Here is a 72089-nt window from a genome sequence, read left to right as displayed (position 1 = left end):
AGCATTACCGGGAATTAAGATTTTAGAGTGATTAATATATAATGACAGGGTCTAATAACTAATAATATGGTTTTAAAGGTGAATATTAATCTACGGGATCGATTAGGATTTACTCGAGTTATTCCGCGATGCTTCCCGATTCTAGGGTTTAAAATGCAATTAAGCGAAAATTTAAGGGCTTTATTCAAATAAACTCAAGGTTAGGGATTTAATGGTAATTACAAAATTACGGTCTCTACATCCAATCCGATCAATTTATTTATTTACTGAGCTACAATTTTATATAATTTGATTTTTTTTTTTCATTCAAATTGAGAATAGTTGGATCGGATTATCGGGTCGGATCAGATTTTTGAATATTCAATCCGTTTAATAAACGGATTAAACGGATTCGGATTATCGGATCCATTGACAGCCCTACATTACACCCATAACCTCACCCTTCCACAAACTTGGGTACCTCTTAGGGCCCATCCCAAGTATCCAATGCTAAGGTTTATAAACCCAAACAATTCCTCAAGTCTTTCCAATGTGGGACAAGCACATTTCACAAATGTGTAGGAAACCCACCAAAAAATTAGTTCCACGAACTCGAAAACGCGCATTGAATTCTTATTTATCCGAAAATGATTTTGAGCAACCAAATACATGAATTTATTCACTACACGACATTAAACATGAACCACTTAGAAACGTTAAAAATAACGCTTGGGTCCCACTTTAATTAATGCTCAACGTTAACAAAAAATAAGATAATATAAAAGCCATTTTCTAACATTATCCAAATTATTTAATTTTTTTATAAGAAAAATATTTTTTTAATGAATGTATAGAAAAATGTTAAAAATTCAAAATTTATACCTATAAAATTATCTACAATGATGCAATAGGAGGGTTGGTCCAAGCATAGTTGAGTGGGTGACAAATCAAAAATTGATACTTATGATACCATGTCACTATGAGTGTGGCTGTGCAAAATATCGGTCAATCTGCACCAACATGTCCACTAACTGCGGGTTAGTTTGATCTGTGATTTGAAATTTATAATTCACTTTCGAAACTACACCGTTCCGCTATAGTTAATACATGCATATATATATATATATATATATATACCTCTAATGAAATATCAAAGTAAACATTAACTTAAGAGGGATTTAAGATGTAGAATTTGTTGCAGATTAGTATTATATATATGAAAAATATTATGTAAAATTAGTTATGTTATATATATATAAAATATTATACAAATTAGTATTATATATTATGGGGTGTTTGGCAAGTTGGATTTTAGCCCTTTTTTTTTTTGGCTAAAATTCACAAAAAGACAAAATAGACTAAAATAGCTAATAAGACAAAATATCACATCAAATCCATAATTATTTCACTTTTCTCTCACAAGCATCACATCCAACTATAAAAAATCTATCTTCCTAAATACAAAAATTTTAGCCTACTAAAATAACAATTTCCTAAACACCCACTATTTAAATGCTTGATAATTGTTTAAGATTATTTTTCAATCAACTAACAAGTTGAAACACTCAAACCGTAGTTTGGTTATTATTGTCTATCCATTATTTACAATTTGATTTATAATTTTATTTTAAACCGCATCGAATCGCACCACGCATACCCTTGGCTGTGAGTCAAATTCTGAAAGCTTTTTTAATGTTTTTAAAATTTTCTTTTTTATTGCTTTTGAGTTATATTAATTTTTAAATATAACGAATTTTATATTCATAATATTATATATATATATATATATATATATATATATATATATATATATATATTTGCATTGATACATGTAATTGATGGTTGAAATAAATTTAGTGCGTTTGGGTTTAATTTTTTTGGTTTTGTTTATTTATTTATTTTTTGTCTTTAGTGATTTTTTCGGCTATCTAACTTGAGAGAATAGTTTAAATTTGATGAGCCCATTTTGGGGCTGATTTCATTAATTAAAAATGTTCACTTTTAGCATTCATTAAGTAAAATATTCATATAAAAAAAATAAGATGATCAGATATCGATAGTTATGTTTAAATTAAATTTGTATTATAAAAAATTGAAGATTATTCTTAAAATTATACTTATCATCAGTTTTTTTAAAAGCAAATGTAATTAAAACATATAGTTATCAATATCCGATTATCTTATTTTTTGTATGAATATTTACTCAATAAATCCTAAAAGCACACAATTCGGATCACCAAAGTTGACCCCAAAACAATAAAACGATCCGTTAAGCTGAACTACTCTCACAAGTTGTTGGATAATTTTATTTATTTATTTTAGTGAATTTTTTTGGCCATCCAATTTAGGAGAATAGTTTAAGTTTGATGAGCCCATTTTGGGGCTGATTTCGTTAATTAAAACGTTCACTTTTTAGCATTTATTAAGAAAAATATCCATACAAAAAATAACATGATCAGACATTGATAACTATGTTTAAATTAAACTTGTATTATAAAAAATGTATGATTATTCTTAAAATTATATTTATCATTTTTTAAAAAAAAACAAATGTAATTAAAACATATAGTTACTAATATCCGAATATTTTGATTTTTTGTATGAAAATTTATTTACTCAATAAATTCTAAAAGCGCACAATTTGAATCACGACAGTCGATCCCAAAATGATCCCACTAAGTTCAACTACTCTCTCAAATTGTTAGATGGCCAACTTGAGAGAATCTAAATGAAATATGATTATCATAGTATTATAACACTACTCAATTGAGATTGCCTATTTTGATAGTTCAAATAACTTACTTCAAATTCTGCTTTTATTTTTAAAATTTCATTTGGACGATAAAGTGAGAAAAGAATAAAAGTAAAATATGTAATAAACAATATGTAAGATATATATATATATATATATAGATTTAGATTTTAATGGACAGTTTTGATACTAAAAAAAATACACAACTAAATAACTTTGAGAGAAATATTTCCACCGGATTGGTGGGCCAAACAAAGCCCACCAAGGCTTAACTCTGACAACTTGGCAGAATTACGTTAGGTGATGGGTTTTGACCTAGCAACTTGGTAGAATTATGCTAGATGATGTGTTTTGACGTAGCAACCTAGCAGAATTATGCAAGGTGATGGGCTTTGACCTGGCAACCTCGCAAAGTGTCTGTCTAACTTTGGTGACCTAGTAAGGTGTTTGTCTAACTCTGGCAATCTAGCAAAGTGTTTGTCTAACTTTGGCGACCTAGCGAAGTGTTTGTTTGACTTTAGTGACCTAGCAAAGTATCTTCTTGACTCCAGCGACCTAGTAAAAGGACTTTGCTAGGCCTATCTCTCGTGACCTAACAAAAGGACTTTGTTAGGCTTAACTCTAGTGACCTAGCAAAGTGTTTGTCTAACTCTAGCGACCTAGCCAAAGGACTTTTCCATGCCTAACTTTGGCGACCTAGCAAAAGGACTTTGTTAGGCTTAATTCTGGCGACCTAGCAAAAAATCTAACTCTGGCAACCTAGTAAACTCTAGCGACCTAGCAAAATGATGACATCTTGCCCACTTAGAGCATAACACAAGTTGGACTGGGCAAATGTAGTTCGTGGACTTAAGGTCGCCCGAGAGTGGGCCAGGCTATGCCTAGGTATTTGGGCAGCGTTGATTGACCAGGCAAAGATATGCTAGGCCTTTGGACCGGGCTGAAGATAAAATGTATGACTCAAAGCCTTAGTGCTAACTTTGTAGCCCTTGAGCTGAAATAAGTTAGGAATGATTAAGCAGCTTTCTATATGGAGTGTAATTGGGCAAACGGTTTGCTTAACTTGGTTGTCAGCTCAAAAGTGGATAGGCTTCACAGAGACCTGTAAGGCCAAGGTGGTCGTTATCCTTAAGAGATAGACTCCTAGTGGGAAGTTATCAAAAGGAATTATAGTCCCACGTGGACTCTACTATGCTAGAAGATACAAATGTCTCAGAGTTCAACCTGAAGGAGGTAATGCGATTCTAATCACAGAACTATTTTGAGAGTTTTTCCTTGTTATTGATCTTAAGTTCTACCTTAGGCATTGAAGGGGTTTTCCAGCACAATCCTGCTGTTAGGCTCACCATTCTTGTGAGTTTTAGGTTTTATGATGTTGTTTGTTGAAGTTCAAGCTTGATCACGAGGTACTAGCGTGCGAGGAAAATTTCGTGTCCATATAATTGGCGTCGTCTATGGAATGATTTTGACCTTTTGATCAAGCTTTTTTGCATTTCAATGGCAAACGAAGATCATCTGTTCTCATCCATGGATGGAACAATGCTTGAGGCTAATATGGGGCAAGATAATTTGCCTTTTGCGTCGTCAATGGAGGATTTAGGTACCCTAGAAGGTGTTCCCCGAGAGATGTGCAATAGAAGCGTGCAAGGAGCCCTCAACATTCTTGGAGCCTAGATGGACACAAGCGACATAGGGCTTAAAACCTTCATCACCTAGAGGATCGAGTGAGGAGTCAAGATGACATAATTCTGAGGATGGCTGCGGAGATGAAGAACTTTGAGCGGCAAGGGTAAAGTTGTTGTTGGATTGGAAATCCACGAAGAGCATACCCAAACCCAACATTCAGGTAAGGAAATTAGGCATGCCACTCATGTTCTTTCTAGCATAGAAGAATTGCTAGAATAGGTGCGACTGTATCAAGAACAGAAATGTCTTACATAGAGGAGAGTAACTATCAACCCTCGTGCTTATTCCCAACCTCTAGGTATTCTTACTCTGACAGATCAGAGGATCCAAGGAGTGTCATCAATCATAGGGCACAGAGGAGGCAAGCTGCATAAAAAGCGGCCCCCAAAAGCTATGATGGTAAAGAGGTGGTGTAACATCGCCCGGGGGTTACCCGTGCACGTTAAATAGTTAGGACCCTTGATCTCTTTGATTTAGTCTCACGAGTACAATGTGAAACATAGATGATAGTCCGAATTTGGCAACTTTTATAGAAAATCCATTTTATTCCAAAAATCTTTGCCAGAAATGGATTGTATCACCAGATCTCAGAGTCGCCACCTAATATTTTAAAAAATTAGAAAATTCGTGACTCATGCCAAGGCCACTGTTCATCGTAACCAAATATGTCTCGGTTTGAAACCTTAGGTTTGAACATTAAATGAGCAGCCCCACTCACCTGATCATCAAAAGATTGACCTCTACTAAACCATGATGTGAGTTTTATTTACTTTATACATTCATATTCCGATTTATTTAATAAATCCTAAAAGTTACAATGTGAAGCATATAAGTATAGACTATGTCATTCATTTTGGAACAACTTGATTCATGTATTTTGAAAGAGTTTTGAAGATGTATAACTCAAAAAAATTGAGTTGATAAACACGAAAATCGATATTATTCCAAATTGAACAACACAATCTCCATCCACTAGCATTCATAGAGATATATCAAATAAGCAAGTAGCCACATGGTAGAATGCTAAACACAGTAAGAAAAACACACAAAAGTGGGATGCTAAAGCATAAAAACTTACATATTTACAGATGTCCCGCGAACAGCTACAAAACAAAGTCAAAAAAAAATATACATGATCTTATATATAAAATCCTAATGCAATTCACTCATGAAATGCAACTAAAGATTCGGCTTCTAATATATGACATGTGAATTATCTCAAGAACATGAGGTAGCGCATATAATTACATAAGAATTGATTAAATCCATAAATGCAAATTTAGCCGAATCTTAATACATAAAACATGGATGCGAAAGCATAGATATGATGACAAGCAAAATATACTGCATATTTACAGATAATGAAAGCAAGTAAAAGAACGGGATAGAAAGAAGCGGTGTGGAAAATTATTACAACACTTGAATATTACATATTCGAATAAGCGAGGAGGGGAAGAAAAATATTATAACAAAACAAAAAAACCTCAACACTCTCTTTAAATAAAAGAAAAATAGAAACTTTAGGTGCCTCACATGTAACGCCCCACATTTTATTACTCGGATAACCTTACCAATATTCATTAATTAAGTCTATTTACAAATAACATTTCATCCTTGAATGAAATGATGAATAATTAAATATACATATTCCCTCTCGTTATACAACAATGACATTTACATACAAACAAAAGAAATGCCCTGAGGATTACAATACAAGAGAGTACACTACTCTTTACAAAAAAATAGCACTCAGCCAAACAACAAATGAAGTAGTACAATCCATCACTACATTACACTTATGAAATGGTAAAACCCATTGTTTGATTTTCAAATCCAAAAAGCATTTCTTGTACACATGTATAGGCAGGGGGTAAGCAACCACTAGCTCGCCAAATAATCCCATATTAAAACATTAGAAGATATGTGGGTACCAAAATACTCATACATAAACGTGAAATTATATCATGTCAAAACCATATGATTTTATTACATAGTCTCGTAAATCCAATTTATTTAATTAACCACAACAAGTTAACTTAAATAAATAAACATGTTTCAATAGCAACAGAGCATCCATTTCAATTCACTCAATTATCTCATTATCAATTGAATCAAATAATTAAACAATTCATCAAATTCATTTTATACAGTCTTATGAGATGAATGCATATGCCATGTCATGCTTAAAATATTTTTCTCATCTTTTGAAAATCTTACGCACAATGCCAATTTGAAAACACATTAATTCAACAACTTCAATAAAATTCCAAGATGGTAAATACAACTCAGGTAATTCCTAGGCTAGTGTCTACAAGTAGACTATACAAGTACTACCAATTTGTCATTTTTACCAGTATTAACCGGAAGGCTCGACACCTATCATCTACACCACTTTTCAATCCCTAGGCTGGTGTCTGCAAGTAGACTATACAAGTATTACCAATTTGTCATTTTTACCAGTATTAACTGGAAGGCTCGACACCTATCATCTACACCACCTTTCAAGACTTACCACTGTATTTACCCCAAAATCATTTCATGAAAACTTGTTTCCCAACATTTATTTCTCAATGTAAAGTTTTCAAATCATATTTCAAAGCTTATCATTATCAAATGAATTGATATGCCAATGTAATGATGAATAATACAATGCAATATTTCTTCCACTTTCAATACTTCCACACAATATTCCCATTGTGATTAAAATTCTAATTTCTCATTTCAATATAATTTCTCAAGATGAATATAAATATTTTTATTTCAATTCATCCATGGGACAACAAAATTCTCACACTTAAAGTAATCTCAACCATTTAGTCACTTCAAGACTGTATCAACATTTTGAACAACAATTTTCAAAACTTCAACAATTCTCATATTCCATGAAAACATCATTTATATGTAAACAAATAAACAATTTTTCAAATATCATTTATTTTGTCACACAAAATAAATAAACAACATCTTCAAAGATTGTCAAGATCTTTCTTCAAAACCCTCAATTTCTAGATTTTCTCACCAAAATCACTCATCTTCATTTATTGAAAGAAAGTCATCAAAAACATCTCTCTTCAATCCTCATAGTTCAAAATCATTAATTTCTATTTTAAAAGGAACAAGAAAGTAAACCCACTTTAAAAAAAAATCTCTCATCTTCTTGAATCAACAATCAATTTTCAAAACAAATCAAAGGATGATTTCAAAAATCATCTACATCTTGCAAAAACATATATATAACTATATTTCAACATAACCATTTTTCATGCTAAGCTATTTAAAGAGGTAATATTTTTACCAAATTCTCTACCAATAGCAATTTCACAACTTTTTCTAAAATTACTTAACCAACATGATATTTACATCAAAAATTATGAAATATGCCCAATAGTAACATTTTCAAGGTTATGAGTTTGAAAGTCCACATTTCACATTTTTATTTTCATAAAAGTAAACACAACTTAATCATCAACATATCATCTTTTATAAAATATCATAAATATAGCAGTTTTAGAGTTTTTAATCGCAAAGCTATTAAATTCCAAATATCATGAATATCATGAATATAAGCAACTCTATAATTCCTACTTAAACATTTACTCCATATTCCTCAACATTTATTTTTCTCAAAAAGAAATTCCAAATCAAAAATAAAAAAAAATTCAACTTTATATTTCTCAAAATAAATCATCTAATCATAATATGATGTAGAGACAATCCATATAATTATTAAATTTTATTTCGGATTTCTTTGCAAAATTATCAACACAAAATGATTTTCCCAAATCAATCTCAAAATGCCAATATTCTTAATATTTCAACATAATTTTTCTTTCAAAAATTATCAAACAAAAATTTGAATATATATATATATATATGCAATACCTCTTATAATAATATATTTTCTCAAAATAACCCTAACATAGCATTAATGTAAAAATATGAAGAAAGTCTATACCTCAAATATGAAGAAAAGCAAATCCGAAAAAGTAAACATTGTCCGATCATGAATCCGAGATCACCATTGCGAAGATCACGACAATCTCTCCAACTTTCATTTACAACACTTTTGTAAAATCTCACTCTAAAGACTCTCATTTCAAGCTTGAAGCTTGAACAAAAATAGTGAACATGGAGAGAGAGAGAGAGAGAGAGAGAGAGACGTTGAGCTCTCTGCCAAGCATCCAAGAAAAGAAAGGAAAGATGGGAGAAGGTGTGGGAAACAACCCCATGTGGGTTCACTTTCCCAAAATAGGTTTTTCAAAAAAATACAATACAATTTTTATAATAATAACTCAAAATTTATAATATAAATTATAAAATGATATAAATTTTTTCTCAGCACAAAATATAACTTTTTTGTACACCACAAAATATAATCTTTTGCTCACTATGAAATAAACATATTTTCATTCTTTATAAAATATATAATTTTTTCACCATATGGTACACACTATAAAATCAGCTATCAAATATTTATTATAACTCTTATATAATAAATAATAAAAACTCCCAATGTGGTTACTACCAATCACATAATTAAAAAAGGACCAATTAGTTAAACATGAGTCACTAAACAAACTCAAATTAAATTAAATCTAAGTCATGGGTCCCACCCATAAGCCAAACATGGTCCAACTATATACCAAAATAGACCCAACAAATTTATCCATATCATGATCTAAACATTAAAATTTAAATAACAAAATTCTGCTATAAATTAAACTAAACACCAATCAGTCTGTGAATTTTCATAAAATAAATATTCATCATTTAATTCTGAAATTTTTAACGTGCTAGACTCGTATGTGAAAAACATATAAAAATTTCATAATTTTCTGAGATCGGGAACTATTTTTAAAAAGTACAAAACCGAACTGTTTTTGTATAGAATTTACACAACAGTCAAATCTGAAAATTTTCTCCATTAAATTATGCACTGACTATTTGAAAAAAAAAATTCTAGGTCATTACATCAGAGACCACCGGAAACCATTCTGCTCAACGCCGGAAGACTACTCGGTTCTGGCCCAAAGGAAGTTAGTTGGCCAGCCAATTAATTGGTTGGCCGGCCAAAAGGTTGGTTGGCTGGCCATTTAATCATGGCAAAAACTTTGTTTTTTTCCTTTGCAACACCAAAGAAAGAACAAACAAGGGATATGTGGATGGCTCAACTATTCACTTCTAGCTAGATTACAACAGTTTATAATATGAAATCAAAGCAAGAAAATTAATATAAGAAATAAATTACAAGAAAATGAAAGTTTACAAAGTTCACATTCCAAAGAAAGGATGAACTTCTTGATTTCTGAACTTCCTTTTGATCAAGTTTAGGAAGTGTGTTCTCAATCCTCAGTTCGAAAATTCAAAATTCTTGTTAGAATGATATTTTTAGGTTGTTTAACAGTGTGTTGTGTGTGTGGGGAGGGGGGTGGTTGTTTAACTCTCTATTTTTTCTCACATACAACAACAATCACTCTCTTTTTTATCAAAGCTCTTGAATTTGGCTATAACAGAGTTTATGGGATGGTTTTGATATAAGGAAGATGGTATATCAGTGTACATAGAAAATGGAGGCTTATAGCTCAAGTTTTAGCCAGCTCTTAAAACTTCTCTCTTTTAATCTCCATGTCTCTGTCACGACCCAAACCCGTCCCTATGGGTTTAGCACCGTAACCGGCCAGTAATCCGTGATTACCGAAGGCCTGCTTAACAGTAATGACAGTAATACCGAGTAAAGGGGCTGGCGGAAGCCAAAACAGTAAATAAAATATGTCCAATGAGCTGTGACAGTCTGAATGCAAAAAGACTTTATGCATAAGTCACGTTGATAAACAAAACATATATACATGCGACATATCCACAAACATCTATGTCAGGGACCAAATCCCTAATTATAACTGTACAGTAAAGTCTTAAACATTTATTACAGATCAGAAACAAAAGGGTGAAACTGAGACACCCCAAAATAGCCTTAGCTTGAACAGACTCGGAACCTCGAGGTGAGGCACGGTGGTTGGCTTGACAAAACGGGAGCTAACCCGACGCTCCTAGCTCCAATCCGGTGCCTGGACACCTACATATATATATATATATATAATCAATGAGCTAAAGCCCAGTGAATAACAGCTGTGTAAAAAGGTTAAGAATAAATGTCCTTTCAGTAATTAAACAGTCATATTAATCATTTAGAAACCAAAGCAGTCATATGTGGTACATCCAATAGTAAAACAGTACAGTAGGTCTTAACAGACCGAACAGTCAGTTGATGGCCATCATAACAATAACAGTAGTGGTTCCAAGCATGGGAACCGACAGAGATCTCTGTGACAGTAGCAGTAACAGTACAGTAACAATAAATTGCTATGGATGCCACGAATACAGTTTACAAACAGGACAAACATTCATTCATTAAACAAACATTCATTAAACAATAACGTTTCAGTAAGCAGAATAGTTGATCATTCAGAAAATAATCATAATTGAACATATCTTTACAACATTGTTACTCACAGAGTACTGGGCTACAGATAGGCTAATGAGCGCCCTCGGATGCCAACCCTATATAGTTACAGAATGAGCACACACTAAGTTACACAATTGGGAAATCAATAACTTAGTCCCTATCTTGACTTGGTGTGGTCCTATACAATTATCATCATCAAGATGTCTTAAACTAGGCCTAGGAATGCCTAGGATGAAATGAGGATGCAAAGATGTACTTTAAAACACTTTTCAAAATTTTACTGAAACTAGACAAAGGAGCTCCGCTCGAGCATGACTTCTCTCGCTCGAGCGGACTGTAAACTCATGAAAAAGTACAGGATGCACGATTTTCACGCTCGACGGGCGCTCGACCTTCGCTCGAGCGTGAGACTCAGGTCCTCGCTCGAGCATGAATTCTCTCGCTCAAGCGGACTACAAAACATATGAACTTCTGGGCATATGCATTTCACGCTCAAGCGTAACTTTGTACACTCGAGCGAAAGTGCATGTACTCAGAGTGTACGCTCGAGCATGAAGTCCTCTGCTCGAGCGTGGATCCAAAATCTGGAATTTCTAGATTGATCCTCAAGCACAAAACTCAACATCAAAAGCTCCAAATTCGATCCCCTTGGGCTAATTTTCTGGGAAACACTTGGAAACCAACAACATAACATGTTTTGAAGATCAATTTGTAAAATCAAGCCCAAAGGTGAGACCATTGAACACAATTTCAAAGAAACACCATGAATCAAGCAAGAACATGACGTAAATGCACCATGCATGTGTCCATTTGAGTTCAAAGCTTCTAACACATGATCAAATGCAAGATTTGGCTCCAAAATCATGGTGAATTCATGGGTTGTAACTAAAATATGGACATGCATGTGAGGATTTCATGAAGAACAACTTCAAATTTCAAGAACATGTACATGCATGCAAGAATTCACTCTCAACTCAACACTTTAAATCAAATCTTGACTTAGATCACTAATTTTCCCTTGAATCATGCAAGAACAACTTAAATTCACAACCAAGAAGGTGAATTCTTTACCTTAAGTTTTGAATTCCAAAAGTGCTAGCTCAATTTTGCAATTAACCTTCAAATCTTCAAAGTTCAAGCAAAATCTAGGTGAATTCAACCCTTTTCTTCTACTCTTCCTCTGTCATATGGTTTGGGTCTAGAAAAGGTTGAGGAGATGATATGAAATGCAACAATTAAGTCCAAACAAGGTTTGTAGGAAATGGCCACTCAATGGTAATTTGGTAATAACCTCAAACAAATGCGATTTAACTATATTTAATCTAATCTAATCCTTCCAAATCAAATTTTAATTTAACCTGTCATAAAACCACATAAATTCTAATTAGCATATAACAATAATTAATTTCTAAATCGGTCGCCGATAAGGCTTTCAATTCGTAGTTCGAAACTTAAACATGAACAGATCGTTCTATAGCTATCAGATAGAAATGCAATTACAAATATCACACTCATATAATCAATTCAGGATTTCATCCTAAGTAGTTACTTACCATGCTTAATTAGAGATTAGCACTCATCAGAGGTGAGGGTTGTCATAGTCTCTCAATCAATCTTTCTAACCTCTCTCCTCCCTTTCACCAATATATCTAATCATCTTGTATAGGCAATGGTGGAAGACTTAATGGAGAAGGTGGTGGGAGACAATAATGGAGGATAAACCATAGTGAAGCATAAAGAAAGATGATGGGTTATTACTTTAGCTCTCTCTTTTTGAAGAGGCAAGTCCATTTGGCAATGGAGGTTGAGTGTATATGCATTTCGTGCATGAATGGATCAAAAAATGGGATAGTGGGATGCCCCACATGCACTAAACAAGAATTCTACCGAAACTATCCTCTTCCTGAACAAATTAGCTGGCCGGCTAAAACATTAGCAGGCCTGCCAACTAACTGGCTGGCCGGCTACTATTCATGCACTATTTGGTCGGTCAGCCATGCTAGTTGACACTATTCATGCAATATTCACTGATAATTTTTTTTAAAGGAAAAACAGGGTTTTTCAGTAGAATTATCATCATTTACTCCTATTTTCATACTGTTCTTTACTCAATTTCTTGAGAAAACATTTTATTTTGAAGTTTAAAAATAAGCCTCGGAACACTATGGAAATGCTCAGAACAAAGCACGAAAAGAAAGTTTCAAAAGAGAGATTTGAACGGGACTTAAACACTTGGCCAAAACAGGTTTAGGATTAGGGAAAGAGCTCAAATTTCATATTTCTTATTGAGGATTTTGTGAGAAACACATTCTTATTTTTATCATCGGGTAATCAAAAGAAAAGTGCCTAAGTCATAGGGTCGGTCAAAATGGGGTATCTACAGCTTCCCCTCTTTGACAGAGCTTGACGTCATTTCATGACAAGAGTTAATTTCAAAGCCCAAAGATGGCCCTTTTGACAAGACTGTAAGGCTTGGGGAAACAAACAAGATGCAAATGCAGTTAGTTGAACCTGAGGGTTGCCTACGTATCCCTTTGTAAGGAATCAATCCAACGTAGTTCAGGGGCAGAATGTAAATGCCGTGCTCAAAATGCAATTTGAAAGTTGGACTTATACGCTTCGTGAAACTGGTTGTTTTGAAAACCTATGATTTGTGTGATGCAATGCTAGTAATAAAACAAACCTCTTGTTAACAACAAGATGCATGCTAACTGATGCAAATATAGTACAGAATTCTGGTCAAACATGCTTTCTACATGAGTGATATAAAACAAGATATGCAAACAAGCTTTCTACATGAATGACTGAAATGCAAATACTGAACGTACTATGCGTTGTGATGCGATAGATGCAACAAGCAGTGTAATTGTGCGATCTATTCACAAGAATGGTATGATGGTTACAATAGATGTACATGAGTGATGTGATTGTGGGATAGATGCATAATGACAGCGTGGTGTGATAGATGCACAAAAGTAGCAAGATTGTGTGATGGATGCACAAGAATAGTGCAATTATATGATAGATACACGAGACTGTCATATTGTGTGTTGGATGCACATGAATGGTGCGATCGTGCAATAAATGCATGAGAGTGATCAGATTATGCAATAGATGCACAAGAATAGTGTGATCGTGCGATTGATGCACGGGGAACGGTCGGATCGTGTGAGAGATGCACGAGAGCGATCAGATTGTGTGATGGATGGACAAGAATAGTGCGATCGTGAGATAGATGTACCGGAGCGGTCAGATCGTGTGATAGATGCACGAGAGTAATCAGATTGTGCGATGCGCGCACAAGAATAGTGTGATCGTGTGATTGATGAATGAGAGCAGTTGGATCGTACGATAGATGCACGAGAGCGATGCGATCATGCGATAGATGTATGAGAGTGATCGAATTGTGTGATGGATGCACAAGACTAGTGTGATCGTGCGATAGATGCACTGGAGTGGTTGGATCGTGTGATAGATGCATAAGAGCAGTACGATCGTAAGATTGATGCTTATGGATGGAGTGATCATAAGATCGATGCATACGAACAATGTGATCATGTGATGGATGTATGATAGTGGTTGGATTGTGTGATAGATGCACAAAAGGGGTTGCATTGTGCGATAGATGCACGAAAATGGTACGATTGTGTGATAGATGCACGATAGCTGTTGGATGGTGCGATAAATGCACGAAAACGATTGGACTGTGTGATAGATGCACGAGATAGCCATTGGAAATAGTGCCAGGGCGACTTTGTTTCGAAAAAGGTGATGTTCTTTCAAACACCAAATTTTGAAAAAGATATTAGAATTCAATGTATGGGTCCATTTCGTTCCGAGAAGCAATGTTTTGTAGAAAACATCTCGGGAAACGGTGTTCTAGAGAAGCACCTCATGGGGGAAAATATTGGGTTCTAACTTTGACTTTTTTGATTTTCTGAGATTACAATTGAAGTGTGGTAGAACCCAAACACAAATATGCAAAAAATTATATTTTTCATTTATTATATTTTTTTCCTCCTTTTTCGGTATTTTGTTTGTATTTTTTTTCTTTTTTTTCTTTTTTATTTTTTTTAATTTTTTTTTTCCTGTTGAGGCATCAGGCGCCTTGTTTCTTCTTCTTCTTCTTCTTTTTCTTCTTCGAGCATTGTGTCTGGTGCACGATTTCAACAATCGCAACGCCTGATCAACACATATGGGCTAACCTAAATCCTTCAACGATTGCCTCGACCTTCCCCTTTTGTCTTCTTATTCTCATTTGTCTTCTCCTTTCTCTTCTTAAGGACAGTCTACGAGGGAGAGACAGAGCAAAAAAAAAAAAAAAAGCTGCAAAATCACTCTTTACCATTACTCTGCAAACTCTTTTTTTGGCATTACTCTTTTCTGACATGGCCTCTTCCTGCTGTCCTCTTTTTCTTTTCCCAAACCTTAATGATTCCCTGCATACAGATTGCTGACACCAACTCCTCTGAGCCTTGACAAAGTGCCCTTACTCTATCCCTATTTTCAACTTCCTTGCGATGTCAGTCGAGCAAATGATGGCAGCGCAGTCTAACATCGATGCCAACTCTTATATATTGAAATCCTGCGTGAAGACTGTGACTGCGGTCTCTAATTTGTCCTGCTGGCTGCAGAGCAGGACAAATGAGGTACATCGGTTAAATGCACAAATCTCCTTCTATCAACATATGTACCAAAATGCCCGAAAGGAGATTAGCCAACTAAAAAAATAGAACAAAGAGTTGAAATGATAGGCGACCTCTGTGGCCCAATTTGGAGCTCCTTGGTGCACTCCATTTGATGGCCGGTATGGAGTAATCTCTTTTGGAAGCTCTGTAAATGTTGAGGCAGAGTCTTCAAGGGCTTCCCGAGAGTGAAGATGTTGTTCTTTCTTTTTTCGTATTTTTGTTTTCTTGCTTAGGAAGGAGCACCAATGCTTCAGATGATTTCCTTTGTTGTTGTTTTTTTTTTTTGAAATTTTCTTTTGTAATGCTGCAATCGGGGGCTTCACCCTGAAATTCAATAAAAGAAGTTTTAGTGTTTTGCATATCTTGACGTGAATGGCATAACACTAGAGCATGAAAATATTTTTCTTGAACTTGAATCCGAGAATGATCGAATTTCAATGAGTTTTGAATTTGGACATTGAGCCTTCAGCTGACCAAAAATCAAAAAATTGACTCAATGACAAAAAAACAAAGCAAAAACAAACCAAACACACCAATTTGCACTTGTTGGAATGAAAGACATTCAAAGCATAACTTGAAAGGACAAACCATTGAGCCTATACAAATTTTACAGTTATCCATTCTGGACTGATATCAAAATTGGCCGGCTGGGTAATTAGTTGTCTAACCAACTAAAAAATTGACGGGCAGGTTAATTTATTAACCGGCCAGTTGAATGAACTAATGAACCAGCTGAATAATTGGCCAGCCAGCTAAACAAGTGGCCACTTGGCTGAAACAATCAGGAAGCACCTAGAGTCAACTAACAACTTGGATGGCCGACTGAATTGTTAGTTGGCCAGTTGAAACATGTAACATAAGACTTGAGAGTGCGAGGAGAATACAGAATTCTTGACACAACTATGCCCCTAGTTCATTACTTTAACTTTTTTTCTCTTTTTGTTTTCTGGTAAAAAGATTTTTTCCAACATGAGAGTTAAATTAGCATGCTTGTGTTTACGGTCTGTTTTGAAATCATGTAAGTTAAGTTTTGAGCATTAAAATTTTTCCTTTTTTTGGGTCCAATGAGTGGTCTAGTTTTTGCAAAAATGGAATAATTTTCGAGAAAATCAGTCAACTTCATTAAAGTCCTCAAAATGTATTTTCGTAAATGGCCACTACCTGACCAACATTGAATCAACCCTTGAGATGCACAAACTCAAATTAGATAACTCGAGCAGGATATACTGCATTACCACTGAATCTGTCTTGAAACTGAACCTGTTGTGAAGAGGAAATAGGACAACTGAATTGAATGGAGATAAGCCAATCAAACATGGATAGGACAGCCAAGTCGAATAAAGATACACCAATCAAACATGGATGGGATGAGTGAGTTGAAAATGGTTGGGGCTAAACTTCAAGATGAAGTTGCCTATGTATTCCAAAAATAGGAATCATGCCTTACGTAGTTCACGGGGTAAGGCTCACTCGGATACTTTCACTCTCCTTTTGCGCTCTAACTTTTGCCAAAGCTGCCATTTCGAGTTTTCGACCTTGTGAGCATTTCTTCAATTTTTCATTTTTTATTTTCTATTTTATTTTTCATTTTTTGTTTTCTATTTTTTTTTTTTTGCTTTAACTTTTGCCTAGGTCACCCTTCTGGGTTTTCGGCCCAATGAGCCTCTCAAGGATAGTACTTTGTTTTAGCTTGTACATATTGATTGGTTGTGAGATCTCTAGGCCATCTAAATCCATGAGAATGACTGCTACTCTTGACCAGATAGACGTGATAATGTAGGGACTTGGTTAATTGGGTCTGAATTTGGCCCTAGGGTTGTGGATAGGAATTTGATTGTCCTTTAGCACTAAATCTTCTTCTCTCAGATTCTGGGATGTGATAATTCTTCGTTCATACCTTATCCGTAGCATTTTCCCCTTGTAGTATAGTTCATTTTCCAAAATGTCGTGATACCAAGGATTTTTATCTTGAACTTCTTGTATTGCGCCTATTATCTGCTTTGTAAGGATCAAATGGATCTTGACCCCGATTGGTATATCTACCATTGAAGCTAGGGTTGTCAAAGAGTTGGCAAACCAGTTATTCATTTTGACTAGGTAGGTGGCTAAGTTTGAGCCCCTGATCACATCCAACCTTTTTGCCCCTAGTTTTAGGGTTGCTTCCAAGCCAGTTATCTCATATTTTGGTTGATTAGTAGACACTCAGAATCAAAGTTTGAAAGCTAGGGGGTCGGGCCTCAGGTTGAGAGGGATCCTATGTTGTACAATCTTAAGATCAATTCCAATCATGTCTTCATAAGACCACGCAAAAACAGTTTTTGAAATCTTTTAATAAAATGACTAATCGCTCGTGCTCCTTTGAAGACAATATAGAATCAATATAAACTGAGCTAGGATCTTTTTTAGTACCCAAATTAACAGAAATGGTCTCATCCATTAAGGGCTTAGGATACCTCTTTTCCTCTCAGTCAATTAAACTTTACAAATCCTAAGGAATTCCTTCCTCTTCATTTTTATCAAAGTTTAGGAAAAAGGTTTGAAAATTTTGGTCAATGCAATGATTTAAAGGCATAAAGAAGTAGGTGAAAATTACTACATCTTTCATTCAGAACTTTTGGCTCAATTGTTGAAACAGACTTGAAAGTAAAGTGAAAAAAATAGACACAAACAAGACAAATAATGTTCGGGTTATTACCCCCATGATCACTAGACTCAAACTCTAACACACAAGACTGACTCGATCCTGATTCTAGCTACACAGACTTGGTGAAATCAGACTTAGACTTAACACCCAATTCAGAAAGTAAATTGAAACCACTCTCAAATTTCTAATTATAGTGCGTGCCATCCATGTCTAGAACAAAATTTGTGCAATCAGCATGTGGTCTATCCCTGATCATAGAAATAGTCACATTATTCCATAAGTTCATTGATCTAATACCAGTAGACTTTATGGGATTTCTAGGTGGGTTGATGACCTTGTTGTCAATCAGATCTTGAATTTCGTGTTGAAGGAAAAAAACAATGGTCAGTATCATGGCCATGTTGCTGATGAAAGGCACAATACTTAGTAAAGTCATGTCTATCCAGAAGGTTATCAAGGAGAGGTTGAAATGGCCTTTTTCGATGACGATTTGAAGAGCTTTAGATGAAAGCATGTGAAAGGGATTGAAGGTGCGGCTATCGGTCTTAGAAGTATTGACAAAGGGGTTAACGGGTGTTGACCAGTTTAGGAGAACTCTTATAGGTTTAGGATTGGAGCTAGGAAGGGTGTTTCTAGTAATGCATCCCTTTTCATGGCTTAACCCCTAATTTAATGTACTCCCAACCTAAGCGATAAAAGTTTTATCCACAGTCTTTTCAACAACTGCAAGTACTTGCTATTTGTTCAGGCCTTTGATCATCAAAGTCTCAATAGCCCATCAGAGATGTGCGTAAAGCTCAATATTTTCCCCGACCTCATTCTTGCTACCTGCTTTAGCTTTGTCAAGGGATTGGGTTGCTATATCTAGGGAAGACATGATATCACCCAGGCTTGAGATGGCTTTAGGTTGGCTCATTCTAATTTTAGCTCACCCCAAGATTGGAGAGCTTTTTGACGTGAAATTTCTAGCATGTGATGTGGTCAATGATAGAGCCTAGATTTCAAACGTTAAATCTGCCACAGTTCTCTAAACATCCTTAATCATGCTCAATATCTCAAAAATAGTGGGTTCAGCCATTGTTGCCCTCAGTGTATTTAAACTTGATTGGTCGTGATGGATTGATTGTGATGGGCTCTTTTAAGCGGATTGGACTTGAATTGGGTTATTTCGGAGTTCACTTCTTGGTGTTTGAGAGAATTGAGGTTCAGGTGCATCCATCACGCACAAGTCAATGCTTACTAGAATGAACACCTCAAGCTTGGGTAAATGGTTTGGAGTGATGTATATGTTGGGGTTGTAGGTGGATGGCAGTGTATGGATTAGATTGGGGTGTGGAGGTAATGGGTTGGTGATAACCTTGGGTCTTTGGGATTGAGGTGGAGCTATTGTTTTATTATTGATGAGATCCTGAATAGCATGACGTAGGTGAAAACAATGATCAGTTTGATGACTATGTTATCAGTGAAAGGTGCAGTATGTAGTGGTGTCATGTTTAGGTGGGAAAGAATTTGGAAGAGGTCGAGGGTCAAGGAGCTTGAGGTGTCCCTTTTCTACCAGGATTTTTGTGGCATGGGTAAGAGACATGTGGAGATGATGAAAAGTTCTTTTAGGGGTTTGGGTAGAATTAGTTATTTGTGGACTAGTATTGGCAAACGGATTAGCCATTTTGGTGGTGGCAGTAACTGAATTGCCTTCAGACGACTTCACAACTGTGCTACTATTAGTAGTAGCATTGGAACTGCGACCAAAAGTTTTTTGTGCAGGTTTTTTATCATCAACAATGATTCCTTACTTGATTGTATCCTTTATTTGGACTCCCATTTCATGTAATTCTTTGAAGGTAAACAATGGAAGGACTATCATCTTTTGCAACATCTTACCATGCAAATTCCTTACCACCATATGGATTGATCTTTCTTCTGTGGTCTGTTGGTCATCATTGCTGCATTGGCCCTCTATTTGGTGATGAAGGCTACAAAACTTTCGTTTGGCTCTTGACAGGTCGCTTCCAATTCTCGGATGGTCACTTCGATCTGGGTGTTACATGCATATTGGGTGTTGAAAGCCTCAGCTAATTCTTCCTAACTTTGTTTTACTAAGTTTTCTAGCTTGGCATACCAGATGGTAGCCACTCCTGACAAAGTTCGCCCGAATAGAGATAGTTTTTGAGGACGGGTCAAACCCATAGGCTTTAAGATATCAAAGAATAGACAGATATGCACCATATAGTCACCAGATCCATCGACTCTGTCAATATGTGGCATTTTGAATCGTTTGGGTAATTTTACGGCTGTTTTCGTATATCCGTCTTCGATGTCAGGGATGGAGTTGATCCTTTGTGACCTTTTGAACATCTTTTCTAGCTTGGCAAGTTTTAGCATAGTTGGATCAAATTCATTCATGTCCATGGAAAAAAGTTCTCTCGTTGGTTGTGGAAGGGAAAAAGGTCCTCCCAAAGGTTATGCGGGAACCCTTAAGTCTTCTAGCAAGTTGGGCTCAGGAAGTTCCTCAGCTGGTAGAGGTGGATTTGGAATTGGATGAGTCACCGGAGGTGGTTGTGTAATGACCCCAACATGCGTATTATTTTTACATGTTATTTTATTGGGCATAATTACGTGATTATGTTCTTAATTGACATTTATCTGTTTGTTTGTGAAATATATGTTTGATTGTCAACTTAGAATTTGAAATTGAGAGCCCAAATGAATTCAGAAACCAAAATTGACTTGTTCAATAGGCTAATTGAAATATGTAGAACCATATGGTAAGTTTAATTAAAATTTGATTCGGATCAAAATAATTAGAATAAATTAACTAGAATTGATTAGAATGAAGCTTAATTACTTAAGCCTAATCCTACTTAATTAGCTTAGCACTAATCTACCTATATATAGCCTTTATGAGCCTAATTAGCTCATTTGATATCATCTAATGTGCTGGAAATTGAAAGAGGAGAAGAGAGCTCAACACTTATAGAGATTGAGAAGATGAATTCAAGGGAATTCAAGAGAGTTTGAAGGGATTAAGCTAATCTGAAGCCAAATTCAAGCTCTAGGTATGATCTTTACCCTTAATGCATGAAGATAATCCATGTAGGACGATGAATTCACCAAGTTGTTGGACCATTTGCATGGATTTGAAAGAAAAGAGTAAGAATCACCATGAGTTTAGTGACTTTGAGTGAATTGTGTACATGCATGCATAATTCTCCATCTTTGAACGTAGTTTTCTACAAATTCATACATGCATGGGACTTATACATGTTATTTCTTAAGGTTTTCATGATTTCATCTCATATAAACATGGTTTGTAAAGAAAGGAGTTGAATTTACCACATGCATGACAAGAACATAGTGTTCTGAAGAATTGAAAGAGAATTTGGGATTATGGTTTCATAATTTTCAACAGTTCATGTTTTATAAAGAGTTCCTATGCTTTTGAGTCTAACCTTGCAAGCTTTGAATATGAAAGGAGTGTTTTTGAACTTCAAACTCAACTATAAAAAACCCAGAATTCACCTAGTTCGGTTGAGCGAAGGATTCATGGCTCGAGTGAACTTCGCAGGCATCCAATATTTTTGTAGACCTTTGGCAATTGGCTCGAGCGACCAAGTGTGCACTTAAGCGAACTCACCTTTATTCAGCATTAAGCTCGAACGACCATCGAGCGCACATTTTGAGCAACCAATACTTTTGCAATCAAGCCACACCACTTGATCGACTAAGTGTGCGCTTAAGCAAAGAATCAATCTTCAACAAATTTTGTCCAACACTCCCAAGTGCTTATTTGCATCCTCATGCCCTTTTAGGCATTCTTAAGCATCATTTAGATATCCTTAGTCATGGAATAATCAAGAAACATATGTAAGAGAATTGAATTAAGATACGTTGTTTGTTATGAACGTGTGTTCAATGTGTTATATGTTTTGGGTGGGTGGTCAACCGAGGTTTAACATTAGTACCAACCCACTGTGAGTAGTATCTTTGTAAAGATATGTTATTAAAGTGTATTTTGATTTATTGCAAGAGTATTATTTTGAAATGCTATTTTGATAAGAATGAATGATTGTCTCTTTCAAAATGTCATTGTGGCATCCTTAGTGTAGCCATCGCCTAGGGGTAACAATACCATGGCACTTTGCTATAAGACCCTCGCCTAGGGGAAACAATACAGTGGCCCTTTGCTATAAGGCCCTTGCCCGAGGGAAATAATACTGTGGCCCTTTGTTATATGTGCATAGAGATCTCTGATGTTGACCTAAGTGGTCCCTTTGCTTGACCTTTATGGTCCCTTTGTTATGTCTTTAGGGCTTTTTGCATTGCACTATTGGATGTACCACATATGAATATGATTTGTGAACTTTGATATGACAAGTACTCACTTATGATTTGCTTTGAACTCGTGTGATATGATTTTGTACTATGATAGACATCATTCATTTAAACTCTTTATACTGGTATTACTCACTGGCCTTTAGCTCATCCCCTTCCCATATATACATATATATATATAGGTGAGCAAACAGAGCATCAAGCTTAGAGCAACCTTGGGAGTCCATCATTCTGTCAAGCCATTTTGGAGTGCCTGTGTGATAGGGTGACCTTGGACTCAAGTGGAGCCAAGCTGTGTGAACCTTGTGGATCAAGTTACTTTGTTTAGGGTTCTTTTGTTTTTGGAACTTGTTATGTATGGATGTTTTGTCTAAGTTTATAAGATGTTATGATGTATATTTGTGTTTGTATCTATGTGAAGGTTGAAGTTTTAATTACTCATTGATTTTCATGTATACACCGCTCGATGGATGGTTTTATAATTTAATATTGCTTCCTCAGTGCCTTGTTATTATTTTTAATTATTAGTTTTACCTTTGAGACCAAAGGTAATATGGGATTACTGGCCGGTCACGGCCTAAACCTTTAGGGGCGGGTCCGGGTCGTGACAGTTTGGTATCAAAGCACGAGTTATACCTCACTCACTAGTCCATTGAGTAATAAGGTGTCTAGAAAAGACTTAAGGATTGCATTTATATACATTTGAATATCAAAATAAGGTAATTTTTGAAAATGTGTATATGTATATGTGCGTATACAATGTGTTTGTTATAATACAAGTTTCATATAGATAATGGTGAGACCAAGAGGGGATGAATTAGAGGAGTCTACCTCCAACCGACTTGATTGGATTGAAATAATGATGTATGATATGGCTAAAAGCCTAAGACAACAACAATAATGGCAGCAACAACAATCACCACCCCCACCTCCGATGCCCGTACCATCGGTACCGAACCACCAAACAGATGGTCGAATCATTGCCCTCATTAGAGAATTCAAAAAGATGAAGCCGCCTTTGTTTCATGGGGGAAATGATCCATTAAAGGCTGAGGCTTGGGTGTTGGGGATTGAAAAATTGTTTGAAGTGTTTCCATGCACAGAGACACAAAAGGTTCTATTAGCTGCCTTTACTCTAGAAGATGAAGCAAGAAGGTGGTGGATGTTAGTACGAGATACCAACATGGGAATTAGTTGGGATCAGTTCTTAGAGATTTTCTATGAGAAATACTTCCCACAGTGTGTTTGGGATAGGAACGTAATAGAGTTTGAATAGTTGCCCTAGCACGGTTCGCGCCGTATATGGTCGATACAGACTACAAAAAGGCCAGAAATTTTGAAGGAGGTCTCTACGGCGCAATTCTTGACAGAATTAATATGTTGAAACTACCCAAATATGTTGATGTTTTGGACAAGGCTCTCATGTCAAAGGAAAACCTGGCTACTTGTAATCGAAATTTTGAATGGAAGGGTAAAAGACCAATTTGAATGTGAACAAACCTCAACAACGACTAAGAAAGTAAAGTCGAGAAATTCAGGCAGTTCAAGTAGGAGTGGCAATTTAGCACATGTTTGTCTAGATTGTGGGAGAAAGCACTAGGGTGTGTGTTATCAGACTACTGGGGCTTGTTTTTTGTGTGGAAAGATGGGACACATAGTGAGGAAATGTCCATAGCCCTGGTAATGTGATAATCAGGGTGCTACAAGCTCAACCGCATAGGCACCAAATGTAAGGGCCAATGCAACTCCGACTACAACGAAGGACAATCAAAGAAAAGGAAGGGTTTTTGCTCTTGTTCCAGGGGACATCTAAAATGCAGAAACTGTAGTCTTAGGTACATTCTCTATTTGTGGGCAGTATGCCTATGTATTGATTGATTCAGAGTATTCCCATTCTTTTGTTTCTATACGATTTGTTCATACATTGAATAGACTTTTGGAAACCTTGACATATATATATACTATGTGTGTCATCACCGTCAGGAGGATCTATGCTATGTTCAACTATTTACCCTACATGTGAAATTTTACTTGAGAATGCTACGTTGTATGTTGACTTATTGCTCTTAGACATGACTCACTTTGACATTATTTTGGGTATGGATAGGTTATCCAATACTATGCGACCATTGATTGTGCTTCTAAACATATAATATTTCGATCTCAGGGACAAAATGAGTTTTACTTTGAAGGAAAAGGTGTAGTTCCTCCATCATACTTAATTTTTGCAATGAAAGCACGTAAACTAATTAACAAGGGTGTCGAGGGTATTTGTGTAGTATTCTGAGTGTTCAAACAACAAATGTTGTTTAGATGATATTCCGGTTGTGAAAATTTTCTAATGTAATTCTGGAAGAGTTACTTGGGCAATTAGTTGATAGAGAAATTGAATTTGTGATTAATGTGGTACCAGGTACTCAACCCATATCCAAAACTCCATACCATATGTCAACTGCTAAAATGAAAGAATTGAAACTATAGTTGTAGGAATTTCTTGATAAGGGGTTCATCCAGCCGAGTGAATCACTATGAGGTGCACCTATATTGTTTGAAAAGAATAATGATGGAACACTTTACCTATCTATTGACTGCTGGTAACTCAATAAGGTAACCATTAAAAATAAATATCCTTTGCCTTGGATTGATGATTTGTTTGATCAATAACAGGGGGCTTAGGTATTTTCAAAGATTGATTTGATATCAGGATACCACTGGTTAAAGGTTAAGGCTGAAGACAGAGAAAACTATTTTCCATGCCAGGTATGGACACTATGAATTTTTAGTCATGCCTTTTGGAGTTACCAATGCACCTGCAACCTTCATCGATTTAATGAACCGAATCTTTAAACCATTTTTGGATGAATTTTCTGTGGTTTTTATTGATGATGCTTTAATTTACTCAAAGAGTGAAGAAGAACATGAACAACACCTTAGAATAATCCTGGAAACACTCAAGGAGAAACAATTGTTTGGGAAATTTAAGAAATGTGAATTTTGGTTAAATGAGGTTACGTTTTTGGGTCATGTCATTAATAGAGAGGAGATATCTGTTGATCCACAAAAAATTGAGGCAGTTGTTAATTGGCCTACTCCGACTAATGTAATAGAAATTTGTAGTTTTACGGGTTTGGCAGGTTACTATCGGAGATTTGTCAGAGACTTCTCTAAGATTATTATGTCATTGACACAATTGACCCGAAAGGGAGAACCAATCGTGTGGATAGATTAGAGGGAATTTGCATTCCAAGAATTGAAAATGAGATTGACTACAACTCCAATACTTACCTTACCGGCAGGTACTGAAGGCTTTGTAATTTTTAGTGATGTATGTCATAGAGGTTTGGGTTGTGTTTTGATGCAGAATGGCAAAGCGATTGCTTACAGGCCCTGACAGCTGAAATCGCATGAAAAGAATTACTCGACACATGATTTGGAGCTTGCCGCCGTTGTATTTACATTGAAAATCTAGTGCCACTACTTATACGGGGCTAAGTGTAAAGTGTATACAGACCAGAGAAGCTTGAAGTATTTCTTTACCCAGAAAGAACTAAATATGCGACAGAGATGTTGACTTGAATTGATCAAAGATTATGACCTACATATTCACTAGCTGATGCCTTGAATAGAAAGAATACGGGAACCTTGGCATATTTACTGAAGGACTGAAAGGAACTTCTATAAGAATTAGACAGAATTGAGATAGAAGTTGTGTATCATAGGCAAGATAGTATTTTAGCCACAATGTCTACACAACTGGCTATTATTAAAAAGATCAAACAGAAACAGATGGAAGATCAGTTTCTCAAGAAGGTGTATGATGAGTTTGAAACCAAGCCCAGACCAGGATTTACCATTGAAGAACAAGTACTGAGATTCCAAGGAAGACTTTGTGTTCCTAATGATATAGAATTAAAAAGAAGAATTTTACAAAAAGCTCACAAGTCAATGTTTCCTATGCATCCAGGGAATACCAAAATGTACCAAGACTTGAAACAGGTATATTGGTGGCCAACATGAAGAGAGAAATTGCCGATTACAATTCCAAATGCCTCAAATGCCAACAAATAAAAGCTGAGCACCAGAAACCAGCAGGTTTACTTCAATCCCTTCCTATTCCATAATGGGAGTGGGAACATATAACCATGGACTTCATTATTGGTCTACCTCAGACATCTAGAGGTATGAATGCTATTTGGGTTATTGTTAATAGGTTGACGAAATCTGCTCACTCTCTTGCTGTGAAAACATCGTTTAATGCTTATCGACTTGCCACTATTTTACATTGATGAGATCATTCGAGTATCTATTGTGTCAAATAGGGATCCTAAATTTGTTTCTAGAATTTGGCAAAGTTTGCAACAGGCAATGGGTATAGAGTTGAGATTCAGTATTGTTTTTCATCCACAAACCGATTGCCAAACCGAGAGAACTATCCAAACGTTGGAAGATATGCTTTGTATGTGTGTCTTAGAGTTTCAAGATAGTTGGGAAACTTACTTACCATTGGTTGAGTTGCTTATAACAACAGTTTCCACACAAGTATCGGCATGGCGCCTTATGAGGTGTTGTACGGAAGGAAGTGTAGGTCTTTAGTTTGATAGACCGAGGTTGGTGATAGAGCTTTGTATGGGTCTAAACTTGTGCAAGAAACAACCAAGAAGATAAAAATCATCCAACAAAGGCTCAAGATTGCCTAGAGCCGATAGAAAAAGCTATATTGATTAGAGAATAAGGGATTTGAAATATGAAATAGAAAATCATGTGTTTATCAGAGTAACACCAATGAAAAGGAAAACAAGGTTTGGCAGAAAAAGGAAGTTAACTCTGTGATACATTGGGTCGTTCTAGATTTTAGAAAGACTTGGCCCTATTGCTTACCGTATTGCTTTACCACCAGGAATGGATCAAATGCACAACGTTTTCCATGTATCAATGCTCCGCGGATATCTTAGAGATCCATTCCATGTCATAGATTACCGTCAAATAGCGCTTGATAATGACATAGTCTATGAAGAAAATCCAATTCAAATTATTGATCAACAAGTCAAGTAATTAAGGAATAAATCGATTTCTATGGTGAAAGTTGAATGGAAAGAACACTACGGAAAAGAAGCTACGCGGGAAACAGATGATGAAATGAGACAACACTACCCAGAGTTGTTTTCGAATGGAGGTAACTCAAGTTTAGAGGACCAAACTTCATAAGGGGCAAAGATTGTGACGACCCAAACATGCGTATTATTTTTATATGTTATTTTATTGGGCATAATTGCATGATTATGTGCTTAATTGACACTTATCTTTTTGTCTGTGAAATATCTGTTTAATTGTCGACTTAAAATTCAAAATTGAAACCCCAAACGGATTCAAAAACTAAAGCCCGAGGGTTATAATACCACGGCCTACACTCTCGCCCGGGGGATATAATACCACGGCCTACATTCTCGCCCAGGGGTTATAATACCGTGGCTTACACCCTCACCCGGGGGTTATAATACCGTGGCCCATCGTTATAGAGATCTCTGATGTAGACCCAAGGAGTCCCTATGATTAGACCTATATGGTACCATCGTGCACTATTGGATGTACCACATATGTATATGCTTTGTGAACTTTGATATGACAAGTAATTGCTTATGATATGATTTGTTTGAAACTCATGTGATATAATGGCCCTCTTTGGTACATCTTTTTTTCAGCTTATTTCAACTTTCAGCTTAATTTAATCTATTTTGATGTGTTTGGTTTAGCTTAACAATGCAGCTTATAGCTTTTGTAAGTAAGAAATTAGCTTATTCTTTGAGTGGGGCAGGAGAAGCTTAATTTATAAGTCAGAAATCAGCTTATGTTCATAGTTATAAACTATAAGCTGTTAAGGCATAAGCTATAAGCACTTTCCCACAGCTCTACCAAACAGGGCTAATATTATGATAAATACCATTCATTTAAACTCTTTAGACTAGTATTACATCCCTCTCCCTTATATACATACCAGGGTATACCCATGCCTAAAGGCATGATACAATTAAAGATGAAATTAAAATATAAATGAAAATAAAATTATTAAATTAAAATGTAATTTATTAAATGTGCTGCTAAAAATTTTGCGATCAAACTATAAATACAGATCCAGTTTCAACTTTAATGAACAATCGAGATTAATAGTAAACAGATCAACTACCAAACAAATTATAAAACTTTTTAACACTCGCATTACAACCACAGAAATAGCCACTCTGTCTCTCTACCTTAGGAAAATGGTAAACAGTGTATGTTTTTATAAGTTATTTGCTACAGTAAGTGGGGTTGACAGTATCATCTTGAATGGGCTCTGCTTCCTCTAATGAAATTCTAAACAAACCCCAAGAATTCCATGACTAAACCTTTGGATCATACGGAAAAGTAAAATTTTCCATAAACTACAAACTATCTCAAGATGCATTATGGTCCAAAATGAATTAAAATCAATGAAATTTTTTTTGCTTTTTTATTTTTTATTTTCAAAGAGTAGGGAGTGAATTCACAAGGAGGAAAAAAATTCCTAAATAAAGACATGAAATTCAAAATGAATATAATACACAAATTTATTAGTAACCCAAATAAACTCTAAATTCAGAAAATTTATTAACCGATAAAAAAAGTTATATGATTATCAAATCCACCTTCAAACCCTAGAAAAAAAAAAACCCAACCCAACAAAGCTAATGATCAATTTATTGTAAATCAATCAACTTAAATTTAACTTGTATAACAATAAATTAATGACACTTACATCAAACCCAACAGGGCTCTTTTCCTCATCATCCAATCCTAGAAATTGCAGAACTCTCCTTCCACTGTCCACTACAGTGATTGCCAACACAAACAAAACAAACCCGTTGATACATTTAATCAAACACTTGATGTGCATGAAAATGGATGCTAAAAAACCAACTTTATCAGCACTTCAACTAAACCCGCAATTTTTCCAACAGCCACACTCAAAAACTTCATAGTAAAACAATCCAATTCCAACCCAAAAATAAAACATTTCACATCACCAACACTTCAAACATTTCCACAAAAAAAAAAAAAAAATCATGAAATTGAACAAAGAAAATCATACACATACAAATAAAATATCATGAAATTGAACAAAGAAGTCAGTGAACTTCATACCAAAATCCTCACTCAATTACTCTTCTTTTTCTACTTTCTTTCTCTCTCTAAAAAATGTGAACATAGCTAGGCTTTAGAAATCTGGAAAAGGAGAGCCAAAAACAAATAGAGAGAGAGAGAAAGAGAAATCAAACTGCCTGGTGGTCGTGTTAATTGAACGGTGGTGGCCACTTCCAACGGTACAGATGAAGAGAATCAGAACAAAAAAGAATTCAGTCTGGAAGAATCATAAGATTTGTCAAACTTGAACATGAAATGAATAATGAATTTATTGTAAATAAAATGGAGCATCAAATATTAATCTAGACATATACTAAATCAAGAAAAACATAATTGTCAATATCCAAAGTTTTTGAGGTCAACAAACCCTGTTCAGCCTAACCAACATAACCCTACCACCACCACATGTACAAAGATTCTAATATTATATTCCTTTTGTTTCATAGTAGCACACCCTTCCAACAACTAACTGGGACTCCATATGCATATTACCTTCATGAAATTTTCAATCACACCTGCAAGGAACCAAACTATACGATCAGCTCTAAAACAGAGGCATCTAAAGCAACCACTTGTTTACCAAAGTTTGATTATACAAAACACTTCTATGGCTGTACAGTTTTATATGTGATCAAAACAAATATGCAAATGCTTGCAACATCAATTTTTCAAATTCTAACAACACAGATGCAAAAGAAAATGCATGCATAGATACACACACACACACACACAGAGGGGAATTTACTTGAGGGTGGAAAGAAGCGAATTGGGGTGTGGGGATAAGAGAAAAGCAGATCTGTGTAACTTGTTCTGGGTCTCTCTCAACTTTGTCTCAAACTCTCACTCTCTCTCTCTCTCTCTCTCTCTCTCTCTCCCTCTCTCCCTCCTCAGAATGACAATAGGTCTATCCTTCACTCCAGACCTCAACTCAACAAACAACAACGGTAGGCGAAAATAAGGGACGATACAATATACCAATTTATTAGTAACCCAAATAAACTCCAAATTCAAAAAATTTATTAACTGATGAAAAAAGTTCTGTAATTATTAGATCCACCTTCAAACCCTGGAAAAAAAAAAGAAAAAAAACTAAAGATCAATTGTATAGACACAAATAATATGCAAAAAACTTTGAAAAACTATCAGTCACACTTCCATTATACCCCAAATAAAAGAGGAGCGAGCAATTTCAGGTAAATAAAGAAACTGCAATGAGAGGAAATATGTGGTTATCAAACAGATAAATAAAGCAAAACAAGGAAGATTACCCAGATAGCATACAAATTGGGAAAAAAAAATTACAACAGGAACCCCTACAATCAGATTTGATGCTCAAAAGCAACACTATAAAATGATCATTCTATTTAATCAAAAACAGAACCAGCCAAGTGATAATCACCATTAAGAAATCAAATGAATGCTTTGTTATGGAACTGAATAAAGCATAATTGAATTGTCTGACTCCATTATGGAAAATACAACAGTTTAATACAATTACAACAGAGAAAACAGAATTGAATTGAATTGAAGCAAGCAAATTCAACAGAGATTTATTATGGAAAATTGACTTGCTCAATACTCCCAAATTTACAGCAATAGAATTGAATGTTTTTTTTCCTTGGCGGCAGTAAATCATTATACTATTAATAATTTCAATTCTAGGAACCTTTTACCCAGACAAAGCAGTTGAAGCAAGAAAATACAAATTGAAAGTTTTTTTTTTTTGCTCAATACGCACAAAATATTTTCGAAGAGAATATTTCAGAAATTAAACTGCTCTTGGGAACCATTAACCCAGACAAAGCAGTTGAAGCAAGCAAGCAATTGAATCTGACTCTATTAGAATTGAGAGTGTTTTTTTTTTTTTGCTCAATACTAACAAAATATTTCCAAAGAGAGTATTTCAAAAATTGAAGTATTCTTGGGAAAAAACAGCCTCACCTTACGAGTGGGAGTTTGAAGGGAGTCGATGGTAGCCGATGGTAGCTAAAGACAAACCTAGCGAAAAACAACCGAACCCAACCAAAAACAACTGAAATCAAAACAAACAAAAATAACAACCGAAATCAAAACAAACAAAAATCATACCTTGCCAAGCGTCGGTAGTAAAGAGACAAAGAGGGTTTCGGCGAGATTTGTTGCGAGGATAAGAGGACAGAAGTGATGAAGGGGGATAAGGGAGAGGCTGTCGCGATGGCGGTGGTCACGGGTTCTGTTGAAGAATGAGAAACATAGAGGGTCCTGTAAGGTAGAAGATAGGTGGTCGCGATGGCGGTGGTCGAGAGGGTTCTGTTGACGAAGAAACGGAGAGGGAGAGAGAGAGATAAAGAAGGAAGGAAGAGACGTAGGTGAGAACAGAGAGGAAGAGAGAGAAAGATAAAGAGGGAATGAGGATGAGACGTGGATAGGTCGGAAGGTTAAGGAATAGAAGTGTTTGGGCAGGAAATAAATATATCAAAGCCGTTGATATATACTGAAGATTGATCTAAGCCATTAAAATGAAATGTATCTCTGAAACATTTTGAAATATTTTTAAAAATTGTTGTGCTTTATTATATAGATATTTGCACATACATTCAAGCATACATGCATTCATACAGTCATTCATTTACTCAATTTTACTCAGTTATGCAAAGTATTCTTTATAAAGAAACCTAACATCTATTTGAACATTGTAACTCCGCAATAAAAACTCTTATTCCTTCTACTGTAGACAATGAAAGTTTTGGGGCAATTGTGGGAGCCAAAAAAAGATAGATACTAGTTTATTGGGCTTAGCCCAAACAAGGAAGCCCATGGGACAAATATCACTCCCTTCCATCTACAAAAGGAGGGGCACCACATGAATATAAGGAGGTATGATCTCTCTAACACATCTAACACAGAACACACAAGCACTCTTCATTTTTTTCATCTTCCTTTTCTCATTCCAGTGTCTAACTTTATCATCGAAGTGTCTTTGGCTGGCAACCCCGGTTGGGTGGCACCGACTATGTTCATCTTTGCAGATCTACAGGGGCAAAACTTATCTCTTCATTGGATCTCTACAATCCATGTGAGAGGATTTTATTGGGTCTCACACTACTGATGGTCTTGTGGAGATTTTGATGGAGCACCAAACCTCCTTGGATGTTTACGTGTTCACAGCTACCAAGCTTACCTATTTGGAAAAGTGTTCCACTTATTTGTAATCAAGAATCTAGCCTTGAAAGGTGTAAGCCCTTAGGGCATTTTCTGTTGTATTTTCTCTTACTTCTCAAATTTTAATGTATTGCTTAAATCTTTAACTTTCATAGATGTAATGCATGAATATAAACTTTTATTAAGAAATTTAAAAAGACAGAGATGTATAGTATAATCTATAAGATCGTCATTTTCTCACCTCGTATCTTGAAATTAGGAATTAATTAGAGGATTGGTAATTATAAAATGGGTTTAAAATATCGAAACATTACACACGAACTGGTGTTACCATGGTGTTTGAAGTGCCGATCTACCATCTTCTTTGTGAGATTTATGATAAGCCTGTTGTCAGATGGTTGGTACCATTAGGAAGCACCATTTCACTTTTCATCACGAAAGGGGACACGAGACTGAGGAGTGCAAACCGCTTAGGAAGCACATTGAGGACTTGGTGGCTGTTGGCCACTTAGATTCATTGAAGGAGAAGTAAGATCTCCCGTTTAGGCACAAGCCACACCAAATGGCCGAGTACGCGATAATGCCCCATAGGGTGTGATCAATGTGATCCATGGCATCGTCACACCTGAGCAGGTCTGCTAGTTGAGGAGAATGATCAAGAAGGTAGAGCAAATTAGAGAAATTAATCCAACAGGAAAGAAATTCAAGGCCGAGCAAAAGAACGTAATAACCTTCTCTTCCAAAGACTTAGAACGATCCAATCCCCTTACAATGACATGTTGGTTGTGACATTGCATATCAAAACCTTTGACATCAAGACGATCTTGATCGATTAGGATAGCTCGGTCGAGATCATGCACTATGACGCCTTTAAGCAATTGACGTTGGAGAACAAAGACCTAGTACCGATTACTTCCCCTTTGGTTGCTTCAACTCTCAATCATCTTGCCAATCCGGTCTGGGTTTGTCTCAAAGCAAGTAGAGTTCTGGGTACTTAAGGTACCATCGATATATAAAATCATCTTGGATAAAGGGTGGCTTCATGCGATGTAGGCCGTTACATCAACCTACCACCAAGTAATTTGTTTCCCTCCTGAAACTAGAGCAATTGAAGAAGTTTATGGGGGACCAAGTCATGTCCAAGTAGTGCTTTGTTCAAATAATCAAAGAACCGGACAAAGAAGCATAACAAGATAGTCCATCTTAGATAGTTCAAAATCAGAGACTGGTCTTGCACAAATTAGTAGAAAATGCCTTAGCCCCTGGAGACGGGAAGTTGGAGGCAAACTTGTAGTCATTTATTTTAGTTTCCATTCGTCAATAAAACAAGTAAATTGTTTTTTTCCTACTTAGTTGTTTGCTAAATGAAGCCTAAACCGTGCAGTGGAGCATGGTCTAGGGGCAAGTAATGTTTTTACGCCTTTGTTAAACTTTCATTCTCTTCGCCAATCGGATTTTTCTCGATGGAAAAAGTTGGTGATTTGCCCAACATTAGAGAAATCTTAACCATGTAGTGTGAGCACAGTCCAAGGGGCAAGTGATGTTGTTACCCCTTGGTTAAACTTTAATTCTCTTTGCCTAATGGATTTTGCTATGTGCAAAAAGTTGGTGATCTTACCAACTTCGGAGAAATCCTAACCATGTAGTGGAGCTTGGTCCAGGGAGCAAGTGATATTGCTACCCCTTGGTTAAACTTCTCTTTACCGAGTGGATTTTGCTCGATGAAAAAGGTTGGTGATTTGCCTAACTTTGGAGAAATCCTAACCGTGTAATAGAGCACAGTCCAGGTGGCAAGTGATATTATTACCCCACGGTTAAACTTTAATTCTTTTTGCCGAGTAGATTTTTCTATGTGGAAAAAGTTGGTGATTTGCCCAACTTTTGAGAAATCCTAAACGTGCAGTAGTGCATGGTCTAGGGGCAAGTGACATTGCTACCCTTTGGTTGCCCGCTTCTATAGAGGCGACTTGTTTGGTTAACTATTTATTTTCAACATTGTCCACTTCAAGTGAAGCTTGAGCTTTTTGTAGTTCAGTTTCTGTAGTATTTGTCTAAGCCTTGGAATCCCTCAAGTTCTTCCTCAGCTAAACCATGCACTCGTGATCCACATGGGACTTCTAGATGGTTTGCAAGCAAGTGAAAGGATTATCAGATGACCAAGCTAAAACTTCAAAGAACATGAGGATAATGAGGATGCTTACCATGGTCATAAATTTGATAGTAGAGTTTGCGACTTTGAGGTCGGTGAAGCAACCGTGTTGTTCCATGACGGCTGGCAGGCATAAAGCTTTAGAGATGTTAAATCCTAGGATGTGCTCCTTGCTCACCCCAATTGAATTAACCTACGTCACTGCTTTACCTTTGCTAGTCAAGGTAGGAGCCCAGATTAGGGGGAGGCAAGCCACAGGGTCAGTCTCGGGAGTTCGCTATTTGCTCATGTTTGCACGGCCGTAGAGTAGATGTGCTTTTGCCCTATATATGGTGAATTTTAGAAGCCTTGCATAATCTGTAATCCGCTTATAGGCGAAATGTTGAAATTGTGTCTGGTCAAACGAAGTTCAAATTTTGCACGACCATAGAGTGGATGTGTTTTTGCCTAGTTTATGCTGAATTTTACAAGTCTTGCACAGTTTGTAATCCGCTCAAAGGCGAAGTGTTAGAGGTGTGCCTAGTCAAACCTAATTCAAATTATGCATGATTAAAGATTGAGCTTGGTTACGTTTTGAAACCTTGGTTTTGAAAAGAAAGTTGGTGACCAAGCCGTTTGAGAGACAATGGAATGTTGGCCGTGCATTTCAAGAGTCAGGTCTAGTCAGACTGGACTAAAGAATTTTTGCCTAGAGTTTAAAAAGTATAATCCCAATCATGCTTAGAGCAACTAACCAAATTAAGGGGCAATTGAGAAGGATAGTTCTACAGGATTGGTGGGCCAAACAAAGACCACGAGGCTTAACTCTGGTAACCTAGCAGAATTATATTAGGTGATGGCTTTTGACCTAGCAACCTAGCAGAATTATGCTAGGTGCTTTGACTTGGCGACCTAGTAAGGTGTTTGTTTGACTTTGGCAACCTAGCAAGGTGTTTGTTCAACTCTGGCGACCTAGCAAAGTGTCTGTTTGACTTTGGCGACCTAGCGAAGTGTTTTTCTAACTTTGGCAACCTAGCAAAGTGTATGTTTGACTTTAGTGGCCTAGCAAAAAGACTTTGCAAGGCTTAACTCTGGCAATCTAGCAAAGTGTTTGTCTGACTCCGAAAACCTAGCAAAAGGACTTTGCTAGGCTTAACTCTGGCGACTTAACAAAATGAATTTTTTAGGCTTAACTCTGGCGACCTGGAAAAAGATCTAACTCTAGTGACCTAACAAAAGGTCTAACTCAGGTGACCTAGCAAAATAAAGACATCTTGCTCACTTGGAGCATAACACAAGTTGGAACGGGAAAACATAGTATGTATACTTAGGGTTGCACAAGAGTGGGTCAGGCTATGCCTTGGTGTTCGAGCAACGTCGATTGACCGAGCAGAGATATACTACGCCTTTGGACCGGGCTGAAGATAAAATGTACAGCTTAAAGCCTTAGTCTTAACTAGGTAGCCCTTGGGCTAAAATGAGTTAGGAATGATTAAGCAGCTTTCTAAATGGAGAGCAATCTAGCAAACGTTTTGCTCAGCCCAGTTGTCAGCTCAAAAGTGGATAGGCTTCATAGAGACTTGTAAAGTTAGGGTTTTTAAGGATGGTCGTTATCCTCAATAGATAGACTCCTAGTGGGAAGTTATCAAGAGGAAATGTAGTCCTAGGACTCTACTATGCTGGAAAAAACAAAAGTCTTAGAATTCAATGTAAATGAGTTAATGTGATTCTAATCACAGAACTGTTTTGAGAGTTTTTTTTTCCTGATATTGATCTTAAGCTCTAACTTAAGCATCATAGGGATTTTCTGGTACACACCTGTCGGTAGGCTCACTGTTCTTGTGAGTTTTAGGTTATGTGACGTTGTTTACTGAGGTTAAGCTTGATCACGAGGTACTAGCGTGCAGGGAAAATTTCGTGTCCACACAAACTTGTTTCTCACAAAATTTTACAATTTTTGGTGAGAAATACAACCAACAAAATTAGAGAATTCTCTCTCTTTTTTTCACTTAATTTATAAGCCAAACATGAGATAGTTCATAGTGTTTGATCCATTCATAAATTCACACAATTTTGATTTTTTTTTAATTCAATAATGTTGCAATAATGAAATTATTTATCACACCACAAAAAATTAAATTTTACTTTAAGGAACACATTATAACTCATCATTTACCACTTTTATCACAAATTGATACAACAAATACGATAACTTTCATAACTTTGTCACGATATTCTCAGCTTTAGAGGTGCACATTATTGATTTCTCTTTTTCTAAATGCAATTGTGTTGTCATCATCAAATTTGTGAACTATAAAATATTTTTCATCTTATGTATTGTCATTATATTAGTAATAGACATAAGTGATCGAGTTTTAAATTAATGCAATGATGACATATGATACCGTAAATATTTTATTATCTATAAATATAGTCATTGTTATAATATAATATTATGGGTTAGGCTTCTCTTAAGTTTAAATCTAAATTTTGATGAACTTGAGAGGCCTATGGTGTCCAGCATGAGTCTTGATTTGATGATTCGAATAGTTCATTTTGTAGGACTTTAAGTGCATATCATTCACAAACAAATTTAGGTCAATTCGATAATCGTAATTTTTCAATTTATCACGTTTGTCTCCAAAAAAATAGATGACAAGTATGTTTTGAAAATAGGTCGATTCATCAAGTATTTAGTTTAAAATAACCATCCATTTTTCTGGAAACACAAATTAAAAAAGCTTTGATTATTAGATTGACTTATATTTTTTCATGGATGATACACATTGAGGGCCTTATAAAATGAATGGTTCGGATTATTAAAATGGGATACGTAGTAGGTCTCACGGACTACTCAAGTTCTCTCAAGTTCTCTCAAGTTCATATTTGAACTTAAGAGGAATTCAACTCTAACAATACTATTTTGTTCACATTTATATAGTTTTACAGGGACACATGAATAATAAATATTTTACTATGGCATTACTAATGGATATAGTCATCTGATCAAATGCTTTTGGGTTGTATGATCCAATGTTCTGAAACCCGAATCAGAGGTCAAACTGGAAAAATGACTCATTCAAAGGTCACTGGTTCAATCATCAGGTCAACTAGAATTGAACCGTGACATCATAATTAGATCATAAATATATTTAAAATTATATTGAATAAAAACTATACAGATATTTAGCAACATTTTTTTAAATTATTTAATATTTTAATAGATATATATTTTTACATAAATATTAGGGCTGTTCATAAAAACCACTTGCCTGACGAAACTGCTCGACTTGATCCGTCCCAACCCATAACAGACAATCTCAACAAGCTAGATGGCCAACTGCGGTTCATGTAACTTGGAATTTGTGGGTTCTTAGTCGGAAGTGGTTCTTGCATTTCTCCACCTGTCGAAACCAATCTGACTGAAACGATATCGATTGGTTGTATATGTACAATCCATAGTAACAAACGTGGGAATGCACGTAACAAATCTAAATTAATCGAACGCGCCAAGACCAAATTGATAACAATCGCATCATCTTTACAGTTCTTATGCCACACAATGTATTTGTTCACTGCAACTGAACCAGTAGTAACTGCATTTTAGATCTCCCAGCCTTCTTAGAAACTTTATGTTGTTGTTATGCATTGTAGATTGTCTTCATTGTGGAAATATTTTCATCATTACATTGTTTAAGTGTAACTAATATTTCATCATATTGAAAGTTTTAATGTACTACATACAAAAAAAAATTCACTATTTTCAAACAAAGAAAATTTTCTATTCTAAAACAATGAAATTCCAATTGAATGGTAAGATTTATAAAATTGAAGGACAAATCCAGCATTGAACACTAACACCACTACCACTACAAACAAGTTTGTAACAATGCAATTTCTTTGTTGGGGGATAATTTTAATTGAATTAATGAAATTTTAATTAAACTTGATTAGATTGAAGATTTCTTTCTTACATCATGAAGTATGTAGCAAATAATACTATTAGTTAATTTAAGTAATTCATATCACATGTTACTTTATGGAAACAAATACTGGTGAATTCTTAATTCATTCATTATGGTAAATTCAAATCTACGGTTGAGTTTGTTTAGGATGAAAGTGGTGGAAAATAAGATTAAAATAATAATAATAAAATTAAAATAAATAAAAAAAATAATCAAGCATTTTTTAAGTTTGTTTAGTATGAAATTGATGAAAATTACAAGAAAGTTAATTTTCTTGTACAACTCATATTAGCATTATAATTAACTTCATATTTTCTTGCAAAAATAAATAAATAAATAAAATTTGTCCATATAAAGAGTTATCTACAATTAAACTTTCAAATTTCTCTAATTTTTTCTTTAAAAAAATTCATCTTAATCAAATGCGTGCAAGGAAATATATGTTCCTTTCCATTTATTTCTTTCACTTTCATTTTTCACTATGATGACCGGTACGTGAGTTGCCTTGTTCTCTTGAGTTATGTCGGATTTGTCTTCATTAAGTGTCGGGTTTCACAGTGTGGGTCTTGTCAGCAACAGAGTTCATTATTTTTGAAGACTTCTCCTCAAAATCTTCGTCCTTGTTTGTTTCAATTGTGAGTTTCTCACATGTCCCGGAGGGTGCGAGGTCGACTCCAGAGTGTCGGGAGAGAAGCTGAGGATTTCCGGACTAGAAGGCCAAAGCTGCACGTGCGAGGCCTTGGGCCGCACGTACGGGAGATCAGGCTGCACGTGCGAGAAGCAGAGGAGAGGGCTATGTGCACACTGCCTAAAAGGTAAGTGCGTGAGTGGAGGTGCGGGAGAGATCGCACGTGCGGGGGTGGGAGCCGCACGTGCGAGGAGGCTGCTTTGTACGTGCGGGAGAGGACGCCACACGTGTGGCCAGACGCGTGCTCAATCTCGTTTTTCATGCTTTTCAAGTATATTTTTCTCTTTTGCTCATTTTCCTCTTATTTTTTGATTTTTATCTCTCTCTCTATACAACATTTCTCTCTTTTTCTTTCATCTCTCTCTACCCAAACCCTCAAAACTTTGTATTTTCTTTTGATCTCAAGAATCCATTGAGATTTTGGTGCTAGTCCCTTATACCAAAATGATGAGCATATCGAGGGCTTCGTCTTGACTGGTGGAGATCGAATTCTGGCGGAGTTGATTTTTGGGCTTTTCTCCTCTTCTCTATTTCTTTGATCTTTTTCAATATCTCTCTTATAGATAGACATGTGGTATATTCCATTGCATAAAAACAATGTTGTTATGGATCTTTTTGGAAAATCATATAGGGGGAATCTAAGTGTTGATGTGTAAGGTTGAGATTTGGGAAATAGCTTGTTGTTGGGTTAATTTGGAAAAAAAATTGGTTTAACATGTTATGGGTAGAGAGAAGTAAAGCCCTAATTGTTTTTGTAGTAATGCTTAATAGATGAAAATGGTTAAAATGGTGAGATAATCATGTTATGAATTAAAGAATTTGATTAATGATTTGGTAATTTATTTGTGATTAAGTCGGGTCTTATGATTTTAACATTTACTTTGTGTTGGGTTGATTATAGTTAAATATAATGAATTGATAATTTGTTAAATTGTTAAAAAGGGGGGATTTAACCATAAGATTAGGTAATTTGGGTAATACCCTTGTTGAGTTGAAATTGAGCGGGTTATGACTTTATTGTCCGTGAGTTGAGTTTCGGGATTTAATGGAAGAAAGGAGTCTCATTTATTTGAAATGCAAGTATATGTATAATTGGTGCTTGTGAATTGGAAATTTTGGAAATTAAGTTGGAAATTGACTCTTTTACAATTAAGAAAGAACCTTGGTATAAGTTGAAAACCCTGGAACATCATTTTTGTTGTTGGATTTAATGCCTCATAAGAATGGGATGAATGTATTTTGTGCATTAATACATATTGCTTAGAGGTTTTGTCTTTGGTTATCAATGGAGGATGACATTCTAAACATTGAAATGGTTACGTGTCTGTAGTACACTCGAATTGTCTATGAATGTTGTATAATGTGATGGTTGGAAAATGTGTAATGTGTCGAGAATCAAAGGTACCATTACCTTCCAGCTAGCGCCTGGAGAATTGGCAGAGGTACCATTCCCTTCCAACCGGTGTCTGATAAATTGGCATTTCATTGTGGAAAGATGCATCATTGGCTTATCATGCTTGAGGCAGGTAGAGCGGAATTTATTTATTATTACTGCTTCGGTATATTTGAGTTTGTTATGTGTCATGATGGTTGTAGTTTTTTAAAGGCCGAAATGCCTAAATTGTAGAAGTAGATAGTTGTTGGATGCTTGTTGTGTTTCCTTTCGTACTAAAGGTATACCTGTATGGACATGAATGTGCGGGAAGTAGACGTGAGTAATGTGTTGGGATTGTAAGTAATGTGAAAGATATCGGGTAATTGTGAAAATGTCTTTGAAAGGTCAAAGTAGGTGCAAGTCTAAAAGGTGCAAGAAAGTGTAAAAGATTTTGGTGAAATTCTTACTTTCAGAAATTTGTCACTGTCATATAAGTCTTGGTAAAGAGGTAATAAGAAGAAAGAAGGGTGAATTGGTTACATTAAGAAATGAAATGGATGATTTCGAGAAAAGTACTTATGTAAGTGTATTTTGGTTATAAATTTTCACATAATATATACCGTATGAGACTAAGCATTCATGATCATAGCTATCTATAGGTTGTTATTGTTGAGGATCATGTTGAGATCCCTACTGGACTGTATGTTCATCCCACGTTGCTAATCTTTTTCAGGTGAACATGGAGAAGTGTTTGAAGGTCATGGGTCTTCCTTATTTGTTGGCCACAGGGCCTTATATTTGTGGGCCGGATGCCATTGATGTAAAAGGGTTAAACCCTTTCTTTCCCTTTTAATATGTAAGCCTTCAGGCAATTTGTTTGGATATACTCATGTGCATTCATTTCATATTCGAATGAGAGAATTATTATTTATGTATTCCTTGTAAATATAACGAGCTTCTGTATGCTATCTTTGAAATTGAATTTATAATAATGGTTTTTGTAATGGAATTCGGGTAATAAAAAGTGGGGCGTGACATTCACTAATTTGTTTTCCTAATCAAATCGATCCACGGATCCAACAGGAATTGTTTTAGTTTTTAGATGTCCTACTTAACCCGCAACGTAGCTTACATTATTAATGTTGGGAAGTTATTACAAATGATGTAATTTAATTCTCTTACAAAGTGGGCACAAGTGTGAATCAGTGATTGTGGGTTTGACTTGCAATCAAAACAGAGCATAAAAGAGAAAGAAAATATTGAAATTATTTCAGAAAGAAACAGAGCAATAAATCATAGCGACGATACTTCAAACAAATATAAAGGGAGATTATAGTGGAAACATAAACTGGAAATTTTAACACAAAACAGTACAATATCGAAATTAGTCGAGGCTTGTGTTGGTTACAATTTCCTTAAAGTTTAATTAGCCCTCACCAAGGTGCTCAGGTTATTGATGTGAACCTGTGACGACCCAGACTTGCTAATTGTGGTTTTAATTAATTAATTATGTGTTAATTCTAATTGAACTAAGTGCCTAGTAATTTAATGTGTGCCTCTCTGTCTAAATAGGAAAAGGGTTACAACTTTGAAACTAAAATCAACAATCTTATTGGGTGCACAAATTGAAATTGAGTGCATGGATGGGTTCGTAGGAATTTTTAGAGCCATTTGGGAAGTTTAATTAAAAATTGATTCAGTTTGTTGAAATTGTTTGTGATTGAATTGAGCCTTAATTGGAACTATTAACTATGTTCCTATATGTTAATTATGTGATTAAGTGTTATTGATTGTTATGAGATTTATTGATTTTGAACTGATAGGTTAGAATGAAAACTAAACCTATCTGATTCGCTAATTTTAACAAGTTATGATTAAATAATTAATTAAGTAATTAAAGGCTAATTTACCTTAGTTTATTTTAATTTAGTTTAATTGAGATCATAATAGGGTGAGAATTTATTTAATGTAAGTGACTTTGGTATTCTATCTAATTTGCCACTTAAGTGTAAGCCTTGAATAATTAGAAGCTCATTACATATCCTTGAGCCTATTTTAGAATGAGCATAGGAAGAGAGTAGGTGCTTGGTGTTAAGCTCTCCTAGTATACATGTAGAGAGAGAGAGAGAGAGAGAGAGTGTGTGTGTGTGTGTGTGTGTGTGTGTGAGTTCATTTAGACCACCAAGAGGAAGAAGAAAAGAACACCAAGAGGAAGAAGCAAATTGAAGGAAAAGTAGGAATTTAACTCAATTCTTTAACTCTAGGTAAGAGTTCCTTGCTTGTATCTCACCAATTTGAACAAATCACATTAATATTTATGGAATTCTAGATTATTTAAGAAGAATATGAACTTGATGAGGTGAATTAAACTTGATTGTAAGAGATGTTGATATAAATGGAAAATTTATGCATGCATGACAAGATTTTTAAAGATTGATGATCATACATTCATGTCCTTGTATCAACCGCCAATTGAAGAGAAAACTTCATGGGAATTAAGAATTTGAAGCTTATTATGGCAAGCTATATGTGTATGTAAATATATGATCATAAAAATAAGAAATTATGTCTTGGTTTCTTTGTATCTTTGACACTTACCATGCATGGCATGAATTCATAATATTCTTGTTATATCATATAAATTTTTGCATGAACTTCATGGATTCTAAAGTTTCCAAAAGGATTTCTTGAGCTATGAGGTTAAAGTTTCAAAATACATCATTTCTTGTGTGGTTTTACAAGAAATCTTCAAAGTGTTGGACTTAAAACTCATATATGTATGGTTCCATGATTTTATACTTTGAATCTAAAAGTTTGATCCTTGCATGGCATAGATTTCATGAAATCCATGATCATACATTTGTTTCTTACATGAGTGTCCAAATTGAGAGGAAATGTCATGGGTCTTGAAGATTTGAAGTTCAAATGTACAAGTTCTATGAACTTTCATAACAATATAAAATTTGAAGCTTTTGCATGGAAAATGTAGTTTTGATTTGAAGTTATAATTTTGTTGAAAGTTAAATATGTAAAGTTCAATATGTTCATGAAAGGTTTTGGGTCTTGAATTACATGAAATAGAGTTGCAATTGAAAAATAAAGACTTCAATAATGAGGTAGATTTTCGAACCAAACAGACCCAGAACCGCATGTGCGGCCTGGGGTCCCATACGTGCGGAAAACAGGGTAGTTTTGAAATGTATTCTGAAATAATTGCACCTGCGAGAGCATGTGCGAGGATGGTCCCGCACGTGCGGCCCCTTTGAGCAGTCCTAGATTCGTTTTTCGCTCTACTTTTCCACCTTTCGAACCTCTGCTTGCATCGCCTTAAAATCTTTTTCATTTGCATTGCATTCATGTACGTTTGATAGACACGAAACAAAATAAAGAATCGAATGAGAACCGAACAAGAGAAAACAAATAGAGGTCAAACTATCAAATTGAGTGGTATTGTAAGAATGCAATTGTAATTGTGTTATGCTTGAATTTGTTTGTTTAGGTCAGACGCCGCATCTTTAGTGCATTTTAGCACGTGTTTCAGGAAGCCCACTGTGAGTAACAATGTTGTAAAGATATGTTCAAATTGTATTTATTTTTTGAATGATAAATTATATTGTTTCTGAACGGTTACTTTTTATCAATTGAATGATGATCCTCTTTTGAATTGTATTCGTGGCATCCATAGTGTATTGTTATTGATATTGCTATTGTTATAAAGATCTCTATCAGTTCCAATTCTTGGAACTATCGTTTATTGTTTGATGGTCATCAATTGATCGTTCTATCTTTAAGACCTATTGTATTGTTGCTATTGGATGTACCACGTATGACCTATATGAATATGATTGATTGAATTAAATGATTGAACGATTGATTGACAAATGATACTGATTGAAAATGTTCTAATAATAATTGATTGTTTCAAAGACTATGAGGACATCATTCTTAACCTCTTCACACATCTGTTATTCACTGGGCTTTAGCTCATTGTTTATTATATATATGTAGGTGATTGGGCACTAGATTAGCAGCGTCGACCCGAATCCTGTTTTTGTCAAGCCAACTATTGTGCCTCGCTGCAAGGTTCCGTACCATTGCATGTCAGGATTTATTGGGTGATTCAAATTCACCCTTTGGACATTGTGTTTATGAGATAAGAATGTTTATTGAGTTTTGTTAATTGTTTTTGGCAATGGTATTTAATTCCCTAGCTTATGTTTTGTTCTGAACACATGCGTGTTATGGATGTAAGTGTTTGTATAATTCCAAATGTGTGAAATTTGTTTTGTTCATTTAAGTCCCCAGAGCTCATCGGACGGTATTTTGTATTATTGATTGGCTTTCGCTAGCCCCTTTATATTGTATTATTGTCATCATTGTAAAACAAGCCTTCAGTAATCACGGATTACTAGCCGATTACGATACTAAACCTATAGGGACGGGTTTGGGTCATGACAGAACCTCCCAACATACAACAACTAGAATCCAAGACCGCAGCACAACGATCCCAGATATGGCAAACCAAACTCGTGTTGTACTCTCCCCAAGACTCAAAGACTCTCCAATGCAAAAATCTACATGAGAAACACCAAGAACAGAGAGCAATTTTGGACTGCAAAATTGAAAAGACTAAACTCTCTAACTCGATTCGAATTTCTATATCCTACAACTCAAGATGAGTGGGGTATTTATAGATTATGAGATGGCGGTGTGAACAGCCTCAAATCTATTTGAATTTCGGCAATTTATCCTCGAGAATACGCCTGAAATGTGGTGAACACACTATGCCAAATTTGACTGTAAAATTGACCTTCACCGTATAAACCTCTATCAAGAATTTGATAGATGATCCTAGAAGGAGGAGAAACCAAATCACAATTGAAATTGAATTTCTATTAGAACACTTTGGAGTTTCTGGACGAAACTAGAGACAAATTCAAATTTGAATTCGTTCAACTACCGTGTTGTCGAAGCCTTCTTCAGAGTCAATTTCGCATTCACTCAAAAAATGGTTTGAACAACCATATATACAAAGTGAATCACCACCCGGTAAAGAACGTGTTTCCACCTGAACACACCTCAATCGGTGTCTAGAACTCATCTCCAATTAGGCTCAAAGTTGGCCAAAATTCATGGTTTCACAAACTAGCCAAAACTTATGGTTTCACAAACCACCAGCCAAAACTTATGGTTTCATAGATCATTTTTCCAACAATTAAAACATCATGGGGTGAATCATTATTGGTTACATTTTATAAACAACAATACTACATACTTGGGAAAAAGGTAAGTTATACTTTTCATTTTTTTAGTTTGATTCAAATTTCATTTTAATTTTTATTGTCTTAATTTGATCAATTTGTCCCTAAATTTTAAGTTCAATTTTAATTTAACCATTCCATCCAAATATTTATTTATTTTTTTCATGTACACCTTAGGAGACCGAGAAATATTTCAAGATCATTAATTTTAATCTTCAATTTGAAACTAAACTTAAACTGTATAGATCAAATTATTTAATTTAAAACAATAGAAACTAAAGGAAAATTTATAAGATTTAAAATTGTAATTTATCCTATTAAAAATATTATTTAGAAAACTATAAAAAAAAAAAATGTAATTCAACAGACTACATTCATTGTAGGTGTAGTTCACATTTTACTAAGTTTAAACCTATACTATATACTTGATTTTTAGAATAAAATTCGAAATAAAATTTTATGGTTCGTAACATTTTTATTCTAGAAAATGACAAATAATCTCTTTTGAGCACATGACAACTAGAAAAGCCATACACTTTGTGTTTGGTAAAATAAGAAAAGTATACTTATGCACTCCAAAGCACCTATTGCTCTCACTTTTGTTATCACCATCACCATCACAACTTGATTGGCATGGAACCATATTTGTTTTTTCTTCTTGTTTTCTTCAAATCATAATAATTTGATAATCAATATATTGTCTGAATTACAAAAGTGAAAGCAGAAAATCCCATTACAGATCCCATTACAGACAAGTAGTGAGTTGGATGTATGCTTTTGAAATTTATGATAAACTTGGAGTATCATGAGGTATTGTTCGTGTAATATTTTTAATCAATAATGCAACAAAAATTTTTATATACGAGTAAAATAAATTGATCCACTTTTATTAAGTAATTAAGAGACAAATAGATGACTTGGAGCATACAGTTTGGAGACATGGAAGTCCTACTCTAAATCATGAGTGTGTTCATATTGTGAGCCTCAATGATTATCATTATGTGGTTAACTTAAACTTTAAGAAATATAATTTTTTATTTTTTATTTATTTAAGATTTGAATATAAAAGTTGATTTGTCAAAATGGGATATGTGTGGTTGAGTCGGTTAAACTAAAGAAGCTGCAGTTGATGGTGATACAATGGACTAAACGAGAGAATCTTCTCAGGATTGTCTTAGGGTAAGGAATCTAAAACTTGTGTAACTTTCAAACATCACACACAAAAGTTCCCCAAGAAATAAAACACAATGCATATCGAAATTTACGCTGGCTTTCTGCATATATACAATTACCAAGTTCCTAATTAAATCTACATGATGATTTTGTTCGGTTTAATTTTTTATAAATTATTTTTAGCCAAGTTTTTATTTGTTTTTGGTCGATATTTTTTTTTATAATATTTTATAATTTTTGTTTTTATTTTTTTATGAACATAATCTACACGCATCTAAAAAGAAAATTAATTAAAATATTAAAAAAATCATTAAAAAAGTATGGACTTTGTTTTTAAGGAATTTTTTTATATTTTAAAAATTATATTTTTATAAAATAAAAAAAAAAGCATTAATTAAAAATTGCTTGCTGGAATGTTGGTATCAAATTTGTAGCTTGTTGAATTTGTATTTGGACGGATACTCCAACTGACACCAAAGAAAAGCAAAATTATTGTAAATTCAAAAATTAGGGAGATTGATCTTATTTTATTATATTAAGAGAAATTAGTGATAAATCCAATCCAAGAAGTGTATAAGGTATTAAGTTTAATGTATTTTTTTTTTTTTTTGGGGTGAGAGGTCCACCATTTGTGAAATTATTTGGTAAGAAGCCCTTCTGTTTGATTTAAAAGACATTTTATTTTCAATTTTACCTCTTAATTTATCTCTTGACTTTTTTTTTTTATTTATTTATTATCTATTGACTATTTGTTTAAATTTGTTTCCTATCTATTCAATTTTTTTCCCTATTTGTTCAAAAAAAATCTATCTATTTAAATTTTTTCCCTATCTACTCAAAAATTTTCCTATCTGTTCAATTTTTTGTACCCTATCTGTTTATATTTTTAATCTTTTCAATTCAAATTCCCCTTAACCATTTAAATATTTGTCCAAATAAAATTCTATCTGTCCTAATTTATTATCTGTTCAAATTTTGTAACTATTAATTTAATTTTTTTTCCGTTATCTGTTCAAATATCTGATGTAATCATCTTCATCATCAAAAAGAACAACAACAACATTTTCTTTCTCACACCTCATCTCTTTCTTTCTCACTCTATCTATAGGAATGAAAAGATATATATATATATATATATATATATATATAAAGAGAGAATGAGCACTATCTATTTCTCATTCTCATCATTATCATCAACAACAACAATAATAAACAAATAAAAAAAAGAAGAAGTAGAGATTTGTTTAACAGTTCGGTGAAAGCACAACAATAGTAATCATCAACAACAACAACACCAAAAAAAAAAAAAAAAAAAGAAAGAAAAAATAGAGATTTGTTGAAAAAAAATCTGTTTATGTCCAAAAAAAAATAATCTATTGTAATCATCATCATCAACAAAACAAGAATAAATGCAGCTTTATCCATCTCCATTTTGAGATCTCTAAATCATAATAAACACCAAATCAAACACAAAATAAAACATAAAAATCAATAATAACTATTCACACTTGTATGTATTAATTAACAACCATGTTACATTGTTTGCACTACAAAATAAAAAATAAAATTCAATGCAACAATTAGAAAACCCTAAAGCCCAAAGTGTAAGGAAAATTCAATCACAACAACAATTATCCCTAGCTATAAATGAAACAGATACATATTGTAACGCCCTGAAATAAAAGTCACAAGTCGGCCCCTAACAACATATGCATAATGACATAACAAAGCAGTAATCTTTTATTAATCAAAGTTAATTTACAAAAGGGACACATGCGATATACATTCATAAGCTCTACCCTGAATTTATAGCATATGATACCAACTTAATAATCAACGAAATAAATACCCTACAGGCTTACATATTTCCAAGGCTATGCTTGGTTACAACAAAAGAGAGAGTCTTAAGCTCCATACATATAAAGTCTTAGGCTTATACAAATATTAAATACAAAATAACAAAACAGAGCCTTTAGCTCCCAGATACTCCCAAGCTAAGTCCTTGGAGGAGGCATGTCACTAGCACTTGAAAATAGTTTTCCAATTAGGGTGAGCCAAAGCCCAGTAGAAATAATTTAACACAATATATGAATATTAACAAAGATATACGTATGATGTACATGTTCAATTCCCAAATGACAAATCTTTTACAACTTTTCACAAAAACCAAGTTATGTCAAACTTACATCTCAAGCCATTAGTTATACCCACTTCATTTAGTCAACCAACAGAGGATACACCTCATAGGCCGCCAACCAACATAATTATCATACAAAATACATTCACTTGCCATTTTACGAAAATTTCGTCAGCGGGAATCGGCACCATGTATATGCACGATTTTCAGAACTTTCACCCTGGACACACAGGCTAACTTAGTTTAAATGGAGTCCATCCCCTTTCTTCTTGCAAACATAGAGTACATCTCATTTCTCCTCCCGTACATCATACATGTACAATGTATATAAATCATGATCATATTCAATGATAATGGCTAAGAGAATTGTTTCAATTTGTCTAATCCACATGCAATTTTTACAACAATCCTGGTTATCCTCTACCGATAGCCCAAAACAGATATTTCTAAACAAATATACAATCTTTATAACAGGCAAATTGTCCAAATTTCCATAGGGGCGAGATAATACATATCTAATTCCACCATTTATATAAACATCCATCCAATTTCATATTCCCAATATTAATTCCATTATTTATACAAAATAATTATTCAAGACATTTTAAGGAAAAACCCCATTTTTTCCAATCTCACTTCAAACACCAAAATCAACTATTTTAACACAACACAAGCTCATATCTACTCCCATAACCATTTCCAATATGTTAATTCGAAAACCCCTCCTTTGATTTTAACCCAAAATCCTAGGTTTGTTCAAAATCATAACAAATCTCAACATTTCTTACCCATCAACAAATAACCAAGTTAAAACTCATAGAATAGTGTAAAAAGTTCCTACCTTAAGCTTAGAAGACCAAGAGAGCAAGAGAGAAACTTCAAAAGTGTTGAAACCAAGCTTTATTCAAATTAAGACGAAGCTTTAGGAATGCTCTATCTTTTTCTCGAAGGCACTAGGGTGGAAAACCCAATGGATCAAGGTGAAATAGTAGAAAAAAGATGAGTTTTAGAAAGAGAAACTCAAGATCTAGGGTTTTTGGAGAGTTTTAGAAAGAGAAAGAGATGGAAAATAATGTAAAATGTGGTTGTTACGAACTGATATACGCGCAGTCTGCTCAAGCGCAAGAGTTGACGTTCGAGCATTAGACACAATAAGTTGTTCCGCTCGAATGCAAGAAGTGACGCTCGAGCTCAAAATACACATATCCAGCAGTTTTGCAGACAGAAAAACATCGTTCGAGCGCAAAAATGGCCGCTCGAGCGCACACCCGCTCGAGCGTAGAATACACTCTCTCAGTAGTTTTGCAATCCTGCAAAAAGACTGAGAGTTTACAAAGCCCGCTCAAATGCAAAAAGCGCCGCTCGAGCAGAGGAGCAAAAATCTGGGCAACAAAAATTTGGAAACTAAGCAACCATCTTGTCCTAAATGCAACCACAACAACCCAATAACCAATTAAAATGAGATGCAAGGGAAGTAATACATATACAACAACATGGAACCAAGAAACCCAAGTCCAAGATACAAAAAGGGTTGGGTTAGAATCGTTATACATATACACACATAAAAGGATATATATAAGTATATATGTGTCCCGACCCAAACTCACCCCTAAAGGTTTAGTGTCGTTACCGGCCAATAATCATTGGATTACCAAAGGCCTCTGAATAGAATTACAAAATATAAGGGGCTACAAAAGCAAATATATAAAACTTATATAGTTCATCAACTTGTACAGACATACATGGGACAAATAATTTTAAACTTTATAAACACACACTTGTGACGTCATAAAAAGACATTAGTCATTCATCAATACCATAGACAGATGAAACAAAAGCGTAACTTAGCCCAATGTATTATACCAAAAGGAAAACAGGTCTTACAAGCTTGGGCCACAAAAAATTGACTTCTCAAAGAGAACCTCCCCGGGAGGCACAATGATTTGCTGACCCAACTCTCCAAGCAACAGCTTAGGCCTGGTCACGCACCTACTCACCTACATACATAATGTAAATAGTGAGTGGAAGCCCAGTGAATAATAACTGAGTAAAGGGTTAAATAAATGATGTCCCATAACTAATTCAGTAAACAGAAGTAGATACATATGCACGTTATTGTTCGAGTCATAAACAGAAATAAGAGTTCATGCTTAATCTTACGTAGTACATCTATTAGTGTTAACAGATCACATACAGAGCATTAAGGGTCATACTTGTAAATTCCATATAGGAACCTCCGGCAAAGTACGGATAACTTGTCAGTTCCATAGTGGAACCTCCGGATCGAGAACAGATAACTTGTCAGTTCCATAAAGAAACCTCCAACTGGATACGGATAACTTGTCAGTTCCATAAAGGAACCTCTAGACCGGGAATAGATAACTTACTTGAGCCATGGAATTATTGCCATGAATACTTGTCAGAAATTGGACAATCATTAATTGTACAGAATATATAACATGTTATAAAACATATCTTATTCTGTATACAAAAAATAAATAAAGTTAAACATAGCTTTACTAAGTTATTACTCACAGATGGCTTCGAAAGTAGGCAGACAGAGTAGGCAAATCAGATATCTTGTGGCACGTGACCTACACAGACAGAACGAATACGTACTAAATTACACACTCAGAATCATTAACTTAGTTCGTTCTTATCTTGGTGTATTTCTATTTCTTATCCTCATTATTATGTCTCAATCTTGGCTTAGGAGTGCCTAGGATGCAATGAGGATGCCAAAATGCTCTTGAAAATACTTAACAAAAATTGTTGAAAATAAGGGTCTCGCTCGAGCGCAACTTCTTTCGCTTGAGCGGACATGAAAAAATGTGAGAGGTCGTTCGAGCATAATTTCGGTCGCTCGAGCAGTTTGTAAACTCTGCAAAAGTACTGGTTGTTTGGTTTTTTCGCTCGACGCTCACTCGAGTGTGAGGCTCAGATCCTTACTCAAGCGCAACTCTTATTGCTCGAGCGGTCTGCAAAAATAGAAAACTTATGGGAACAAGCATTTTATGCTCGAGCCAACTTTTGGTCGCTCGAGCAAAAGTGCAAAAATAAAGGTGGTCGCTCGAGCTCGGGATCTGTCGCTCGAGTGGTGAGGCCGAATTCTGGAATTTCCAAATTCACCTCTAAGCTTCAAAACTCATCTTTAACCTTTCAAAACACATCCTTTGGGCCCAAAACTTGAGAAAACAAGTCTAAACTTGAAAATCATAGAGAATTGAAGATCATTTTATGAAATTAAGGCCCATAAACATGTTAATTATAAATGTGAAAACATAACATAGACTTGATATACATGAAATGATTTGAGCTCCAAGTCTCCAAATCATGAGCAAATGAGATGGTTAGACCAAAAACATGTTGAATTCCTTGAATAAAACCAAGATATGGACATGCATTTGAAAATTCTTCAAACTCCAACTCTAAATGCAAGAGAATTTGCATGCATGTATGGTAATCTTCCTAGTTTTCCTTTCTTATCTCAATTCTTGTTCTAAGTTCTCTTGAATTCATGTAATATATCTCAATTACACAAGTAAAGGCTTAAATCATTACCTCACTATTGATTTAAGCTCTAGCTTGCCATGTTTTTAAGCTTCCAACCCAATTCCCTGAATTCCCTAGCAAATCTCCTAGTTAAATTCAATTCCTCCTTTGTCTCTCTCTCTCTCTCTCTCTCTCTCTCTTTCTCACATGTGTAGGCTCAAAATAATGAAGAGAGAATTACTCAAAGTGGTGTAATAACCTTATATAGGCTTGATTAGGAAGTTTAATTAATTAGGCTTACCACTAATTAAATGAGCATTATTTAATTCTAATTAATTCATTCCGAATCGAATTTTAATTAAACTTACCATAAAATTCTAAAAATTTCACATAACACAAATACCAAATCAATTTCATATTCGAATGGCGATAAGGCCTTCAATTAGCAAACCGAAACAGAAATATAAACAGATATTTCTACAAGAGACAGATAGAAACACCAAGAATGCAATGCACATGAAATTAACTCAGGAATTCATCTTAATTACTTATTAGGCATACTTAATCATGGCTTAACAGTTAATCATGGGTCGGGGTTGTTGCAATATGCACATACAAAGAGAGAGAGAGAGAGAGAGAGAGAGAGAGAGAGAGAGAGGATCATGATGTATTTGCGAAGTACGAGGGCCATATTATTGGTGAGAGTGCCAACAATGATCATACAGTTGGACTGCTTGGGACTCGGCATGAAGATGACCCCAAACCAATCCAAATCGTATTGAGCAGTACTGATGTGCATCATTTTGACAGCACAACAAGCGAAACTGAAGGTCATGGACCAAATGGAGCCGTGGCGGGCCAGTTTATCATATCGTCGACTTTTGAGATCACAAACTCCGCCGCCTTCGACACCCCGTCAACGATGTCATCGACGGAGGGCGTGGGCTACGATGTTTATGGTAGAGCGATGACAGTGACTGAGGCGACAATGGTGTCATCACTATGTGTGAGGCAAATGTGAGAGAGAGAGAGGAAAGGAAGGGAGTGTGAGTGTTTAGGGTTTGGACGGTGTATATGGTTTATATAAGGAAGGGTATATTGGCCATTTTATATAAGCTTGTCCTTATAGACAAAGAAAATCAATGCTTGGATCTTTGGACCAAGAAAATCTGAAATTGGACTTCTTGCCCGAGCGTTCTTATATTAATTGATCTCACCATGAGCACAAAGGTGTTAATTAGAAATAAATTGTTGTGATCACAAAATAGAAAGCTCTACTAAATTTAATTTATTGATTAATTTATAACTTATTATAAAAGTTCTATATATGCAACTAATTCGGCTAATTGAGTTACTAAAATCTCTAGCACTTCACTAAAATTATGAAAAATTCTATGATACGATTAATATATATACAATTAATTGGGCTGATTGTAATTTTCAAGTTATTCTTCTTAGAAAATAGTTTTGATTACTTTCGATTTTGAGTTGCATATTCAAATTGATATTACTGTTCTATTGTGCATATTATTGTTGTCTTTAGGTTTGATATACCCTTTTTGCACTTTATTGATTGATACTCCTTCCTCAAGATACAATGACATTCAGGTTCACTCGCACATAAAAATATTGAACTATGCAATTATGAACCACAGAGAAAACTATTAAGAAGATGAATTATATACATCTACAAAATACAATGATGGAATATATGTAATGTTTTGGGTCTTAAACCCAACTTGAACCCTCAAATATGGTTGCACCGATACTATTTCGGAATCTAGATGTGACAAGTTTGCATTTGACTTTGTAATTGGGATCTCTTTCTAGATGTTTAAAACTTTGATTAATGAGTTAACATGATGTCTGGGCAAGATCGGACAAAAAATTTCAAATTTGAATATTTGTTTTGAGTAGTGTCCACTCTTTTGTTCTTTTCTCTCTCCATATTTTGAATCTACATGTGAGGTCACCGTTGGAAAGTTTACTTTTGGGACTTCAATTTAAATATAATAAAATGATCAAATTTCTACTCTGGAAGAGAGAGATACGCTTGTTTAAAGTTGACCCTGAAAAGTCATCTGAGTTAATCCACACGTATGGAATATTTGTTTTGCACGAGTGGATTATGTAAGAATAGCAGCATTTGCTACAAGGATCCACTCGTGTGGCCAAGAGGATCTTTCTATGCAGATATGCGCATCCAGATTTTGATTTTTGTATCATTTTGTCTCAAAATCTGATCCCATTTTCTTTATTCCCTCATTTCTTATGAAGTTAAACACTTTATTTGTTTTTCTTTTTCTTATCTAACTTCCCTTATTTCCCATTTTCTCTAAATTAGTAAAATCACTTTACCCAACATTCGCACCACCATTATCTACTCTTGATTAGCATTATTGTCTACAAACATTTGATGTGTCGTCAATGAGGATTGGAGAACATTATGTTGGTGTAGAGAGAGAAATATGGTGATGGGTATTTACACTACAAAAAAATTCGTTTTTTGCGACGGTAAATTGCCGTCGCAAATGCTCCGGAAGCCGTCGCTAATACTTTTTGCGACGGTAATGTGGCTTTTTGCGACGGTAAGAGGGGGTCGCGACAAAAGGGGTTGCAAAAGAGCTTTCGCGACGGTATATACCGTCGCCATTAGTTTCTGCGACGGTAAGTTGTGTTTTTTGCGACGGTACTTTTCCTGTCGCAAATAATGGGAAAAAAAATCAGTTTTAGCGACGGCACGTAATTCCCGTCGCTAAAAGTGAGTTTTTGAGACGGGAACATTACCGTCGTTAAAGGCTCTGGCATCTTATAAGTATTGGCGACGGCACGGTTACCGTCGCTAAAGGTGACTTGTACATTCCAATTAGACAGCTTTTGCGACTGTGTTGGTACCGTCGCAAAAGCCTATTAATGGTTTTTGCGACGGGTTCTTCTCCCGTCTCAAAAAAAAAAAAAAAAAAAAAACCTGCTGATAAATTATTAAAAAAATTAAAATAACCTGTATTAGATAAAAAATAAGTATAAAAAAATTCAAAAATTACAGAATAATATAAATACGTACATAAACAAAAATTGACAAATAATGAAAATTAATAATATTGTTCCATTCATAGCAATACATAAATAAAAATTCATAACAATAAAAATTATGTCACTACATAACGTCGCATAATACATACATAATGTTGCTCACAAATTTAAATAACATAAATCAAAAATCAAAATCAAAACCAAAAGTTTTCGTCTTCATTCGTTCGTGGGTTACAAAAACAAAAATTCGTCATAATCTTGATACGCCCGCATTCCAAAAAAAGCCAACTGCTACTCAGGAAATATCTGAAAAAAACAAGATAAAAATAATTAAAAACCATATAATGTGTTAATATTTTAATTATAGAAAAATATAAAAAAAAATTGACTACTATATAATTAGAAAGATAGTTTAGTAAATAATTTTGACTGGACCGAAATCCGGCTCTAACTCCCAAACCGGGAACCCGATTCGAGCCCCGTCTTCTCCCACAAGTCTCTCGTGCCTAGGCGGTCGTGTGTGCCAAGTTTCGTGCTAAACCGACGCCGTTTGGTCATTTTGGGGCGTTAACTCCTCAAATTCAAGTTTCTTAAAAAAGTAGTTTGCCTAAAGTGAAATCCGGCTCTAACTCCCAAACCGGAAACCCGATTCGAGCCCCGTCTTCTCCCACAAGTCTCTCGTGCCTAGGCGGTCGTGTGTGCCAAGTTTCGTGCTAAACCGACGCCGTTTGGTGATTTTGGGGCGTTAACGCCTCAAAAAGAAGTTTCTTAAAGAAGTAGTTTGCCTAAAGTGAAATCCGACTCTAACTCCCAAACCGGGAACCCGATTCGAGCCCCGTCTTCTCCCACAAGTCTCTCGTGCCTAGGCGGTCGTGTGTGCCAAGTTTCGTGCTAAACCGACGTCGTTTGGTGATTTTGGGGCGTTAACTCCTCGAATTCAAGTTTCTTAAGGAAGTAAATTGCCTAAAGTGAAATCCGGCTCTAACTCCCAAACCGGGAACCCGATTCGAGCCCCGTCTTCTCCCACAAGTTTCTCGTGCCTAGGCGGTCCTGTGTGCCAAGTTTCGTGCTAAACCGACGCCGTTTGGTGATTTTGGGGCGTTAACGCCTCGAAAAGAAGTTTCTTAAAGAAGTAGTTTGCCTAAAGTGAAATCCGACTCTAACTCCCAAACCGGGAACCCGATTCGAGCCCCGTCTTCTCCCACAAGTCTCTCGTGCCCAGGCGGTCGTGTGTGCCAAGTTTCGTGCTAAACCGACGCCGTTTGGTGATTTTGGGGCGTTAACTCCTCGAAAAGAAGTTTCTTAAAGAAGTAATTTGCCTAAAGTGAAATCCGACTCTAACTCCCAAACCGGGAACCCGATTCGAGCCCCGTCTTCTCCCACAAGTCTCTTGTGCCTAGGCGGTCGTGTGTGCCAAGTTTCGTGCTAAACCGACGCCGTTTGGTGATTTTGGGGCGTTAACGCCTCGAAAAGAAGTTTCTTAAAGAAGTAGTTTGCCTAAAGTGAAATCCGACTCTAACTCCCAAACCGGGAACCCGATTCGAGCCCCGTCTTCTCCCACAAGTCTATCGTGCCTAGGCGGTCGTGTGTGCCACGTTTCGTGCTAAACTGACGCCGTTTGGTGATTTTGGGGCGTTAACTCCTCGAATTCAAGTTTCTTAAGGAAGTAAATTGCCTAAAGTGAAATCCGGCTCTAACTCCCAAACCGGGAACCCGATTCGAGCCCCGTCTTCTCCCACATGACGCTCGTGCCTAGTCGGTCGTGTGTACCAAGTTTCGTGCTAAACCGACGCCGTTTGGTGATTTTGGGGCGTTAACTCCTCGAAAAGAAGTTTCTTAAAGAAGTAGTTTGCCTAAAGTGAAATCCGCCTCTAACTCCCGAACCGGGAACCCGATTCGAGCCCCGTCTTCTCCCACAAGTCTCTTGTGCCTAGGCGGTCGTGTGTGCCAAGTTTCGTGCTAAACCGACGCCGTTTGGTGATTTTGGGGCGTTAACGCCTCGAAAAGAAGTTTCTTAAAGAAGTAGTTTGCCTAAAGTGAAATCCGACTCTAACTCCCAAACCGGGAACCCGATTCGAGCCCCGTCTTCTCCCACAAGTCTCTCGTGCCTAGGCGGTCGTGTGTGCCACGTTTCGTGCTAAACCGACGCCGTTTGGTGATTTTGGGGCGTTAACTCCTCGAATTCAAGTTTCTTAAAGAAGTTGTTTGCCTAAAGTGAAATCCGACTCTAACTCCCAAACTGGGAACCCGATTCGAGCCCCGTCTTCTCCCACAAGTCTCTCGTGCCTAGGCGGTCGTGTGTGCCAAGTTTCGTGCTAAACCGACGCCGTTTGGTGATTTTGGGGCGTTAACGCCTCGAAAAGAAGTTTCTTAAAGAAGTAGTTTGCCTAAAGTGAAATCCGACTCTAACTCCCAAACCGGGAACCCAATTCGAGCCCCGTCTTCTCCCACAAGCCTCTCGTGCCTAGGCGGTCGTGTGTGCCAAGTTTCGTGCTAAACTGACGCCGTTTGGTCATTTTGGGGCGTTAACTCCTCGAATTCAAGTTTCTTAAGGAAGTAGTTTGCCTAAAGTGAAATCCGACTCTAACTCCCAAACCGGGAACCCGATTCGAGCCCCGTCTTCTCCCACAAGTCTCTTGTGCCTAGGCGGTCGTGTGTGCCAAGTTTCGTGCTAAATCGACGTCGTTTGGTGATTTTGGGGCGTTAACTCATCGAATTCGAGTTTCTTAAGGAAGTAAATTGCCCAAAGTGAAATCCGACTGTAACTCCCAAACCGGGAACCCGATTCGAGCCCCGTCTTATCCCACAAGTCGCTCGTGCCTAGGCGGTCGTGTGTGCCAAGTTTCGTGCTAAACCGACGCCGTTTGGTGATTTTGGGGCGTTAACTCCTCGAATTCAAGTTTCTTAAGGAAGTAAATTGCCCAAAGTGAAATCCGACTGTAACTCCCAAACCGGGAACCCGATTCGAGCCCCGTCTTCTCCCACAAGTCTCTTGTGCCTAGGCGGTCGTGTGTGCCAAGTTTCGTGCTAAAACGATGCCGTTTGGTGATTTTGGGGCGTTAACACCTCGAAAAGAAGTTTCTTAAAGAAGTAGTTTGCCTAAAGTGAAATCCGACTCTAACTCCCAAACCGGGAACCCGATTCAAGCCCCGTCTTCTCCCACGAGTCTCTCGTGCCTAGGCGGTCGTGTGTGCCAAGTTTCGTGCTAAACCGACGCCGTTTGGTGATTTTGGGGCGTTAACTCCTCGAATTCAAGTTTCTTAAGGAAGTAGTTTGCCTAAAGTGAAATCCGACTCTAACTCCCAAAACGGGAACCCGATTCGAGCCCCGTCTTCTCTCACAAGTCTCTCGTGCCTAGGCGGTCGTGTGTGCCAAGTTTCGTGCTAAACCGACGCCGTTTGGTGATTTTGGGCGTTAACTCCTCGAATTCAAGTTTCTTATGGAAGTAAATTGCTCAAAGTGAAATCCGACTGTAACTCCCAAACCGGGAACCCGATTCGAGCCCCGTCTTCTCCCACAAGTCTCTCGTGCCTAGGCGGTCGTGCGTGCCACGTTTCGTGCTAAACCGACGCCGTTTGGTGATTTTGGGGCGTTAACGCCTCGAAAAGAAGTTTCTTAAAGAAGTAGTTTGCCTAAAGTGAAATCCGACTCTAACTCCCAAACCGGGAACCCGATTCGAGCCCCGTCTTCTCCCACAAGTCTCTCGTGCCTAGGCGGTCGTGTGTGCCAAGTTTCGTGCTAAACCGACACCGTTTGGTGATTTTGGGGTGTTAACGCCTCGAAAAGAAGTTTCTTAAAGAAGTAGTTTGCCTAAAGTGAAATCTGACTCTAACTCCCAAACCGGGAACCCGATTCGAGCCCCGTCTTCTCCCACAAGTCTCTCGTGCCTAGGCGGTCGTGTGTGCCAAGTTTCGTGCTAAACCGACGCCGTTTGGTGATTTTGGGGCGTTAACTCCTCGAATTCAAGTTTCTTAAAGAAGTAAATTGCCTAAAGTGAAATCCGGCTCTAACTCCCAAACCGGGAACCCGATTCGAGCCCCGTCTTCTCCCACAAGTCTCTCGTGCCTAGGCGGTCGTGTGTGCCAAGTTTCGTGCTAAACCGACGCCGTTTGGTGATTTTGGGGCGTTAACGCCTCGAAAAGAAGTTTCTTAAAGAAGTAGTTTGCCTAAAGTGAAATCCGACTCTAACTCCCAAACCGGGAACCCGATTCGAGCCCCGTCTTCTCCCACAAGTCTCTCGTGCCTAGGCGGTCGTGTGTGCCAAGTTTCGTGCTAAACCGACGCCGTTTGGTGATTTTGGGGCGTTAACTCCTCGAATTCAAGTTTCTTAAGGAAGTAAATTGCCTAAAGTGAAATCCGACTGTAACTCCCAAACCGGGAACCCGATTCGAGCCCCGTCTTCTCCCACAAGTCTCTCGTGCCTAGGCGGTCGTGTGTGCCAAGTTTCGTGCTAAACCGACGCCGTTTGGTGATTTTGGGGCGTTAGCTCCTCGTCTCTGGGCTTTGACATTCACTCCCGTCACTTGTGACTTCCGAGTTCTGTCAAAGAGGGGCAACTGTAGACACCCCATTTTTGACCGACCTTAAGACTCAGACGTCACCGATTGAGTGCTCGGTGATGTTGCGTTTTGTGCTCGTTCAGAAGTCTCAGAGTCGCGACCGTGAGCCCTGCTTCCGGATTTTCGAACCCTCTTCTGTGCCTTTGCCTCGGTTTGCGAACCAGACTCGGTTTTCTCTGTTTCTTTTCCTAAGGGGAGGAGAGGTCTTGTAGACCATCTCTTAGTGGCCGTGGGCTACATTTTGTGGCCATAGGCCATTTTGTCCATTTCGGAGCCCGGTTTCCGGTTTTTCGGAACCGTTGGCCGTGTGCCTCGGTTCGGGACCGCTTAACCATCTCCGTTTGCTACATCTTATTTTCTCCCTTTCAGGGGACACTGGGGTCTGAGAAACCCACTTCGTGGCCGAACGCCACTTTCGGTGCTTGGCAGCCCATTTTCGGGACCCCGAACTGCGTGTTTTGGCCCCCGAGCATTCGTTTTGCATCGGTTTTCGTTCATTTTTGGCAGGTGCCTTTGTTTCATCACCAGGAAGGTCACTGGAAGGTGGGAGGCCAGCAATTATCTTGGCAACCAGTTATATTCCATTTTCGCCCTCCGACACCCGTTTTTCGCACTTCCGAGCCAATGTTGAACACCTTGGGGCCACTTTCTTCAACCCTAAACTACATATTTGTGTTGTACACACATGGGAGGATCCTAAAAGTTGGTGGCTGGCCAGAAACTCCAATTGAACCTTTTGAACTCCTCCTAAAAGTGGTTTGTTCTCTCTCCTGTTTTAGAGTTTCCAAATTCGAACCACAGGGTTGTGAAGAGGAGACCTGGGAGGCCACCTTTTTGTGGTGGCCGGCCACTAAAGCAAGTTGACCTTTTTGACCCCTAGCCGGCCGGCTAGGGGAGGTGGCCGGCCGGCCACCTGCAAGTCCAAAAGGTGGCCGGCCATTTTCCTTGTGCTTGGTACTTTACAGCTGTATAGCTGTATCCCCCAGAAAATATCTCAATCCGGGGGATATTTTTTGGGGGAAAACTTGTCTCCTTTTCCCCCACCTTTGCCCCTCCTTTGCTCCCCCTTTTTTGTCCATATAACCAGGAGGCAACATTGGTCTTGGGGGGTTAGAAAAAATTGTTTCAAGCATAGGCATCCAAATCTCCCTCTATCTCTCTCATTTTTCTCAAAAACTCCTAAGTTCCACTCCATTTTCAAGCTCCACCACCACTCCATTTCCAGCAGCAAGGAGGTGTTCTCCAAGGCCTAAGGGTGCTGCAAACTCAAGCCAAGAAGCATCCAAGACTTGTCTTCAAAGGTAAGTCCTATTTCCCCTCTTTTGAGCTTAATTTTGCAACATTTCTTAGCCATACATGCTTATTGTTTTGAGCTCCGGCCCTAACTGAAAGTGGCCTTCTTTTGAGCTCTTTTTCACTTTTTCTTCAGGTCTCAACCCTGTTTGAGCCCCCCATCTTGCACTTGCTTCAATATCTTCCTTGAATGCTATTTTCTTGCATGCTTTGGCAGCCTATTATGCTTCGGTTTTTGGTCATTTTACAGAAATAAAAATAGTCTTATTGTGGCTCATTCTTCATGTTTCATTAAGGGTCTTTGGCTGTTTGATGAATATTTTGTATACTTTGTGTTATAGCCACTTTTGAGCCTCATTTTGCATTGCATTTCTAGCATGTTTGTATACTGTTTTGGTCATTTTACAGTTCTGTAAATATGCATATTTTTGGTCCCTCTTCAATGTTGTAGAAGGGAATTTTTCAGTTTGGGCTTTGCATATACCACTTGCCTCTTTGGCCACCTTTTGGCCCTTTTTCTTGCATAAGAGCTTAGCCATATCTATGTTTGTTTTTAGGGTTTTTATAGTTCTGTAAAGTGGCTTATTTTTGGCCCCTCTTCAATGTTGTTGAAGGGCCCTAACCTATTTGGAGTTAGCAGCTGTGAGTTGCTTCTTTACCTCATGTTTAGGGCCATTTTTGCATGCCATTGTTGCCCTATCTGTATTTGCTGATTGGCCATGCTTTGAACTAAAAAAAATGCTTATTTTGGGGCTGTCTTGCTTCTGTCTTTTCATTCCATGTACCAATTATGCATGCTTTGTATAGCTGTAGTTCATTCTATGTGCCTAATTTTGCATTTCGGGAAAGATTCCATGCATCGGGTGTGTTTTCGCCTCATTTCGGGGCTGTTTTCCCCCACAATTCAGTGCTAAAATTCCATTAGCATGTTTGCATATCATTTTCCATGTCATTTGCATTGCGTATGCCATTGCCTCGGTTTGCGTGCCCGTGTGCACGCATTTCGAGGCACTTCATTTTCATCCATCGGCCTCTTATGTGAGTGTGGCTGAGGCTCCCTCATGTTAGTGTAAGCCCATATCATATTCCCATATCATTTGCATTGCGTATGCCATTGCCTCGGTTTGCGTGCCCGTGTGCACGCATTTCGAGGCACTTCATTTTCATCCATCGGCCTCTTATGTGAGTGTGGCTGAGGCTCTCTCATGTTAGTATAAGTCCATGTTGCATTCTATATGCCATTTCGGCCATATTGCATTGCGTATGCCATTGCCTCGGTTTGTGTGCCAGTGTGCACGCATTTCGAGGCACTTCATTTTCATCCACCAGCCTCTTATGTGAGTGTGGCTGAGGCTCTCTCATGTTAGTATAAGTCCATTTTGCATTTTATATGCCATTTTAGCCATATTGCATTGCGTATGCCATCGCCTCGGTTTACGTGCTCATGTGCACGCATTTCGAGGCATCTCATTTTCACAGCATGGTGCATACTAGGTTGTATCTTAGATCGCATTCATGCATTTCCTCGGTTTGCATGCTCGTGTGCACGCATTTCGAGGCATCTCATTTTCATAGCATTGTGTATGTTAGGATTGTATCTTAGTTGCATTTCATGCATATCATGCATATTGCATCGTGTTCGGAATAGGAGTTAGCCCGGGCACGGGAAACGAGGTGCATTTCGTACTCCGAGTGACGGAATGTGTCCCAATTCCCCAGTCACCGACACTCCGGATCATCCATGATGGAGTTAGGTCTTGTTGTGTTTTCATGTGCATTCATTCCATATTAAATTGTGCAATTCGACTCCTCGGCCATCATGCCTCGATATGCGTAATTGGTGGCACGAGGATCGAGGCATGCATATATTTGTGCAAATACATTGCTATGCCCCCTTTTCTTGCTCTCTGTTGCAGCAAAATAAAGAATCAGTAACTTTTCAGACTTGGCACGCGTTCCAAGAAAAATCACAAAACAGAGGCTAATCGGGGCATCCCAGTGGATTTCCGCGCAAGGCAGCCCAGACATACATCATTCATCAGGAGCAAGGCAGTCCTTGGCTTGCATGCCAGTTTTACAGTTTTCTTAGTTAATTTGTTAATTAATTAGGAATTTGTATATTATTCGGACTGTAATATTTGGACTGTAATATTCCTTTATTCGGGACTGTATATTTATTCGGACCCTCTACGCGAGGGCATAACTGTAATAAGTGTGCGTGTGTGTGTTGTATGTCTTCCAACCCCACGTCTTTCTCCCTTTTATTTATCCGCTTATGATGGTTAGATTAGGGCATATTTCAATTAGCATACAGTATGATAGCATGCTTGCATTCATTCATCTGTTTTGCATGCACCGGGCTCGGTGCACCATACTAACTGCATCGTACTTTCAATTCCAAATTGAATACATGTTAGTTGTAGCATTTCATAGGCCATGTTTAGAATAGCCGAGCCTACTATAGTTTGCATTTTTACATGTGTTGCATTAGGCATTTCTGTATACTTAGGATCATGCATGATTTCTAATGTAGTCTCTTTTTTGGCTTGGAGTACTCGGTGAGTTTTATGCTTTAGCATCCTTGCATGCGTGTGAGTGACTGCCATGAATAGCATGCTTACCATGAGGCTATGTGCTTATGTGATATAACTGCCTGAATGCCTGTGGGTGAAGGTTGGGTTATTTGGATTGGAACAAATCATTGACTGTGAGTTTTAAGCCCACTAGATAGTGGCAAAACCATCTTTTCTAAGCCCACCCGAGGGTGGCAAAAATCTGTATTTTAAGCCTACTTGCGAGTAGCAAACCATCTTTCAAATAAACAAGCATGAGATGTTGTTCCAATTCGGGCGACCCAGTCTATACTTATATGCTGTGTGCATCACATAGTAACCTAGGCTAATAACCGGAATAAGAACACACAAAGTTCTCAAAAATAGATATCACGGTTAGTAGAGGCCGATCTTTGATCGGGCGAACGGGGTGGCTCACGAAGTGACCTTCCCCAATCGTACCCAAGTTCCCGAGCCGAGGCAACTTTGGTAATGACGGACACGTGGCCTTTGACACCGAGTCAGGGTTTCCTAAATTTCCCATTAAAAAACATTTAGGTGGAGACTCTGTATCTGGCAAAGCAGTCCATGTTTGGCACTTCTTTCAAAAATCTGTTTTTCTCAAAACGATTTGCCGGATTTGGACTCTTTGGTTCAGACTTAGAACCGTGACAAATTTGAGAGTCCTGAGCTGTAGTGACCCCAAAATGAACGGAACGGGAGCTCGTTCCTCCCGGGGCGTTCGGGGACGTCTACACTAGGTTGGGTTTTCCGTTCCGGTAACCTTTACTAAAGGCCTTAACCCCATTCCTCTTGACGACTTTTCTACTAACTCTCGAATTAACCTTTTGGTTAGCGGATCCGCAATGTTGTCCTTAGACTTGACATAGTCTAGAGAGACAACTCCATTTGAGAGTAGTTGTCGTATGGAATTATGTCTATGACGGATATGTCTAGACTTTCCATTATACATATTACTCTGTGCTCGACCAATCGCTGATTGGCTATCGCAATGAATACTGATAGCTGGCACAGGTTTCGGCCAACGTGGAATATCCTCAACAAACTAGCGAAGCCATTCAGCTTCTTCAGTTGCTTTATCTAAAGCAATAAACTCAGATTCCATTGTTGATCTCGAGATACACGTTTGCTTGGCAGATTTCCAAGACGCGGCTGCCCCTCCGAGGGTAAACACATAACCACTAGTGGATTTGAAATCTTTTATATCAGATATCCAATTTGCGTCACTATACCCTTCTAGTACCGCTAGGTATCTGGTATAATGCAGCTCATAATCCAGGGTGTAACGGATATACCCCAACACCCGCATAATGCCCTTCCAATGAGTAGCATTAGGACTACTCATGTATCTACTCAGCTTACTAACAGCGTAGGCGATATCCGGCCTTGTACAACTCATCAGATACATCAAACTCCCAATGACCCGAGAATATTCTAGTTGAGAGACACTCTCACCATCATTCTTGGTCAAATAGAGACTTAAGTCTACCGGTGTCCTAAACATACTTGTATCTGACTTTCCAAATTTCTCAAGTATCTTATTAACATAATGAGCTTGAGAAAGTACAATACCACCAGATGTTCTGGTGATCTTAACACCCAGAATGACATCTGCAAGGCCCATATCCTTCATGTCAAACTTAGAGTTTAACAATCTTTTGGTAGCTTTAATCATTTCATCATTGCTACCAACAATGAGTATGTCATCAACGTATAGACACAAAATGACATAACCTTTGTCAGTGTCTTTAACATATACGCGCTTATCACACTCATTGATTCGAAACCCATTTGACAACATAGCATTGTCAAACTTCTCATGCCATTGTTTGGGAGCTTGCTTCAAACCATACAATAACTTGACAAACTTACAAACTTTATTACTTTTTCCTGGAGCTGAAAACCCCTCAGGTTGCTCCATGTAGATTTCTTCATCTAAATCTCCATTTAAGAAAGCTGTCTTTACATCCATCTGATGTATTTCTAAACCACGTAAAGCTGCTATTGCAATCACCATGCGAATGGATTTAATCCTTGTCACAGGTGAATACGTATCAAAGTAATCCAGGCCTTCTCGCTGTCTGTATCCTTTGATAACTAGCCGAGCTTTATATTTGTCAATTGACCCATCCGCTTTCATCTTTCTTCGAAAGATCCACTTACTCCCCAAGGCCTTACTTCCTGGGGGTAGATCAACCAACTCCCAAGTATGGTTCTGTAAGATGGAGTCAGTCTCACTCTTAATTGCTTCTTTCCATAAAGGACTTTCAGGTGAAGTCACAGCTTCATGGAACATTCGAGGTTCTCCCTCTAACATATAAGTCAAGAAGTCTGGACCAAAAGACTTTGTGGTTCTAGCCCTTTTACTCTTTCTTGGCTCATCTACTTTACCAGCATGATCATCTACTTGATCAGTTATTTGATCAGCTGTTTTATCATCCATGTGATCATCTATGTGATCGTCTTCGTGATCATCTATTTCTTTCATGGAACTCAAAACCCTGTCTTGGGGACGACACGGAAATACATCTTCAAAGAAAGATGCACTTCTAGATTCCATGAAAGTATTCTTGTGTATATCTGAAATATCATACTTGTGCACAAGAAATCTATATGCACTACTATTTTGTACATAACCAATGAAAATACAGTCCACAGTTTTCGGACCTATCCTAACTCGCTTGGGTGTAGGTACCTCCACTTTTGCAAGACACCCCCACATTTGTAGGTATTTATATAAAGGCTTGTGACCTTTCCACAACTCACATGGAGTCTTGTCCATTTTCTTCCGTGGTATTCTATTAAGAATATAATTCGCGGAGAGAATTGCTTCCCCCCATAAGTTCTGTGGCAACCCAGAACTTATCAACATTGCATTCATCATCTCTTTCAGCGTCCTGTTCTTCTGCTCAGCAACACCATTTGACTGAGGCGAATAAGGCGCTGTGGTTTGGTGAATAATCCCAAATTGAGCACAAGTCTCGGCAAACGGGGATTCATACTCACCACCACGATCACTTCTCAATGCCTTGATTTTCCGGCTTAATTGATTCTCAACTTCATTCTTAAAAAGAATAAATTTATCAATAGCCTCGTTTTTGCTTTTAAGCAAATACACATAACAGTATTTAGTGCAATCATCAACAAAAGTTGAAGTACTTGTTGTCACCATGTGATTGTACAACTTTCAAGTTACACACATCACTATGCACTAAACCCAAAGGCTGGGTACTTCTTTCAATAGAATGAAAAGAAGACCTTGTCAATTTTGCTTCTACACAAGTTTCACACTTGTGTTGTGGATTAATCTTGAAAGATGGTATGTGATCTAACTTGATTAATTTACGTAAAGAGTCAAAATTTACATGACCCAATCTACCAACTCCTAAGTATGGTTCTGCAAGATGGAGTCAATCTCAATCTTAATTGTTTCTTTCCATAAAGGACTTTCAGGTGAAGTCACAGCTTCATGGAACGTTCGAGGTTCTCCCTCTAACATATAAGTCAAGAAGTCTGGACCAAAAGACTTTGTGGTTCTAGCCCTTTTACTCCTTATTGGCTCATCTACTACATCAGCTTGATCATTTACTTACAGTTATTTAGTAGTTTGTTTGCTAGTACCCTCCCCTTCAATCACTACTTTGCCAAAAGCAAAGAAAAGCTGAGGGAGGTTTTGTTGTATTTTGCTGCTAACTCTTTATTGCAGGAATACCTATGGAAATAGGAAAAAGGATTAATTTGGACTAAATATTTGAAGCAATTGTTTGCTTGAGTGTTCATTTGTAGTTATTCACCAATATATAAAGCACGTTTTATTTGCTTGTAATTATTGTAGCAATTTTGTTGTAATTGCTTGTACAGTTTGGAACTTGGTGTGTTTAACCTAGTTCATCCATTGGAAAATTTAATTCTTAAAGTTGTTTCCCATGGACTAGGAGTCAACATGCTCTTGAAAGTTTTGTCTAAGGTTAACTGGGTTTTAAGTGGGACCGGTGTGACCCCTCTAGTCTTCCTAGAAACTTTCCTGACCATGTTCGATTCTAGGTTGCGTGGTGAGACTAGTTTTGAATTAAATTTCCAATTGTGGGATTTTCTAGTGTTAAGTTTGATTTATGGAAATACAGAATAGTGAAAATTCTGCTGTAATTTTTCAGAAATGGCAACTGTCTCTGATGCTGCTACTGCTGCTGCTAATGTTGGTGGGGATTCGAACCCCGGGGCGACTGGCTTGCCAACCCCTGCTATGACCTCTGTGGTCAATCCTCCTGTTGTTACTCCGGCTGTTCCGGGAGGACCGCTCAATCATCACGAGCGCTCGGAGAAGTTCACGGGAGTGAATTTCAAGAGATGGCAGCAGAAGATGCTATTTTATTTGACTACTCTAAGCCTTGAGAGGTTTCTGAGTGAAGATGTACCAGCCGTAGAGAAGAATGAGCAAGATAAACAAAAGCTCATGGCTCTGGACGCTTGGAAACAAGCAGACTTCTCATGCCGGAATTACATTCTGAACGGCTTGGCGGATCCGCTTTTCAACGTGTTCTATGCCAAGAAATCGGCTAAAGAGTTGTGGGATGCCTTGGACAAAAAGTACAAGACCGAGGATGCTGGGGTAAAGAAATTTATCGTCGGCCGGTTCCTGGACTTCAAGATGGTGGACTCTAAAACTGTCCTGAGTCAAGTCCAAGAGTTCCAAGTGATTCTGCACGAGATACATGCAGAAGGGATGGTCCTAAGTGAGTCATTCCAGGCAGCTGCTTTGATTGAGAAGCTGCCTAACGGCTGGAAAGACTTCAAGAACTACTTGAAGCACAAACGAAAAGAGATGACAGTTGAAGAGCTCGTTGTCAGGCTCCGGATTGAAGAAGACAATAGGAAGAAAGGAGGGAGTACCTCTACTGTCAAAGTCAACATGGTTGAACATGGCGAGTCCTCGGGGGTGAGGAAAAAACCACCGACAGGCAAAAGCTCAAAGTTGGGGGCTAAAGGAGGAATCTCCAAAAGGCCAGCCTACAAGCCAAAGGAGCCTACTTTTAGGTTCGATGGCAAATGCTTCAACTGTGGAAGTGATGGGCATCGGGCAGTTGATTGTCTGAAAAAGAAGCCCTACAGGAAAAATCTCCCCAACACAAAAACCGGGCACATATGGCTGAAATGGAGGAATTGTCACACGATGTGGACGACATGCATCTGTCAGCTGTCGTGTCAAAAGTGAACATGGTGGGGTCAAACCCGAAGGAGTGGTAGGTGGACACTGGGGCCACTCGCCATATTTGTGCAGAGAAGAGAATGTTCACAACTTTCGAACCGGTTTCAAACGGGGAGAAGTTGTTTATGGGAAACTCTGTAACCTCAGCTGTTGAGGGTAAAGGCAAGGTGATCCTGAAGATGACTTCAGGGAAAGAACTGACTTTGAACGATGTCCTTTTTGTGCCGGACATTCGTAAGAACATTGTCTCGGGGTCTCTCCTAAGCAAGCATGGCTTCCGCATGGTGTTTGAATCAGACAAGGTCGTGTTGACCAAGGGTGGGGTCTATGTGGGGAAGGGATATATGTCAGGTGGTATGTTTAAATTGAATGTAATGACACTTATCCCTAAGATTAATGAGAAAGCTTCTTCTTCTTCTGCTTATATGCTTGAGTCCCCTAATTTATGGCATGGTAGATTGGGTCATGTAAATTTTGACTCTTTACGTAGATTAATCAAGTTAGATCACATACCATCTTTCAAGATTAATCCACAACACAAGTGTGAAACTTGCGTAGAAGCAAAATTGACAAGGTCTTCTTTTCATTCTATTAAAAGAAGTACCCAGCCTTTGGGTTTAGTGCATAGTGATGTGTGTGACTTGAAAGTTGTACAATCACGTGGTGGCAACAAGTACTTCATCACTTTTGTTGATGATTGCACTAAATACTGTTATGTGTATTTGCGTAAAAGCAAAGACGAGGCTATTGATAAATTTATTCTTTTTAAGAATGAAGTTGAGAATCAATTAAGCCGGAAAATCAAGGCATTGAGAAGTGATCGTGGTGGTGAGTATGAATCCCCGTTTGTCGAGACTTGTGCTCAATTTGGGATTATTCACCAAACCACAGTACCTTATTCGCCTCAGTCAAATGGTGTTGCTGAGCGGAAGAACAGGACGCTGAAAGAGATGATGAATGCAATGTTGATAAGTTCTGGGTTGCCACAGAACTTATGGGGGGAAGCAATTCTCTCCGCGAATTATATTCTTAATAGAATACCACGGAAGAAAGTAGACAAGACTCCATATGAGTTGTGGAAAGGTCACAAGCCTTCATATAAATACCTACGAATGTGGGGGGGTCTTGCAAAAGTGGCGGTACCTACACCCAAGCGGGTTAGGATAGGTCCGAAAATCGTGGACTGTATTTGCATTGGTTATGCACAAAATAGTAGTGCATATAGATTTCTTGTGCGCAAGTCTGATATTTCAGATATACACAAGAATACTACCATGGAATCTAGAAGTGCATCTTTCTTTGAAGATGTATTTCCGTGTCGTCCCCAAGACAGGGTTCCGAGTTCCATGAAAGAAATAGATGATCACGAAGACGATCACATAGATGATCACATGGATGATAAAACAGCTGATCAAATAACTGATCAAGTAAATGATCAAGCTGATGAAGTAGATGAGCCAAGAAGGAGTAAAAGGGCTAGAACCACAAAGTCTTTTGGTCCAGACTTCTTGACTTATATGTTAGAGGGAGAACCTCGAACGTTCCATGAAGCTGTGACTTCACCTGAAAGTCCTTTATGGAAAGAAGCAATTAAGAGTGAGATTGACTCCATCTTACAGAACCATACTTGGGAGTTGGTTGATCTACCCCCAAGCAGTAAGGCCTTGGGGAGTAAGTGGATCTTTCGAAGAAAGATGAACGCAGATGGGTCAATTGACAAATATAAAGCTCGGCTAGTTATCAAAGGATGCAGACAGCAAGAAGGCCTGGATTACTTTGATACGTATTCACCTGTGGCAAGGATTACATCCATTCGTATGGTGATTGCAATAGCAGCTTTACGTGGTTTAGAAATACATCAGACGGATGTAAAGACAGCTTTCTTAAATGAAGATTTAGATGAAGAAATCTACATGGACCAACCCGAGGGGTTTTCAGCTCCAGGAAAAAGTAAGAAAGTCTGTGAGCTTGTCGAGTCATTGTATGGTTTGAAGCAAGCTCCCAAACAGTCGCATGAGAAGTTTGACAATGCTATGCTATCAAATGGGTTTCGAATCAATGAGTGTGATAAGTGCGTATATGTTAAAGACACTGACAAAGGTTATGTCATTTTGTGTCTATAAGTTGATGACATACTCATTGTTGGTAGTAATGATGAAATGATTAAAGCTACCAAAAGATTGTTAAACTCTAAGTTTGACATGAAGGATATGGGCCTTGCAGATGTCATTCTGGGTGTTAAGATCACCAGAACATCTGGTGGTATTGTACTTTCTCAAGCTCATTATGTTAATAAGATACTTGAGAAATTTGGAAAGTCAGATACAAGTATGTTTAGGACACCGGTGGACTTAAGTCTGTAT

The sequence above is a fragment of the Camellia sinensis genome, chromosome 7, assembly GCF_055761805.1.
Source record: "Camellia sinensis isolate YWXY chromosome 7, ASM5576180v1, whole genome shotgun sequence".
Taxonomy (NCBI): domain Eukaryota; kingdom Viridiplantae; phylum Streptophyta; class Magnoliopsida; order Ericales; family Theaceae; genus Camellia; species Camellia sinensis.
Note: the sequence above shows the minus strand (reverse complement) of the source record.